The following is a 72,089-nucleotide window of genomic DNA, read 5'->3' as shown; positions in this document are numbered from 1 at the left end:
AGAGATGGCAAGTATGCAAGAGGGAGCAGTGTCACTAGCAGTGTTTTTTTAAGTAAAGAGAGATGCCTAAAGGCAGGAATTTGTCCTAACATTGGAAAATTCACTGAGTCACAGAATCACAGAATCAGTCAGGTTGGAAGAGACCACAGAGGATCACCTGGCCCAACCTCCCTGCTCAAGCAGGGTCATCCCAGAGCACATTACACAGAATTGCAAGACATTTCTTGAATATCTCCTGTGAGGGAGGTTCCACAACCTCTCTGGGCAATCTGTTCCAGCAAAAAGCTCTTCCTCATATTCAGGTGGAACTTCCCGTGCATCAGTTTCTGCCTGTTGCCTTTTGGCACCACCAAGAAGAACCAGGCTCTATCTGCTTGACATCTTCCCTTTGGATACTTATACTGATGAGATCCCCTCTCAGCTATCTCTTCTTGAGGCTGGACAGTCCCAGCTCCCTCAGCCTTTCCTCATAAGAGAGAGGCTTCAGTCTCCTCATCATCTTTGTTGTTCTCTCCTGAACCTGCTGCAGGAGCTCAATGCCTTCCTTGTACTGGGGAGCCCAGCACTGGACACAGCACTTCAGATGAGGCCTCACTAGGGCTGAATTGAGGGACAGGATCAGTTCCCTGGGTCTGCTGGCAGTGCTTTTCCTAAGGCACCCCAGGCCGTACCACTGGCCCTCTTGGCCACAAGGACACACTGTTGGGTCACAGCCCTGGCTTGTCCACCAGGACCCCCAGGTCCTTCTTTGCAGAGCTGCTTTCCAGAAGGTCAGCCCTCAGCCTGCACTGGTGCAGGGGGTTATTCTTCCCAAATCATAATACATTAATAATAATTCTTCCCTACTACTACTACTACTACTACTACTACTACTACTACTACTACTACTCATCATCATCATCATGGCTAGGCTTCGCGAACGAAGATTTGAAAGGGCTCTACCCACGCTTGCTACAAGCGCGCTGATGGCTAAAAAGGCCAATGCGAGATAGACAAGTCCGGTTGCAGAAGGCACAGCAGAAAGACTCCCCAGGTGATACAGACAAGACGCGATTCTTTCTGCGTTGTCTTTTCTCCTCGAGAGTGATCCTGCGTGTGTTCTCAAAAGCAGCAGCAGCATTATAGACAGTGTGTCTCCAGGCCTCCCGATTGGAGGCCAGAGTAGACCAATGGTGATGATCAATATGGCCAAGGATGAGAGATTGTTTCAGGGAGTCCTTGAACCTCCTCTTCGGGGCTCCTCTCTTGCGGCAGCCAGTGGCAAGTTCCCCATAGAGTACGATCTTAGGGAGGCGGTAGTCCTGCATCCTGGAGACGTGCCCTGCCCAGCGCAGCTGTGTTCTCAGCAGCATGGCCTCAATGCTCGTGATTGCTGCCTGTTCAAGGACAGACGTGTTGGTCACATAGTCAGTCCAGTGGATGTTTAGGATTGTACGGAGGCAGCGCTGATGGAAGCGTTCTAAGAGACGCAAGTGGTGCCGGTAAATGACCCATGATTCGGACCCATACAAAAGAGTAGACAGTACAACAGCTCTGTAAACACTGATCTTGGTACTACTACTTCCCAATTCTAATTTGTCCTCTCTTTCAGAGTTCCAGCACAATGAGTACCCAAACTGAGGTTCACAACACCTTGAGAGGGTCCTAGGGGCTGGGCTGATGGGTTTGCTACAGGTGGTGCACTCATGCCTCTTTCAGGGTTAGGGGTGAGCTGTGCATCTCTACTCAGCAGGTATAGTGAGGTGAGACCCTCTGGGATAATGGTTGATAAAGCACTGACCACTGAAACATACATATCCTGCTGAGAGCCTTTGACACCTCCACAGACGTTCCTTTCTGGATCAAGGAATTTAAGTCCCTCATGTCTTAACTGAATATGGTCCTTCTAGGATCAAGTAGTAAAGGTGGTTATTGTCACAATTTCCATGTTTAATTGAATTCATCAAGGAGTGTTACAGAAACAGAAGGCTTAGTGGAAAGAGTTAGATCATAGATTCATAGAATCATTTAGGTTGGGAAAAACCCTTAAGATCATTGAATCCAACTGTTAACCTAACACTATCAAGTCTACTGCTAAATTATGTTATTAAAGCTCCTGCCTTGGCATGGTCCACTCTCCCAAGTTTGGTATGGTTTAAACGCACTTTGTTGCCTGGACTCCTCCTGAGAACACATTCCCCACAGTCTTGGGTAAGAAATATGTGCTTGGGCATCACCTGTCAGCAAAGGTAGGGGTAGAACTGAACGGCTTCAAATGTCTCATCATCTTGTACAAGTCAGACTGACTTGTTTTCCTGACTGTGTGCTGCTCCTTGGTTGCCAGGTGGAAGGTCTGACTGATCTGTGGATATCTGTAGCTTTAAGTAAGTAGCTAATCAACATGAACAGAGGAAATTGGGGTAGGTCATTTATGAGGACAGCAGTAAAAATAAAAGATTTAAAAGCATGTTGGAGGGTGGTCCTTGTCTGGAACAGGGTTAGCAGGTAGAGGGTTTTCTGCATTGCGGCAGCAAAAAGAGACCAGAGAGATTCTGAGGTGTCTCAGCGTGATCCAAAGAATGTAAAAGAAAAGGTAACAGTGTGTTTTGTTCTAGTTCCCAAAAAGAATGATATGAAGCACAATACCCTGATGGCTACCTCCTCTGCAGTGTGGACTTTCTGAGGTTACTGCCTAAGTCTAACCTGCATTTAATGTGTCTGAATGGAACAGGAAGGTAGGGCATTTAAAGTAACTGGATGAGTGCTAGCTGGCCTAGAGACCTAATAAAATAATTCCCCAGATTTTTATTTCGTTTTTTGTTTTTCTTTACCATCAAACTTCCTGACTGCAGTAAGGCTTTGCCTCCTGTAATTCTTTGGAGCTGGTTCAAAGAGGTGATTTGCGGTCTTTCATCTGGTGCAATCCCTCATGAAGCCTGCAGCTGGATGTCCTGGGACAGTCACATCCATGGCCATGTTTGTTAGGAACAGGACATGACACGCTACTTCTTGAAGACAGCTGCTAATTTGCAAGCATATTGACAATGATCATAGGCATCTTACTGTGGACAAACAAGGAAATTAGAATAAATTAATGGCTTAATTAGTATTCTGTATTCTACTGCCACTGCATGCGATAATTGTTACTATGATGCACACAAGTCCCTTGAAACCCATGGAAGTGGAATGTGATTCTAAAGCTCACAGAAGCAGAAACAGTGAATTAGTGCATATGGAGAAGTTCAACACAGCAAAAATTTAATGAGGCTACCAATTAGAAATTACTTATAGAAATCACAACCCTGTTTTTTCAGAGGCTAGAGGATGAGTTTGCATTTACAGAAGTAACAGCAATAACCTAAACAGAAATTTTGCTTCCATTATAGTTGTTCAAAAAATGAACCAATCTCATAGCTTCTGAATAAAGTTTCTGTTGATTTCATCTTCCCTGCTTAACTCCAGCATCAGACTATTAACCCTCAAAATAAAGTTTTTAGAAGGATTTTGTTGCTGTAGGAAATTGAAAAAAGGAACAAATAGCCTATGAAGAAGCCATAATAGTATAATTTTGAAAGCCTTAGCTATAACTCACTGTTAACTTCTGAAGGAAAAAAAGTATCATTGCTACTTGATTTCCATGCAATGATAAAGAAGTCAATACAACCACACAAATGTTTGATGTCACAAATACTTGAGCCATTGTAAATTCTACTAAATTTGGTTTTTAAAATGTCAGCAATTCATCCTTTACAGGAAGCTTGCAACTTCTACATTACATTTATCAACATCAATGTCATGCAAGACACATTAGAGCATCTTAGCCGCAGGAAAATAACCGCTAAATTTGTATTTGCTACAAAAATCTCAAAGAGCTTAAAGATAATTTTTATTTGTGTTTTCTTACTACACCAGCTCTAATTTAAAAAAAACTTAATGGAAGCATACCGGTATTAATTGCCTTAGATCACTGTTATTTAGGGAAGTTGTACTCAACACATCAGTTTACATATATAATTAAATACTAAACAAAGAGGAAATACACAGGCAAAATTGAAGTTGCAGCTCTGAGTAAGATTAGTGTCAAAATTAATGTCCAATTTAGCCAACTGATGAGGATGTGCAAGCCCTTTGCAGGTCTCAAGTGTCCTGCCAAATGGATGGCAGCATTCATCTCACTGAAAAAGCAAGAATTACTTAAATATAGAGAATGAATATGTGTTCTAAGTTGGCTTCTCTTCTTTGTTGTTATGATGTGAAGAACTATCCTTTAATTTGTTTTCCATTTTTGCCTTTCCTCATAGAGGAACCTTTGTTTTTTGACTAATAAGCTTCCTTTTCTTAAGAGCTTACATGCTAATTTGAATCTTATTCCTGATTTCTGCTGGACTTGGTGAAAGCCAGTGAATGTTGTTGAGTTCACATTTGCCTTACTATGTGCCTTGGACTCTATGATGCACGGGTTTTGTCCTGTTACCCACTTGTCCACCACTGGCTATTTCTAAACTTCTGCAGCTGTTTAGTACTCATATGGAGTTTCCTCACCTGGCTCTTTCTCAATGCAAAGGTTTGCAATAAACCAGTCCATGAATAGGTATTGAAACTCCTTCTGATGATCCCACATTATGCCATTTTATCGATTACTTTCATCTCATGAAATATTTATTGAGCTGAAAGTGGAAATGTAGTTAAAAATCATAAAGACACAGCAGGACTCCATGATTTATTTTTTTCTTTAGAAGGCTCATGTCATCATGCTTAGTACTTTTTTCCTGGGATGGAATCACTTTCTCAATCAGAAAGAGTGTTAGAGTAGAAGTTAGAATTTCTTAACCTTGCTTAGATAGATATGCCTTCCCAGGATGGACTTCTAATATAAAAGATTTTTTGCTCTGTCAGAGTCCTTGCTTCTTTTCCTCTTTTTCTGAAATGTCCAAATTAACTAAAGAATTTACCAAAGTAGCAACTGCATGTCACCATTTTCTTTCAGTATTTACTGCACCTTTTTACTGCAATATTCCAACTCTTGTGGGTGGCCCACAAACCCATAATACAAGCCTAAATTCAAGGCAGACCAAGACACTGCATGCCTACCAATGAAGTCCTTGGGGACTCACTTTGAAATTAAACTAAAGTAATTTTCAATATGGAATTGTTTTACTGTGTGGGTGCATCTGCACATAAAGTTTACATTGGGCTCTGAACAGCATATAAAGACTTGTGAGAGATAAATTAGACTAAGTAAAGCACTCATCATTAATCAGAGTACTAAACAAGCATGAGCGCTAGAGAATGAACACAGCTGCCGCTTCATTTATCTTGCTGTCAGAAGGTAACTCTCCTACAGAGAGAAGCTCAGAAGTGGTAGCTTTAGGGTCTTTTGTGTCTCTCAGCTTGCAGAGAATATGCATGCTCATATATAAGAAATACATATCTACATTACACACATATATGTTTTTATATTCACAGACAACTATATAAGCACGTTTTTGTACTAGTGTGTGTATACTGATGTCTTTGTTCTCAGTAGTCCTAAACTCTAGTTTGGAGATGAGAGATGAGACATATGCCTGTTTGTTTTGATGAAAAAAAAATGTATTACTTATTTTTGTTTACTCTCAGTTTTCTGGGTCAATAACAGAAACCTTGGCTACAGTCTTACTGTGGGGTTGTCTTCTGTGATAACTTTTCCTCAGTTCACCCCTCATGATCAATTCACACCAACATGTGATGTATGTGAAGCTGACATGGTAAATCAGTGTCATCTTCCATTTCAGAGTGAGTATGCTATTCTGGAAGGCAACAGAACCTACTTTCTCATTTCTTCTGGGAAAAAAAGAAAACAGAAAAGTGAAGTACAAGTTACTGAAAGTCTCCAAGTGTTATTTTTATAGTAGCTCTTCCGTGTCAAAGGATGTTTTTGAAGACAAGCCAACAAACGGCTTGTCATATACTAAACTTACAGGGCAAAAGACTCCGGTGGCTGGTCTTCCTTAGTGTGACCTTTTGCATGACAGCAATAAATCAGTGAGCTTTCCATGTCTCTTGTATTGTCCCAGGCTCTTGGGAAAAGGATGACTGAATAGGAAGAATTAGTGCTGCTGCATAGGATTTAGCATAATGGATAGATCATTAACCTTTTAAGTCTGGTATCCTGGCTTCCAAACTGGCCTTCCATGGCTGCTTCAAGTAAGCAAAAATCTCCATACAATAGCGGGGTGGTTGATGCAGGGAAGGGGAAAGATTTTGCGGACTGGAGTCATGAGAAAGGGTTGCTGTGAGGCCCAGTGGCACTGCAGCCACAGTGGGACAGCGCTGTGAAGTGCACAGGCCCCGGGAACACAGACAGGGACATGATGTGTGTGTCCTCAGTGCAGTGGCTTACTCCACACTGCACAACCAGAGCTATGCACTCACTGTGCCAGGGTTATGCTGTCCCAGTGGCAGCTGGAGGCCAGGCAGGATACCCTCAGTACCTAAAATGTACTTGCTTCCCTGATTTAGGCATTTACATCATGTCATAGATGTATGTTAACAATGGAGTCCTATTAAAATGAAATTCAACGTCGAAATTAAACAAAGCTTCTAATCTCTTGTTGGATGTTTAGAGTGAAAGAGGCTGCTGAAAGGTACAGTTTCAATTCCATTTGATTTGAACTTACCTCATAGGATGTGTTTCAACACTTTGATTCAGCCTGACAGGGTTTTCTGCAAGAGAAAGCAGCTAGATGTAGACAAAGCTAGATCAGTGACACATAATCAGATCAACCTCAAAAGTACCAGCTAAGCATCTTCTTCATTTCTGGTAATTTTGATGAGCCCATTCTGAAAACATGTCCATAACGTAGTTCATCTCTATAAAGTCTATAAAAAAAGACTTTATGGTCCAGAAGCTTTAATTTATGTCTTAACAACACCCTACACTGGTCATTACAATGCTTTGTGTGTTGTCTTGCCATCTGCCTACAGAGAGAAATTACAGTCCCATTACATTATGTTGTTGGGATCATGTTAAAACATAAGAAAATATCTGAGAAGTTTTCTGCTTGGTCGATGCTGTGATCTTTTTCAAATAATGATAAAGGTAGCAAGTGTGTCAATTTGAGCTGACTTACACCTTACATTAGCAATGTCATGGAAATCTTATCATGATATTTTGTACTTCCTCCTTTCTTACTGCATGTTACTGACAAGCAGCAGTAGCACAAGAGGTCAGAGCAATAGTCTGACTTTAAAGAAACTGAGAAGAGACATAAACTTGTTTCTAGGCACAGTGACACCTCTTTTCCAGCAAATCACATGGCAAAGTGGGGAATTTACAGGTGGACCAAAGCTGGAGACTGACTGCTGAGGCTGCCTACGTCAGAGGTGATCAAGTATCTAGCCAGATAATTGGCTGCCTGAACTGTGTGCATGTTCACAAAACCCTGTATAACATCTCTGGGAATATATTAGGTAGAGGTTTCTATTTTAAAAATTAGCTTTTCCATGTCTAACCCTGCCCACCTTTATATGGCCCCTGAGCTTTGTTACCACCCAAGAGCAGGTATGCTGCCGCTTGCCCATCGCTTGACTAATCTCCCCTCAAGAAGTTTTCTATTTCTGTACTATGCTCAAATCACGTCCTCACTGGTCTGGTTATGCTGCTGTGGAAAAGTTTTTAGCAGTTTCACTAACAGTGTAAAGGCAAATTGTTTAAATAGCACTAAGCAACACAAAGCATCTGAGTTTCTACCAGTTATCTTCTGTCACTGGCATGCGTACTCACAGGATAACAGGTTTCAGTCTTGGGAAATCAGATTTCTAGCTTCTACCTCTGTTTTTTTGCACTGTTAATTTCAGTGTATCGGGGAGGAATTGAGGACCTAAGCTTGTTCCATAAACAAAACTGAAAAAAAATCAGAGCTTAGACCTAGTTGTATGGGGAAACTTTCTCAGCCTTAAAATTCACAGATCAGCCATGGAAACTTCCTTGTATGGGCAAGGTGTGAATGTCAAGAAATCAGAGGACTGCCACATTGTCACTTCCTGAGGTCTCCACCTTCAGAGGAAACGCAGAAGTTCAAGAGGAAAGCAAGGCTTTTTGCCTCTTCAGGTTTCTCTGGAAAGATTATGTACACTGTATCTAAAGGCCAGATTTGAAATGCTAATAGAGTTTTCAAAGCAGGTTCTCATTTTCAAGCATTCAAATGATACGTTTTTCAAGCTAACACACGTATCCTTACGACAAATCACAAGATGTTCTGATGTGGTCTGTTTTGAGCAGTGGTGGGGTAGGTTGACTCATCTGGAGACACCTGAACTCCTCCTGTCTGCTTCCTGCAAAGGGTTGCTAGTCAGCACATGGCTTGTGCAAGCCTTTATCTAAAAAAGTCTTCTCCACTTTTGACAGGGCTCCATGGGGTAGGGAAACAAATAGGATTCGTGCACTGCAACATTCACCATTCAGCATTGCAATACTTAGTTTCTAGGCGTTGTGACTAGCACAGTGCAAAACCTCAGGTAAAGCACCTGACTTACTGGGGAGAAGTCTCACTGTTGTCATCGTCTCTTTCTTATCGCCGTAATCCCACACCGGAATTTTTCCGTGTCTTATCTGTCTTGTTAAAATCTGTCCCGTCGATACTCCCTGACTGCTGCTTTCTTGCCTTGCCCTTTCCTTCCTGGCATGCTGGAGAGCCTGTAGGGAGTCTGAAGCTTTCCATGCATCAAGCTGTTGAAAGGGAAAGGGGACAGAGCAGTGCTTTCATCTCCCTCATGTTTTTTGCAGGACCAGGAGTCCACGGACGCTGGACAGATGCTGCTGCTCCCCTACAGGTACCTTTAGCACAGTCTGAGAAGAGCCTCTGCATTGCTGGCAGCTGTACAGCTCCTCGAGAGGTGAACAGGTGTCAGAAAAATCAGGCTGCTGGCACAGTGGTGTGTGCCAGGGAGCTGCCCCAGTCCATGCAGGGCTCCTCCAAGACAGGGGCAGCCCATTTACACGGTGGTTCAGTGCACTCCTCTGGGATGTGGGCAGTGGCATATACAGAGAGGGAGGGTGAATTGGGCTGTGACAGCCAGCATGTTGACTGGAATGGCTTTCTCTAGTCTCTGCAGTAACATAAAATACCAAAATAATTACCAGTGCAAGGTAGCACAGTGCTATGTGAGCACCAGAAGCACTGGGTTGTGAAATAACTTTTTTCAACTTCCTTGTTTCTGACCAAGGAAGTTATAAGTATATGAAAGAAATACTGATTTAAACCCTCTCACCTCTGTTGTACTTTGAGTGGTTTATAGATAACGCTTGTTATTTTTCTTGTGAGTAAGACATTTAATATTTCTATCTGTATTTATTCTGATAACTAACAGTTATGTCAGAACAGAGAGGAGAATTATACAGGAGACAGTGGCAGGGATGTGAAACTATACATAGAAAAAATATTCCCTTTAGTATAGATACCCCTTATACTATAGATAATAATTCCACATGTAGTTCACTTGCAGAAAACATTTCCTCAGTAAGCAGAACAGGCACTGCCTGCATATTTTCTGTGGACTTCAAGTTCCTTACAGGAGTCAGAGCTCTTCTGTAGCTGTATGCTCCTCTGTGCCTGAGGAGACAAGTACTGTGCAAGGTAACAGGGAATAACAAAAATAATTTCATCTCAACATAAAGTTCATCATAGTCAAAAGTGTGGCTGCTTCATGCAATTCCCTTTGTACATAATAGAGCCATTAATAGGAGTGTGTTTTTAAATTACAACAGAGGCTAAAAAGTCAGGACATAGCAGTGGTTAACACATCTCAAGCTGTAGTTTGAGGATCTATATTTTTGCTGGCCTGGGAAGTTGGCATTTTCTGCTGCAACACAGAACATACTATTTTTGTTCAATGAAAAAAATCTTGCTGCTTTTTTTGCTGTTTTTTTCCAAATAGCGAAAAAAAGGAATGGTCTTCACTCATTCTAGGATTGACTGAGAGGAAGGAATGTCTTTCCTGTTGCTGAGCCAGCTGTTCTGTAACTTCCCACATCTTTTGAAGCACAGTTTGCCAGAATAGATATATCCCCTTAAAATAAGTTGGCACTTATTATCCTGGCTGACTTTTAACCACTGAGCCTGTTGACTGTGATGTAGGTCTTCATTGCAAAGGAAGACTTCAAATTTGGCATTCAGGTACTACTTTGATAATTACTTTTGAGTGATAGACAGTGCCACAGCAGTCTAGTATTTGAGGTCCTCAAAGCAGAGAAAACAAGGACCAGTTCCCTGCACTGCCCACAACCTTTCTGTGTAATCTTAGCAAATCACTTAGTTCAAAGGGTATTGGCTGCCTGTATATCTTTACAAACACATCTGATATCTTTATAGACCAGATTAGAGCCCTTCCCTATTTCACATGGATACTGCAAAGATAAATTCATTAAAGGGTTGAAGGCACTCTGAAACTAGAGGTATTTAGATTACTAACTCTGATTGAAGTCAGTAATTTCTGAATAATCTGTTCTTCACAGGAACATGTTTTCTCTTACCTAGGAAAGATGAGCTCTGCTAGCTGCCTTGCTGTTTAAGTAACTGTGTTCTTGATGGTCCTACAAAGATGTTCCACATTTCAAACTTTTCTCATAGCCCAGAAATAAGGTGCACCAAGTAACTCTGCAGAGGTCTTCCAGCTTGTGCAACTGATGGCATGGTTGGAACTGTGGTTGGTCAACCTTAGTTCATGTTACCCTTTACCTCCCTACCACAACTATTCACTAGTTAGGATGAGTTGTAGCTCTCCAGCCCTGAGACTGATTCTTGTGACTCCATGGATGAAAAGGCTTTATAAGTCCACACTTGAGGAAATATTATTGTCAAAAGTCATTAAGGAGCAGTTAGTACTTTCTTATGAATGATCTAAGGCATTGCTGTGAAAATAGAGAAGTTCCAGTCAGTGACCAGATCACATCGGGAAAGAGAGGTACACAGTGATCGTGCTCAAAATATATTTTCAGGCTGTCTTTTCTGAAAGGGCTAGAAAATTGTTAAAACTGTGATTCTGAGCTCTGCAAGTTGGGGAAGTCCTGCCTGATTGCCTGTTCCCATGTCCAATGGGACTTTCAGTCCAGAGAGCTTATTCATTGCCACGGTTCTGTTAATTATTTTTTTCTGTATGGTCTTTTTCCTCTGAAAATGTCCCGTCTCAGGGCACAACTTGTGCCTGAACTTCTTTTCCCAAAGTATCAGTGATATGGGAAAGATTATTCAACTGAGTCATTCAGGGATAATTCTTTGGAAAACAAAGACCTTTCTGGCTGGATGAAAGCTCAGAGGCTGGAGGCCTACAAATGCACATCTGCAACTGTTTGGGGTGTAGGTCTTTCAGCTCTGGATTCAGACAAGAAAACAATTTGCTCTGCATCTCTGTATCTAGACAAGACTTTTCACTATGCCAAGATGTGGAAACTACTTCATTGTTCCATATACCGTGGTTGGAAGCATTGGAAGGATCCAGTGATGTGGTCTGTTTTTTTATTTTCTCCGTTTCCTTGTCCCTGTCCTCAGTCTGGGACTGAGGACCCTAGACTTCTCTCTTCACTTCAGCCATAGGGTGGAGAGTAGCAGAGTAGCTGATGGTCACGAATGTGATTAAGGCATTGCATTACTTCTGTCTTGCCACAGTATGTCAGTATAATCCCATATATGGTTCATCCAGACTTTTTTTATAGTTCCCTGGTTTATTTAGAAAATATTGCCTTGGGATTTGGAATTTTGCCATTCTTTTCAGCTTTTTCTTTTTTTTTTCCAATCTGTGAGGTCATAGCTGCATGAACCAAGTAGAAATGAACAAATGTGCCCTTTTTATGCTTTTATTTAAACAAACAGAGTGCAAGCATTCTTGAAAGCCTCAGTTCTGAAATGTACTTTTCCAGGACCAGCTCATGACAAGCTAGATACACTTAGCAAATAAAAAGAAGTTATACCTATGACTGTGGTTTAGAATTTTTTCTTTGTATTATTTAAATTGGGATTCTCTTTACCAAGTAATTCTGATTTTTCTATGGCCATAAAATATTCATATCTTGTGTTTTTATTCAGACCATGGCTAAAATGCTGCCCCTAAGCAAGTGAACAGATGACCTGTGTCATTATGTGAAGTTAGCCTTCAGACTATGAAAGCTGGTTCTGATTTTTGAACAGCCTACAGCAAGCAAAGAGTCTGTCCCCACTTCTGCTTCACAGCCTCTCCAAATAACTGTGATAGCACCCCAGAGTTATGGTCATCCACACCCATTATGTCCTGTACCACTCAGTAGTACTTGCTCAATCCTTGCCGAAAACCACATGAGTAAATTTCTTGAGAGGGTTAAGTATGCAGCCTCCTGAGCAATGACAGCAAATGAAAAATGGCCAAGAGGGAATAGTGAACCTCTCACTCTTTTCTTCTACTTTGCCAGCAAGGAACTGTAAATAGCTCTGGGGAATTCTGTGTTCTCCATCTCCCAAGGATGTCATAGGATTTTAACCCACTGGACTGGCTGGCTTTCTCTTGTTGAGCTTGTCCATGTTATTCTCCAGTTAATCAAGATGTTGTAAGGCTGGAAGGGACATAATCTGCAAAAGTGCCTCAAAACTTGCTTCTGCTTAATAAATATTACTATTCATACAGTATATTCGATAATACAAGCAGGTAGTTCCTCTGTTCTGTTGTGCCTGCCTGCAGCTTGCTAACCACATACACAACGTGGTTGTAATGTCTTCCAGTCCTTCCTTTCAGCCTGCTGGTTGGTCACACTTCAGTCTTGAGCTTGCTCAACTCTTGAAATCCATTAGAAATACTAGCACTGGAATTTGGATTGTAAACATTAAGCAGATGTTTTTAATCTTGACTGTTTATGGAGGTACACCCTGTTTTGCACTATTCACCAGGGGAAATGAAGTGCTGAGCGGTTACGGGGATACAACACCTTGAAGGCAGGGAGGCCCTGCAGAGAGACCCTCAACAAATCACAGCTGGTGATTGGCAATCACCAACCATATGAAGTTCAACAAGAGAAAATGCTGGATTCTGCACCTGGGATGGGACAACCCTGGATGTACATATAGACTGGGGAATGAGATGTTGGAAAGCAGTGCCAGGGAAAGGGACCTGGGGGTCCTGGTCAGTGGCAAGTGGAATATGAGTCAGGAGGGCCAACTGTATCTGGGGGGGCATCAGGCAAAGCATCGCCAGCTGGTCAAGGGAGGGGATTGTCCTGCTCTGCTCTGCACTGGGGCAGCCTCACCTTGAATATTGTGTGCAGTTTTGGGCACTACAATATAAGAAAGACATTAAGCTCTTAGAGAGCCTCCAAAGAAGGGCAATGAAGATGGTGAAGAGCCTTGAGGGGAGACCATATGAGGAGAAGCTGAGGCCACTTGGTCTGTTCAGCCTGGAGAAGAGGAGACTGAGGGGAGACCTCTCATTGCAGTTACAACTCCCTCATGAGGTGAAGAGGAGGGGCAGGCACTGATCTCTTCTCTGTGCTGCCCAGTGACAGGACCTGAGGCAATGGCCTGAAGGTGTGTCAGGGGAGGTTTAGGTTGGATGTTAGGAAAAGGTTCTTCACCTGGAGAGTGGTTGGGCACTGGAAGAGACTCCTCAGGAAAATGGTCACAGTACCAAGCCTGACAGAGTTCAAGAAGTGTTTGGATGACACTCTCAGACACATGGTGTGACTCTTGGGGGATGGTCCTCTGCAGGGCTAAGGTTTGGACACGATGTTCCTTGTGAGTCACTTCCAACTCAGCATATTCTGCGATTCTGTGATTTTGTGAATACTCAGTTTGTTGCAAGTAAACCTCAGTAAGCTGTTTGGACCCCCATGATTACATAGCAGAAATTTCTTGGGTGTTGTTTCTCTTTTTCTAGCCAGCATAGCAAGGAAACAAGGTGATGTGAAGTATAATCTGTGAAACTTGCAGAAAGTGAGCAGGAGCAGAGTCCCTGCAGCAGGAAAGGGGCCTGACCCAAGGCAGGGGAGATTCTTTGTTTTCTCATCAATGTATAATGCTGATATGTCAGTCTCTGTTAGTGAAATCACAGGGGTATCATCACCAAGAAGCTGAGGATGATTGAAGTGACCTCAGCTCCTGAAGTAAGCATCCCTCTTAGGACTGATGACTGTGCAGACCAATGTCCTCTTTTTACTTCCTGCCTTGGATCATGGGTGCATGCTGCATTCCAGGCAGGATCATTGAATTATTATTCAATATTATATATTGAATTATATTGCCTTCAGAGAACCAGCACCTCACTAAAAGCATTCCCAAAGGTCAGTGATTGCAGTATGAGCTCTGACTGGCTGTGTTAGGTAAAGATTGAACAGAATTGTCAAGGACAATTTCCTTTCCTGTCCTACTCCAGGAAATTCAGACATGTATTTGGAAATCTCACAGCCTGGAAAATTAAGGACACGGAGTTGTTGTCACAGAGAACAGAATCTTGTTTCGGTTTTTTCACTTGAAAAACATAATGTTATGAAAGATATTTTAATAAGTGGTATTTTTTCCCCTCAGTAAAATTCTGGCTTTTCATTAGGAATATTAATGCTATTCACATGCACTGTGAGGACTTAGGAAAAATCAGCTGAAGCTTCTCCACTATTCAGTTTGCCCTCCCCTGTTTGTCTTATTTCTCCAACCTATCCCGTACCGTGACAGGCTGTTGTTGTACCTTGAGTGGTCATGTTTCTTGCCACAGGTGCCAGGTTCACCAATGCTCTGCTCTTTTGTTTGGTCATATTGATGGCCTCAGTCTGAAATGTTACTTTTCCTGCTTCATCTGGAAGTAGCAGAATACTTTTTGTTGTAATGGTTGGTCATGGTAAAATGAACAGCATAATGTTTCCTTAGATGGCTAATGGTAGTATGAGTTGGTCCTTTCAGCTGTCTTTAATATACAACAGGCATGAAAATTACAGAAAAAACCTTTTCCCAGCCAAAAACATTTTGGCCAGCTTTTCTTCAATGCGTCACAGATACTGTGTTTTCACACACTGAAAGGATCTCACAGCTGCAATAGATCTTTCTTTTCTGAGGTCATAGCACAGCCTGTAGCGCAAGGAGGTGTATGCCTGGAACATGAAGAATAACAGATCTCCCTGTGCCTCACAGTTGTACTTCCTAGTCGTGGGGATGTGCTGCTCAGCTCTTCTCATTGCTTATGCTTTAGCCTAGCCTCTTTCATTTCAAAACTGAAGCACTTTATGTCATTGTGTCTCCTGTTATTTCTAGAAATCTATCTTCTTGTGGCAAACACCATTAAGGAGCAAACTGGAAAGAGATAATGGCCTTGTGTGCTCAGGGACGGCATAATGATGCAGCTTGTGCAGCTGAAAGGATTTAAGTTATTTAGTATTTTTGTGTACTTTTAGCATAATTTTTCATGGTATTTATGAGTGTGGAGCAATATTTCATTGGGTGAGAGAATTAGCTTCAAGTCAGTATTCAGAATGAATGTGCCAAAAAGCAGTACCAAACTGGGATCTCATTAAATTTCTGCAGTCTCTTCACATTCACTTCTCAGAGTTTCACTCATCCTACTCCATTTTCCACAAGATCATTCAAATTTAAAAGTGACAATTCAAACATAAAAGTAATCATTCAAGGCAAGGAGAAGGCCTTTGGCATTAGAAAGGTTACGTACCCAAGGCACCCTGCAACTCCATTGTACACATCAACGCTTTCTCATCTGTGTTTGATCCCAATAACCAGGTTTTTTCTTTGTTTTTGTTAATGTAACTCTACAAATCATATACACATGACTCCAGGGTCCAGCTTATACCTGGTAAATATCCCATTAGTACATTACAGTAGTATTTCAGTAACTGGGATAGAGCTTCAGCCACTCAAGCATAGATGTCAAGTGCATAACTGTGGGATGTCCCCTCATGACTTCTGCTGCCACCCCCAGGATGTGAGGGTCTCATGCAGATCCCTTGCTGTATCTGCCAAACATGTATAGATTTATCTCTCTGGCTTTTTCCTTCTAGGTGATGGCTTTTCACCCTCTGAGGTTGCTGCTGAAATAGCTGAAATGGTCTCTCTCATCAGACGACATCAATATTGTGTCCTTATAGGTGTATCTTCTCCTTGACTATGGACACATATGAAATAGTTTCGCTTCTCAGAAATATATGGCTCCCTTTCTGAGAAAGAAACTGCTTAATGTCTGTGTTGTTGGCCAAATCACTTTGCTCCTATTTTGAATGCTTGTTGCTCTGATGCTGTATGTTCTCTGCTTCCCAGACCCTTTAGGTGTGCACTTTGTCTTCTTGTCTTTTCTGCCTTTCCCAGCAGTTTCTTCCCCAGGTTTGTCTCTCTGATTCTCCTTCCACTCAGGGCATGATTAGTGACTTCACAGACACTCTGAAAGTGTTTAAGTTTGATTTAACAAAGACAATATTGCTTGGGGTTTTTTCTGATATCTTTTAGGAGCTATATTCTGTTGTTAGAAAATGAAAAACTCTTTCTTGGAGATCGGTATGATTTGTATGATTTCTCACTCCCCCAAAAAAGGAAAAAAAAAAAAAGTATGAGAATGACAGTGCCTGAAGTAAATTAATTCAATGACAATTTTGCTGGTCTTTTGTAGATACAGAAGTTAGCATCATGGCTCTTCATTGTCATCCTGTTCCTGTGTTTAAAAGAGTCTAGTCCTCAGAGTGTGATACCACTGGGATGTATTTTGTCATTGTTGAGGGTATTTAGGCAACTCAGCATCAGATCCCCACTACCTTAGAAAAGAGCACAGTGTTTAAAAATTTAAAACTATATTCAATATTTACTTCAGATGATGGTGCTTTTTCAGGTATTCCCTTTTTGAACTTTCCTTGTAAGCATCAAGTCTCAAGCCTCCCATTTTTCCCCACCTCAAGCCAAAATTCTGGCAGCAATGACCCCTTGGACTGGGCCTTTAGCAGACTAAACACATAAGATTTACAGTAAAACAGCCAGTTACATCATCATTTGGGGAATTACATTTAAAGTGGTTTTTTTCTTTGGAAAACTTTTATAAAAGATTCTGAAAACAAGTTGCAAAGGAGATTGTGAATCAGCAGTGAACACCGATATCTTTTTTTCCCCTCCCTTCTCCACAGAAGCACTCTTGCTTTGTGTCTTGTGTCCTTTCTGGCAAACTAACTCTCAGGAGTTTGGGGTGGGTTTTTTTTATCAGACAGATTTTACAGATTAATATCTTTGTAGCAAACATTGAAATCCATAGAAAACCCCACCTATTTATGATTAATTCTCTACAAGTGGGAATACTTGATAACATCTAATAGATCTCTGGCAAAAGCCAATGCCATTTCACAACAGAGCCCCACCCCTGGGCCATGAAGCGGTTCTTAGCTGAGATCAAGTCATGCAAGTAAATAAATCCCAAGTTCACATCTGATTAAAGCAGATATATGGGAGGTGTGAACAAGACTGGCCAGATGCTACACCATATGATAAATACCAAGGATCATGGCATCATATAAAAATGGGCATTTATACGGTACAGCTGGCTATGCATAATCTTCTCCTAATTTATAAGGCTGAAGCATCTGGTCCATTGCTGTTTCTCTATCAGCTTTTCTGGAGCCCTGTTCTTGAATTTCTGGTAGCTGAATACTGCTCTTGTGAATGCCAGTGGAATGGGAAGATAAAGCCATTTATTGTAGGAGATAAGCACTTATTCACTCCAACAGATAAGATAATGTTCAAACATGGTCATGAAAGAAATAAGGGTAGATCCTTGAGGGATGGGCTCCACTTCACAACAAAATCCATAACTGCAAACTCTCAAAGACATAGTAGCTATTTCTCATTAGTGGGACCCTCAGCTGTGACAGGGGGACCTGGCCAGATGAGGCTATTGTGACAGGCAGACATCCCTCAGCAAAGTGTCAAGTGAGAGCTTACAGAATAGGTTGGACAAGTCCTAAGTCCTGCTTTTGTTACGCTGCTTGGTCTTCCCCACTCAGTGCCATACCTCCAAAAGTCAGCATTTATTTATCTCTTTCCAGAAATAGAAGCCGGCACTAGGGTAGGAAATGTCTGCTCTGTAAGTGACTTAAAAAAAAACAAGAGAAGGGTGTTTTCAGATGGGTCTTGCAAACTTTTAGCCAGAAGAAGCCAAGCCAATGACATGAAAGCATCCTGAACTGAATGGTGTGTATATGTGCATGAACCACTGTGGAGATGGGTGCCAACCCAGGAGATGGTCTGCTTGTGCCCATGAAGAGAAAGAGAAAAGAGGGGTAGAGCTCACTTTTCCAGGTATTTCCAAACTGACTTGCCTGCAGGAAAGTTCCAGCTGTTGTTAAGAGAAGTCTCTCCTCTCCACCCTCACGGAGTCATAAGCAACAATGCAGCATACAGCCTAAGGCACAATAAGTTGTTTTTAAAAGTTACAGCATTGCCAAGGCTATCTAGAAGCTGTGGGTGCAGATCCTTCAGCCTTTGTGGACTAAAAATACAGCACCAAACCCCTCCCTGGTAAAATTACATGTCAGAACAGCTCTGAAAGGAAATTTGCATTTCAAATGGAAAGGGAAAATTTGCTTTTGCAGAACATCATGGGGCTGGCAATAATAAATCATGGTACTTGTCAGAATGGAAGTGGGTTCCTGCAACTCTTGCACTGCTTTCCGTAAGCCTGTGTTGTTGCTGAGGAAGTGAAATCTGCTTAAGAACACAACTGTGCAAGACTTCTTCAGATCTTTTATTGTTTTTCCCAGTATACATGCTGCACATTTTTCATAATTTAATCAAATTGAAAAACTTTCAGATTTCAAATGTCTCCATAGATCTGCAGCATGGCAGCTGTTGTATTTCTAGCCAGGTCTGAATGCTTCAGGTGTCCCTGTGGCTCTGCTGCTGCTTCTTTCTTTTTTTTTTTTTTTTTTTTTTTAAATGTTTTCTTTAAGACAGTTTCACCCTCTGCATCTGACATAGGTAGAGTATTAGGCATTGTCTTCTCTGACTAGGGTTAGTAGGTGCTACCTAAACAAAGCTTTATCTTTGTGTAACAGTGGCAATATGAGCTGCCCTAAGGAAAGAAGTTAACTTGAGAAAGAACCTGAATTACTACAGATATTATTTTCAGGCTGTGATAACCCCCAAATGGATGAAGTTGCCACTGCTGAAATATGACAGGCTATTTCTTAATAGTTTGCCTGGTCAGCTTTATTGTTGTTCTGGCCAGTGCAAGAAGGGCAGCAGGGCAGTGCTTCATCTGAGGCTTGTCTTGGCGCTAGGTATTGTACAGAGATGTAATAAGACTCATGTCCCAAAAAAACGTACCTAAATAAAGAAACTGTGTGATGTGGTGGGGAAAGTAACTGGAAGAACTGGGGAAGGAGTAAAAAAGGAAGTGTGGTGAAAGAAACCTGGGGTTATGGACTAGATATATGGACATGGCTAGACATCTGCAAACTTAGTCATTCAAATATATCATGCATTAAAATCAGATGGTGGAAATATTTATTTCTGGAATGATCTCTTTCATTTTGATAAAGGCAAGTATAACAAGCATTCACTTCCTTAAGCACAGCCTCTTCCCAAACATGCACTGCCAGCACCCTGACGCAGCTCTCGGCTGCGATGCCTCCAATTGAGGTGTTAGCGACAGACCATGGAAAATGCTTTGGATGTGGCTTACGAGAACTCAAAGTCAGTTACTTAAACTGAATCGATCCACCTTTGTGTACGTGATTTAAAGGAAAAGTAGATAGTGATTATGTAGCAGGGAGCTCCAGTATTCCCAGGGCTTGCTTTGCCCTTTTGTGCCTGGTCCACTCTCACCTCCTCTCATTTCATCTGCAGTAAAGAGAATGTAGTTAAGTACTAACACTGTCATTGTCCTCATGGTACCTGCCTTTCAGATATTTATATGCATTGATGAGATCCCCTCTCAGCCTTCTCTTCTCTAGGCTAAACAGGCCCAGCTCCCTCAGTCTTTCCTCCAAAGAGAGATGCTCCAGATCCCTAATCATCTTCGTGGCTCTCCGCTGTGGCTCTCCAGCAGCTCCTTGTCTTTCTTGTACTGAGGAGCCCAAAACTGGACAAAGTTCTCCAAATGGGGGCTCACTAGGGCTGAGTAGACTGATCACCTCCCTCAGCCTGCTGGCCATGCTCTTCCTGACGCACCCCAGGATACCATTGGCCCTCCTGGCCACAAGGGCACACTGCGGGCTCGTGGTCAACTTGTAATCCACCGATTCTGCCAGGTCCTTCTCTGCAGAGCTGTTCTCTAGTGGGTCAGCCCCCAACCTGTATTGGTACTTGGAGTTATTCCTTCTCAGGTGCAGTTCCCTACGCTTACCCTTGTTGAACCTCATTATGTTTCTCTGCCCAATTTTCCATCCCATCAAGGTCGCACTGAATGGCAGCACAACCTCCAGGCGTATCAATCTGGACCCCCAGTTTTGTATCATCAGCAAACTTGCTGAGAGTCTCTTCCTTCTAATTGTCTTTCATCGAGTCAAAGAAAGGATCTTTCCTGTTTTCATTTAAATGAGTTCCTGGCTTAATCACATACTGTATTCACTGACAGAAATGTTATGTTGAGGGTACTAGGAAGACACTGTGAGCATGGGCATACTCCTGTACTGGACATTTCTTATTTTAAAGAGAGGACAGTTTTTAAATCTTCTGTTGCAACCATTGTTCTAGAAGACATAAAATATCTGAAACTTCTGGTTTATAAATTGTATTTTAATTCCAAGACATAAAATAGAAAAACCCTTGAAGGAATCTTAAGGATACTTCCACAAATGCTTTTTGAATGGTTTTTCTTTCATATTACAAGGCTTTTTCCTTTGAAAATGCAAATATATACCATCATAAATTGTAATATAGGACATAAAAACAATCCTTGACCTTCATGTAGCATAAAATGATTGTGATGAATCAAATAATTTAACGCAGCAAAGGTTAGTTTAAAAAGTGTCCAAGTATGTATTCCAGACATAGACAACAGCTGCTGATTTACAACTGGATCTGTGATGGAAGGCATCTTCTGCCATTATTCCTGTAATTGGGAAGAGAAAGATAATTGCTGCTAGAATGTGCATTTAAGCTGGGTGCTATTAAACTGAATCAACATTGAACACATGCCATTCTCGTGCATACCTCCTGCACCTCTGCAGGTTGTTTGGAAGTCCAGCTCTAACCTGAGCTTCTAGCTCTTTACAGTACTGGGAAAGTGAGCAAAACTGCAGGAAAGTCCCCTAGAAACTGGCTCCCTACTTCGCCTAAATCCACTGACCAAGACTCAAGAGAGACCAATGTTATGCATCATATTATGAAGCAGAAGAAAGGAGAACTTTTATAGTTAGGGTATAACAATTAGGGTAGAACAGAAGCCCAGGTTCAAACCCTGACGCTTTTCCAGTTTCTCCCTAGAAAGGGCCCAAATATGAGGTTGCTAAGGCCAATTCCAATGAAGTCAACTGTGGGCTAGGTCTTTGTACACTCTGTGACTTTGCACCTGCAAGACAGGATTGATAGTAAATCTCTTTGCTGGGCATACAATACATGAAGATAGTCTACTGATTGAGTTAAGTAAAAAAACAAATTTTCAGATCAGCTAATGGAGCTACCTCTTGCATTTTGGCCCATAGGAACTTACAAAATTTGATAACTGATTTATTTTAAAAAAAATATTACACTGAAGAGTGGCTATGAAAAGGGGACAGGCACATTTTAATTAATCCATCAGATCAATTTCTGAACAGAATAGGATTACAGAGCTTGCAGGAGAACTGCATGGTAATAAAGTTGCAGGTAAGTCATTTTCCTGATTAATTCTTACTTGACAGAAAAAAAATTATGAAAGAAATACTATTTATAACTGTTTAAAGAAAGAGGACAGAGATAATTCTGAGGACAGTGCCAGCATGCAAATAATTTTCTATCCCATTCTTCTAATCTCCTTAGCCTTATCATTCTTACCTGGTGTGCAACTAACCAAGATTATGTAAGAATTTTAGCTAATATTGTCACATGGGATGGTAGTTTCTATGTCACACTTTATTTTCTCATTTTGGAGAACATCTGCCTTTGTGAGGGGATAGATCCTGACTTCCAGAGTCATCTCCGGTTTCAGCTAGTGACTTACCTGTCACAGAGGTGCCAGCCCTGTCACTGCAGCACAGTGCATTGCCTGCTGCTGTAGGCACTGCTGCGGTCCAGCATGGGCATGTACATTTTAGCCACGATGCAGTAGCTGACTCCAGGCCTCAAATCTTTTAATTTAATAACCTTATCTTTTCCTTCATACACCAGGACTCTGTGTTGCTTCAGATACAATGGAGAAAAAAGAGCCAGTCAAGGACATTTCCCTAGCAAATGTGTTTGTGAGTAAAGTTTAATAACAACAGAGGGTGCAGAACAGCACAAAGTCCATAGCATTAATAATTTATTTATGATTTTTAAAAGAAAATTCTGCCTCTGCCCTCAAATTCCCCTCCTCTGTCAATTTTTTAGTCTAGATCTTAGAGTATGAAATACTAAGTTGATGAGAAATAATAGAGGGAGGAATTACAAGTCAGTTCAATCAAATTTTATTCCTGAAAAGTAAGCCTACTCTGTTTACAAACGCCCGTGCAGTCATCAATGCGCTCACAATCCCAGAAGAGTATTTCAGCTGTAAAACAAGAATGATGTGCCCATACTTTCCTGGCTTTTCAATGGTAAAGGGTTCATATTTGAATATACACTTACCTCATCTAGCAAGTTGTTAATTATGAAGACTTGATACAGCAGATCGTAATAATTTGTCATTGGTATCTTGCTGCCTTTCTTCCTTTTATACGGAGAACGTGGAGCCTGGAGCTTTACTATAATGGATTTGTTGCTGTGAACCAGAGTTACTATTGGAGGTCCTATCATAGCTAAGGAGAAAACCCAAAGCTATAAACACAATTCTAGTTTGTTAATAGTATTTCATAGAATGCAATTTGGATCTATTCAACAAATGTTCATGTTGCCAACAATATGTTATGCTGTATTTACTGTTAAAGTGCTACTTTATGAATTCTTGCTTCTTGGTGGTTATTGTTATTGTTATCTTTGAAACAGACTTTTTGAAATCTCTTAGAGCTGCATGTTGCTGAGTGCTGACTGGTCAAGCAAAACGTTTTGGATCCTTTGCCCTGATTTTCTTTTTCCCTCATATTTGTCTGTGTTCTTGGACTGCATAAAACATCCATTTGAATCATTTCAGTTATGCCAAGGATGCATTTGTGCAGGAGGCTCAAGGTAGTTTGCACCTCTGAGCGGTGAAGTGACCCACATTGACAATTCAATTTTGCATTGACCAGTGAGGGAAAATTGGTTAATTCATGGGGAACTTTCAGGCAGTTAGACTGGCACTGTTCAGTGTTTGGACAGTCCTCCATTTCTAACATCCTGTGGCATTATAATGACAGAACTAACTAAAAGCTTGGCACATGTCTGTTCTATGTCCTTTCCTGCAGTGAGGAAAACACATAAATATGAAGAGAATGGTGGCCACACAGCACTCAGCTCTCTTTTTGACCCAAGCAGGGAATGTTTCCTTTTTTTTTCCATCTTGCATCATGTCCTTCCAGCAGCTTGAAAACTGGCTGAAAATAATTAGTGTAGTTCCATGCCCTGAGGAAGAGGTTGAATTAAAGGGATCTGGGCACTTTTGATCTCCTAACTATTGGTAAGTGGCCATTTAGCCATAATTGGTTGTCTTTCAAGTGTGGGGAAAATTATTTCAGTATAACACCTGGGACCTATTGAATCACAACTTCTTTAGGTACAGCCTTGTAGCTAGAAAACGATGCTTGCAAATTGTGAGCAGAAGTTATGCATTCCATGCCTTGTAAGATCAAATTCCTTTCTGAGAGACCCATATGTTTGCACTTACTTTCTCGCCAGGGAGTGAATCTGCAGCTGAGGCTCCAGTTGGAATAGACACCAGCCAACGCGGCTTTCACTCTTCCGTAGTAAGGCTCCCGGATGTCAGAGGTCTCATGTGTTAGGTCACAGACATGGCTTTGAATTCCCCAGCAGTCATCTTTGTTTTGCCACGTGGTCTGCCCATAACTGAGGAGAAAGAGAAGGAAGGACGTAAACTTCAGCTGTCACTGACTGGGTCCATGCAGATTGTTAGCCCTCTGTTTTACTTCGGTGTCACTGACAGGTGTTCTGCTGTGGAAATTAACTGCCTTCAATTTGGTGACAGGGAAGGTTGAGTTCAAGGGCATTTGGATGCCACTGGTTTCTGCTTTTTCTGAAAGAAACTTAAAGCAGAGACATGGGTCACCAGCCCTGTAGGAAGCCACCTCTTGCCCTGTGGGAGAGGAAGGCAAGCTTTGGCTTAGCCAGCATGTTCAACAAGGAGCAGAATGCCAGATTTCACCAGGTAATTTCTCAAGGGCAATGATGATTTCAGGCACTCACCAGGTGTGCCAGGGATGGGAGCAGACCCTGAGGACCAGCCCCTAGTGTTGCCTCAAGCTTGCCATCCAAGGCACCCTGAGATACTGTTGTGGGCAAGGTGGGCCACTGAAATACCTTAGATGTCCTACTGCAGAAGAACTTCACCTAGCCAGACCTGCTTCAGGCAGGCTGTTGGACCCAGTGACCTTCACAGGTCCCCTGCAAACTACATTTTCCTTCAACTCTGTGGTGCAATGAGGGTACAATTGTTGGAGGTGCTTGTTCTTGTCTGCCTCATGCTGCTTGGCTGCACCTTATGGGATGTTAATTGATAAGTGCAGTGACAACTGAGAGCTGGCAGCCAAGCGGGACATGGCTGTTCCCCAGGCATGAGGAGAATATCCCACGTCACCTGAGAACTCCTTTTCATGTGGCCAGCAGGGATAGGCCCTGGCACAGTGGGAGGCTGGAGTTCCCCCGGTACTTACACTTTGTACTGCACAAAGTAGAGTGTGTCTCTCGCCTCTCTGGCCCACCCAGGCTGCCAATGCAAAGTGCTGTTGAAGTTTAACGAACGAAACTCTACCTTCTGTGGCTTAATTGAGTCTTGCAGGTCTTGGTTTTCCATAACTGAAAGTGCTGCAAATAAAATAAGGAATGATCACATAACATGTTTGTCCCAGACACGCTCCTCTGTATTGAAATCGTGGGGGTATTGCTGTAGACCTATATTTGGTTTCATGACTAGCAAACCACAGAGGGAAAATTAAATCTTCTGGATCTCACGATCAAAACATTCCAAGTCATGAGATTTAGTACTTACAGAACAAACACATTTAGTATTATGAAAGGAACACTTTTATGTGGACTGTCTGGGTGGGGATTTTTTGTTGGTGGGTTTTTTTGTTTGGTTGTTTGTTCTTTTCTTTTTTTTTTTTTAATTTTTGTGGGGTTTTTTTCCTTAGTAAGTTAACTGCTGTGTAAGATGCCTCATGCACATCCCAGGAAACAAATCCTTTGGATATGTTCACAGAGTCTGCAGTAAGTAGCCCAATCAGTAGTTAAAAGTCAAATGCTCTTTCCTCTGCATCTCAGTTTTAACCTGGAGAGATTATAGCTCTTTTAACTGTTACCACAGTTGCATTTATCAGCTCTTGCCTAATAAACAATAACCTGAGATTCACTGCTTTTTCTGTCTGCACTACTGGAAAAGCTGTCTGACAGTTTTAAAGGTCATCTGTTTTCAAATTGCAATATTACTGATAACAGAATCAGTTAAAAACCTCTCTGAAACATCCAAATCCTAGTATTTTTCTGGGTTTTGCAGCTTAGATGACAGCAGCTTTTTCCCTGGCATATTGCAGAATCAAGTAAGACTTGAATGGGCTGAACTGAAACTGGTAATACAGCCATGAATAAATCTAATGGGTAAACATGCTTCTTTTATCTGCATTTCAGAACCTTTAAAGATAAAATAACAGACTACTTTGAAAGTGACTGGACTTTTGAAACCCAGCAAAAGCTCCTAGAGATTTCTTGACTCATCCAGAGATTCAAAAACAGGACCTGTCCCCCTCCCCCCTTCCCACACAGGAAAAGAGCAAAGAGCTCTTACTTACAAGTTATCTCATCCTGAAGCAGGTGCATCAGTAAGCAGAGGAAGGAAAGCATGATCCTCCTCATCCTTAGGAGAGCAGCTCCATGAGTGAAAAGCACCTCTCTTCCTCTTGGGCATGTCTTATGAGGAAGTAATTGTTAATCACTCCAGACTTCCCCTTATTCTCAGTGGTTTTCCAAATTCCCCGGTTTGGTTTAATTTAGCTGGAAAACATATGAGTTGCTCTAAATTAAAAATGAGCAATTGTTCTGACTTGGCAGCTGCAGTCACGCTGAAGTTTGGAACTAATTATGAAGAAAACCTTCTTAAATAAGGTCCTTTTTAAAGAGACTAATTCCCAAATGACATCTGTCAGTATTGCTTTATCCCATAAATTTATTACAGAAGCTTGCTTGCTTGCTTTCCTTTTTATCTATTAAATAATTTATCTATTTATTTATTTATTTATATTTCAGCTCACTAGTTGCTCAGAGCTGAAGAACACAAGAAATTTTGCTGCAAATGTATAAAAGACCTACCCGGGTTGTCCTCTGGTTTGACGGACTGTCTCTGGACCACATGTAAGAGACGGAGTTTGCAGGTGTGTTCACAGCAGGACACCATCTAGGAGCGTATCATTGGAAGAATGAGGGGCTGTGAAATCGCTGCTGGCTGTTGGGCAGCACATTCACACCACACGAGCTGCTGGAGAGATGACAGGAGGCTGCAAGACTACCAGTCTCCTAACAGGGAACGAGAAGGTAAGCCCAGCCCATTGGGCCAAAGTGCCTCTCTGGGTTGGACTTTCAGACTGCCAGTTATATGCCCCAACTGGTGCAGCTGTGCTGCAATACTGCCTGCACAAATATTGGCATTTGTTGATGCTGTACTCGGAATCCTGTCTTCCCAATATGTGCATCCCCTACAAGCTTAATCCCAGGGCTGGAGATGCCAGGGTTCCCAGGCAAAAAAAAAAAACAACCTCACTTTGTGCTTACTAATGTTTAATGTCACATGCACTCCTGCCTGGTGGGAGTTTTGTGCTCCTGGGGCATATGGAAAACTCAGCCAAGTCAGCTGCTGGTGGGGAACGTGGTGCTACTGGGGCAGCTGGGAGCTCGCTGGCCCTGCTGCCTGGCCTTGCCTCTCACGCTTCCCTCTCTGAAAGCTCCCCGGTGCTGACACCCACCGGTGCTTCACTGCTCATGCACTAGTGCAACTAGGCAGAAGCCAGGATTCATTCTCTTTTTGCAAACTCATGATGACAAGCAAGAGAAGAAAAATGCAAATTTTGTATGACTTAACGCAGCACTGTGTAACAACCCCCACCAAAGGAGTAATGGATGTGAAGACCACCTGTCTGCAGACAAAAAAAAATTATCAGAGAATCACTTCTGCTTTGGGAAAAGGTGGAGGTAAATCACTTGTCAGATCGAAAAAGTGTAAAGTTCTGGTTCAAATTAAGATATTCTTTTATTTAAAAGCAACCAGTTATATTCAGTTATATTCATCCAGCAAACTGGACAACATCTAATCAAGAAGCTGACCTTGGTCAAACAGATGGGCACAGGCTCTCAGTTCAGCTGATCACCTATATCTCATTATACAATCACCAAATCTGCAACAGATATACTAAAATGATAACTGTGTAGCTTTGAATAACTAATTAGTCAAACCAATTAAGGGAATTAAAGAATTGAGAAGAAATGAAGTAAAAAAATACCCACCAAAATGAAGGCAGAAGGCAGAAAGTTTACCCTGGCTGTAAATTTTTTATCTATCCATTTCCCAAACACATTTTCAAAATTCAGTGACCTTTAAGTAGTTCCCCACATCAAATGCAATTCGTATTTCATCATGTTATATGAGCTCAAGTGCGGGAATAGGGAACTTTTACAAACCAATCGCTAGACTTAAAAGTCATCAAAGTTTAGTCACAGGTCATGTATTTGTTTGCTCAAATAGTACCAACACACCTTCCCATACCTCACGTAACAGCCCATTGCCAGGAGCTGAAGTGTGGACCTTTGCCAAAACTGCATTTGATGGTGGCTCCTCCTACAAATGCAGAACTGAGGGCCAGGCTGCCTGGCACCCGTGGGTTTTGCTCAGAAAAGACTGCTCTGCCACGTGGTGAAACTGGGCAAGAAACGCCTGTCACGTGGAAAAACTCATGGTCTCCTGTGTATTGCACACTGATAGTGTTTATCTGCAACTGAGCTCAGCTTTCTGCATTAATTGGTAACTCTTCACATAAATTTGGTTGTTATTTAAACAGACACTGTTTCAGTAGCAGGTTATCAGCATCTGTAATGTTGTGCTATTCACCAGCTTCAGTCATGCTGCTTCAGGGCTTTCTGTGATAAAAATTACTGCAGTCAAACAAGGACCAGCTACACACACACCCACACACATATAGATATGTACATACACCTATGCCTCATAGAATACATATAGAGTACACTTTAAAAAGGATTCAGGAACACTACAGAATGATGTGCACTGCAATGCTATTTAAAATATAAGAATTTTTAAAAACAGTATTAAGGGTGCTCTGAACTTTATGAAGAGTGGAAAATAAAAATATATTACTTTCTGCAGCAGAATTCACATAAGTAGTTATGCTACTACCTCATCCTCACTTACACTGAAGCATCTTTTTGATACAAACTGCTGTGAAACAGCAGAACTGATGTTTTTGTGAACCACTATAGAGCTCTGGGCATGAGAATCTTTTCTGTTCCTGGAATAGAAACTTATCAGAATGCTGGGAAAACAGCTTTTTTACCTCTTGAAGACAAACTATTGCTAGACAGAGGTAAAAGTTAAGCACATTCTTGATGAAAGCTACCTGATTCATCCCACTTGATAGCACCGTCTCCTTGGTTATTCTTTTTCTTTTTTTTCCCCTTGAATGAGTTATTTTCCATACATAAGAGGAGACAATTTAACCCTGAAACTGCTACTGTAGCATGACCTTTGGCTGTGAGTCTCTGATATTTGCAGTGGATATGAGGGTGGGTTGTGCTGAATGACAGTGCGGGAGGATGAAGAAAGAGGAGAAATTCCCAAAATCTATAGAAAATACTTGTAGTAATTGGCAGAGGCCAGGTAAGTCTCTCTCGTGTGGCATTTCACACAAAAATAAAAACAATGAGTAATTCACATTACTCTGGACCTAAAGACTATTCACAACAGGAGCTAGAGCTTTCAATCTTTTCTAAACAGCCAGTGGGGACCCACAGGAAAACCTGTCTTAGGAGGGGATTCTGGAGGTCTTCCAGTCCACCCTAATGCTCAGCACAGAGCTAATGGCAATTTTATCCTACACTTAATCACTTTTAGTGTGGGTTTCCTCCTGCATATCCTAGTGGCATTCCCCTGCTGCAATTTATGACAGCTGGTTTATGTGTTGTTACCGGGGCCCTTGGGAGAAAAATCCGTCATTTCTGCAAACGTTTGTTGTAGTTGTCTACTGCAGTTAGATCTTTCCTGAGTGCCACCTCTCCTGGCTGAAGGGATCCAGCTCCCTCAGCCTCTTCTGGTGTGTCAGGTGCAGAAGGGCTTCACCAGCTCAGTGGGGACAGGGAAAATGAATCTCTACACTACATACAAGATAAAAAAAAAGAAAGCAAACAGCCACAGTCAGGCAGCAGGGAGTTTTCAGATTTTTTTTCCCCTGCTCTTTAGGGAAGAGGGATTGCATCACATGAGTTCTCACAGAGAAGTTTCTGAGGAAGCGAGGTAGACTTTCACTGCACAGTGCGTGCTTTCCCTGCTTCCTGCCCACAGGTACAAACCGTTCAGCTCTCACTTTTAAAGGGCTTGGGTCAACATCTTAAAGACTACAGTTAGAAATTCTCAATGCTGTAGCTGCATCCAGGTAACAGGACATCTGAACATATTAAAGATGAAGATCTGCTGAAGGCTTGCAAATATCAAGTCATTATTTGCACAAGCAGTATTTATTTAAGAATGTGCAAGACACTGAATTGCACCAGGAAGTTAGTAACCAAGTTTAAAATTTATTAGGAACTGAAATTAACAGCAAACCCCGCAATAGCTCAAAACATTTTATTTAAATGACAGGTTCCCTTAAAAAATTGTAATTTTTTCTCATTTGCAAAGCCATATGATTGTATTTTTTCTACCTCTAAGGAGTGCTGCAGTTTGTTTAAACCCATTGAGAAAAGACCCACTTTTCTTTATATTGTGGATCCCTCAACAAATCACGCACAGACAAAAAGACTACCAACTTGGAGACACGTGGAATTAATATTCCACAATTTGTCTGGTTTGCTTAAGTAATCTTAATAGTATTGGAAAGGTGCCAGGTGCTCACTCAGCCAGCAGAAACCCCAGATAAGTCTGCAGAGGTACAACACAAACATTGCTAACGCCTTCTTGGTCCACCTACCAAAGTAAAGAAAGGGAGGCTCAAAGCCTGGCAGTGCAAATTCTTGCTCTCTCTGACATACTGCCACCAGAGGCAGCTGAGGCAACTCCTGAAACAGTACTGTGGGTAGGATATGACTCACACATTCATTTTTTTGTAGGTGGTGGCTGGAAATCTCTGTACCTGATGATCAAAGTCCTACCTAGTCCACAGACTGCACCAGGCTGACTTACCACACAGCACAGGAAGGCCAAGAGGCCGGAAGGTATGTATTCAGAGAAGAAGATGGGAAGAACTGGAATTGTTGTGTCCACATCTGTAATCAAAACTTCTGGTAGCTACTTTGGGCAATGAACCCCAGAAAGATGCAAGCTCCAGGGGTTTCCCTGGCCAAGGGAAAAAAACCCCAGAAATAAAAAAAAACCCCTGCCTTTCACTCATCTCTTCTGCAGGTACAAGTTTTTAAGCATCACACGTTCTAGCCTGTGGCTCAGTTCTGTGGTTGTCTTTTGAATTCTCAGTACCATTTCTCAATCATCCAAGGAGCACTAACTCTAGACCAGAAGTCTATTTTAACAAGTCTTTACCACCGTTATCTCCAAATGACTACTGAATTTGTATGTACACTGTAGTTTTACAAGCCTGCCTTTTTTAATATGTACACTGTTTCAGATCTTGTGTACAGTTCTGAGCATTCAGGAATCAGCGTGCTGAGGTTTTCAGGACAGAACACTCCATACTTAGCGGAATTGGTTTTCACACTTCTCAGAGGTGTTAGTTTCGAGTCTACTGCAATGTGACCATTTAACCTGAAAATTTCGATCACCCTGTGATTCTTAATGACAGAAAGCTTAGTTCCACATTCTTCTTCTTAGAGGAAATGAAGTTTTGTGTATGTCAAATAAAATTGCTAGTTTTGCTGCACAACTTGAAGCAACTGATTAAGTAATTCTTTGTAATTTTTCACAACCCAAATTCACAGTGTTATATGGTAACTTACATTCAGATTTTGGGGACAGGTAGGAACTGGTACTATACTAAAAGCTGATATAAGGCCAGATTGTTACCTGGGATGAATCCCCATAGAAGAAGGGACTTAGGAAGGGCAAAGGTGCTCTCTACCTCCTTGCTATCACTGCCCTCCAGCCATTCAGGCACGCTTTTGCTACCCTTCCTTACTTCTTATAATTATTCTCACATTTCATCACATTTGCAGCAGGTCATTATTACAGGCCTCAACTCTACCAAACCTGGTAATGGAAAGCACACAACGCTACTTATGGTTCTTGTCTTCCGGAATGGGACTGCACGTGCCCTCCACCCTTCCTGTAATTAAATGAGCTGCTATTAATTTGCAAAATACACCACAAAACACTCAAAACATAATACAAAACAGCCATAACCAGAAAAAAAATACAGTGTATTTATTTTTAGCCTTTTCACTCTCTATTTTCAATCTGAAAGGATTGTCTCCGTGGAAGGGTATTTTTGAAGGGCTGTAAGTTGTTTAAGCAGCCTTTCTGAGTCTGTTATTCAAGTGATGTCAGCACAGGAAAAAGCCAGATCAGACCTGACATTCTACTGTGCATATTGCAAATACTGGACAACTGCAGGATTAATTTTGCACTACACATAGCAAGCTGGCTGGCAGAACCACCTGGTTTGCCTGCTCATCATCTGCTCTCTTTCAAGGTGTGTTCTTCAGAACAAAAGCTAATAGTAATAAAGAGGCAAGAACACATTCTTCTTTTGAGGTTATATTTTCACATAAGAACATTTCAAATGTACAGTATTTACAACAGTTCAATTACACACTTCAACCCAATGATTGCATCCATTTAGAGAACACATAGAGTATTAATGAACAAGGACTTCATAGTTAGAGGACTGAATTACAAAAAATAATTGAAGAAATCTATGCAAGTCATTTCATGAGATGAAAGGTGCTTTGTATTTGGTTGGTTGTTTTGGTTGTATGTTTTTGTTTTTTGTTTTTTTGGGTTTTTTTTAGGCATGCTGAAACTATTAATTTGAACCAAGTACACCATCTTTTACTTATTAATACTCAACTGTTTAGATGGCAACACTTCAGAGCAACTGGTTACTCCTATCCCTGAGAAAAACAGGTCTTCTCACGCAATTTTCTTTTCCTGCAATCTTCTAATGAAGCATTACATATAAATGTGCACGTCTGTTCCAGGCAACTGGGACCCTCTATGGTGTCTTGTTTCCAGACATCAGTAGATTTCATGAAAAAAAATTTTTTTTAAACTACATTGCTGATTTATGTGGAAAACCACATAAAAGCAGATTTAATGCTTTGCCAGCACACAGTACTGCCACATTACTTCACTGTTAACTGCAGATCTAATGATAAAAAATTAAAATGTCCACTCAAGAACAAGAACTAAAGAAGTTCTTAGAAATGTTGTCAAGTGTTAGGCCAAATTTTTGTGATGCAATTTCTCTTACACAGGATATAGTATTTTGAGAGTCCTATATTACATCATTTCCCAAACTGCCTTTAGGAGAGAGGAAGGGAGGAATTCTGAAAAGCCAGGACAAGAGTAAAAATCACCTGAAAAAGTCTGAAGTGGTGAAACCTTCTAAGTGTGTCATACTGAACAGCTGATAGGTCTGTAAAAGGTATGAATATTATTTTGAATGTGTAATTGTTAGGCACTTTCATATCCTATGTCAAGGTGCTGTGCACAAATATCCAGAAGCTCAAGCAAACTACTTCTTCCTCACAAGAATATTAATTTATTAAAATAAACTAACTAAATTAGGTGAAAATGCAGAGATAAATACTCCCTGACAGCCTCCCAACTACATGGACATTGCTTAGGTACTTGGTACTGCAGAACTGCAGAAGCAATGCTGACTAGCTGGAGCTAGAAAGACATTTCCATTTCCTTGTCCCACGAAGTCCTCACACTGCAATCTGCTGGATTGTATTCTAACAGAGATACTATGAGGCACTTGCCCTGTTTTAGCCTCTCAATACGACTACTGGCAACTGCTAAAAACAGGACTGGGAGAAACAGAGCTTAATGACCTGGAAAGACATCCTTGTCTCACTGTGGCCTCACATTTTTGGGAAGTCACAGCTAATAAAAGAATCCCATGCTTTGTGCACCCTTAAACTTTATTTCACAATTTAAAAACCCTGTAAGCTGGCCAGAACAATTTAAACATCTAAACTATCCTTGTGCTACTGGCTACTTGTTAAGTATACAGCATACAGAAGACAGACCTGCAGGGATGGTGCTAACTCAGTGGCTTTTGTAATTAGAGTTCAGGAATTTTCATTAAAAAATACATTTAACCTTGTAATATTACAAGACGAAGTCAGTTGTGTGCATGTGTATACATATATATGTGGTCCAGTACCAAGCACTGTTATTGTATGTAGCAATGTTACTGTTCCTGATTTTCAGCTTACAAGATAACAGTGCCTTTCCATTACATGTGACTATCTGTCATGCCAAATTTTTCCCATATGTTTATGATTTATTTCTGTGCCGTTTCTTATTGATCTTAACATTGTTGTTCTTAATTATGTCCTAGCTTCTGGCTGGGTCCTTTTACTCACATACGACTACATGTGACTTGAAAGATTCAGAACAATGTACAAGGTATTGCAGGGGGAAAAGAATCTGAGACAGTCACTTGGTTTTAAAATGCATCTATCTGCATTCCTCTTCTAGTGTGGCAGCAAAGGAGAACCTTCCAGAACATAAAACACTTAGTGATCCCTTATGTTCACACAAATCTAAGATGCTGAGTCTTAGCTCCTAACAGCACCAGGGTTTCCACATGCACTGCTAAGAATGTAGATCTAATTTTCCACGAAATTACATTCTTCTGACAGGATCTTGGCTTTGAGGCAGATATATCACATGGATATAGCACGAATTACCTGCTACAGGTAATTCATGACCCTCTTGGAGAACATCAACATATTTTTTTTTGGACAAGACTGACAGAAGGAAAACAAACTACTATTTGCAAGAAGATATAATACTCTGAGCAGTTGTAAAGAAGATACGCAGCAGATACGCAGATCTGTCTGATCAGAAACTTCTTCCCAAAACCAAGGCAACTTCACAGTTTCTATTTATCCCTTCTGAGTCAAGTTTAACCTAAACAGTTATGTGACATTTATAAAGTTCTGAGGTATTTATTACAATTCATATTTGTCAACAAACCTCCAAACCCAGAAAGCAGTTACATCAAGCTCTGCACAAGACACAGCTGCTCACCTCCTCAGCAGACAGACAGCTAGAAGCTTCAGATATGAACCACATCACTAAAACGAAGGATACTGAGGTGCTGGAGCAGGTCAAGAAAAGAGCAACCAGGGTGGTGAAGGGACTTGAACACAAGTCCTATGAGGAGAGGCTGAGGGAGCTGGGATTGTTTAGCCTGGAGAAGAGAAGGCTCAGTGGAGACCTCATCACGCTCTACAGCTACCTGAGAGGAGGTTGTAGCCAGGTGGGGGTTGGTCTCTTCTCCCAGGCAGTTATCAGTAAGACAAGAGGGCATTGCTCTGCCAGGGGACATTTAGGTTGGATATTAGGAAGAAATTCTTTACAGAGACGGTAATCAGGCATTGGAATGGGCTGCCCAGGGAGTGGTGGATTCTCCATACCTGGAGGTTTTTAAGATGAGACTGGATGTGGCACTGAGTGCCATAGTCTAGTAACTGCAATGGTAGTGGATCAGGGGTTGGACTTGACCATCTCAGAGGTCCTTTCCAACCCAGCTGATCCCATGATTCTATGATTAATTGAAAAGTCAGTTCAGCTGCAGTTTTAAATGCAAGTTAATGCTGATTTTCAAAAAGCCTTCTTGTAACACCAACAGAGTTATTTTCTGCACTTCTGCCATGGAGATACCTACACATTAATGGATCCCAAGCAGTAAGTCACTAAGCGTTGCCTTCTAGGAACTCAGCCTAGACCATGACATTGAAAAAGCTGCTAGGTGATCTCACTGTGTTTGAATATAATGCAGAAACAAATCACAGCCAGCTAACAAATACTCAAGTCTTTTGAGTCGGGTTTTCCATTGCAGCATAACTATAAAATTCACATGCTTGATTTGGCTTTTCCTATAATTATCAAAATCCTGCTAAGCAATCTGTTACCTTCCTGTAGTTAGTGATGGGAAAAATAGCTACTGTCTTAAAATTTTTTGTAGCACTGTGGTCAATATCTGATATATGCAGGAATGGAAGCAGTCCAGAAACTGCTGTATAAGCTAAGTTCATCTTAATAATACTCCTATCACTGGTTTTCCTTCAAAACCATCTGCTCTAACATGCTAACAGTTCTGATAATCCTACAAAGACATCTTTTAAAACAAAGATACAATTTTGTATGAATAGACCAACTTGTGTCTGTAAAGCATTCTTTTGTTCTGAAGAAAACATATCCTACAAATAGAAAATACCTATCAAATCTTGACTAAGGGGAAATAAATGGATTAAATGGATTTTAAATATAATAAAAAAATATAAAAAGATCCTTATCTTACAGTTTTCAAAACTACAATCTCTATGCCACAAAATTCAGAGGGCTGTCAGATGGCGATAGCTTATGAACTACAACTTACCACACTGTTTTTCTATTGTCTTGAGATGTATTTTTAGAGGCAGGTGATTTTGTTGTAGCTCCTGAGTTACGCCATAAAAAGGGGAAAAATGGTAGTAATTTTCAACCTGCTAGAAAACATGTTTGGAAGAAGTCCTATTGATTTGTATTTAAGGATTGTTCTAAGAATTACAATAAAAATGCCCCAGAAGAAACAGGCTTATGAATTCTGAAAAAAATTTCTTAAGAATTCGTGCAACACCCATTAGACACTTTTTTTCACTGATGATCAGCCAGCATGCTAATACATTCCAGAGTTATCCAGAATATGACACGGTTACACACTGTATCTTGGTGGTCCAAATTGATGCAGCCATACTCAAATAACAGCAGTTTTAAAAACAGGTAGGTTTTTTTGGTCACAGGACTTAAGCTACAAAGGAAAATGTCTCCTGCTAATTAACTGAAATCTACAAAGTGATGGTCCTGGAAGCGTCCAAAGGAGAGCTACAAAGATGGTGAAGGCCTTGAGGGGAAGCTGTACGCAGAGCAGCTGAGGTCACTTGGTCTGTTCAGCCTGGAGGAGACTGAGGGGAGACCTCACTGCAGTTACAACTTCCCTGTGAGGGGAAGAGGAGGGGTAGCCACTGATCTCTGTGCTGTCCAGTTATAGGACCTGAGGGAATGGCAGGATGCTGTTTCAGGGAGGTGTAGGTTGGATATTAGGAGAAGGTTCTTCACCCAGAAGAAAACTGGCTGGGCACTGGAACAGGCTCCACAGGGAAGTGATCACAGCACCAAGCCTGACAGGTTCAAGAAGCGTTTGGATGATGCCCTCAGGCACATGATGTGATTCCTGGGGCTGTCCTGTACAGGTCCAGGAGTTGGGATTTGATGATCCTTATGGGTCCCTTCCAACTCAGGATATTCTATGATTCTAATAACATATTTCTAGTCACAGGAAAAGCTACAAGTAACTGGTTCTTTCCCATAATTACAAAATCCGGTTGGAAGGTACCTCTGGGGATTATCCAGCCCAACCCCCCTGCCAAGGCAGGGGCACCTAGAACAGAGGTCACAGGAATGTGTCCATGTGGGTTTGGAATGTCTCCAGAGAGGGAGACTCCACGACCTCCCTGGGTAGTCTGCTTCAGTGCTCTGCCACGCTCAATGTAAGAAAGTTCTTCCCCATGTTGAGGTGGAATTTTGTGCATTTTTAGTTTATGGCCATTACTCCCTACTTCTTTAACATGGAATCAAATTCTTAAGTTATACAGGAAGAGCTTATATGCATACTCTTCCTTAAAAGAAATACTAGCATTTAATTTAATATAAAAATACCTTCAAGAGAAGAAGGCAATCAAGAGGGCACTTCCAATAATGGCAAAAACTCTCAAACATTTCTTGCACATCTCTACCATAATCAAACAAAGGACTTCTTAAGTACTATGTTCATCAAATTAATTTTGAAAAGGATCTGAAACAGAAGTGACTAATGGTACAGTTGCTGTTTTATAGCCCATGAAATATGTTTCCTGTAGAGTATTCTTAAAAAACACACAGTGCTACTTCAAATAGGAAATACTAAACTATATTGTATACAAAAACTCTTCTAGAAATGGTTATTATGAAATTTCCCCACACTTTTTATGCAGTTTTCAGGCACTACTTCCACTTGCGCACTGGTTACTTTGGTTGGATCAGAACAAGTACAAATTGCAGATGTTCATGATTTAACTCAGATTTTCCATAATCTTCAGTAATGCTGTTTTTCCTGAGTTCTGGTTAAACACTTTTGTTATCCTGGTTACTCAGTTGGCCTGTAAGTATTCACAGGCTGTTCTTCACCAACATCTATCATCAACATATTTAATGGAACATGAGGCTTGTCATAGCCAGAAAACTTGAAACAGCTGCTTGGAATGACTTCTTGCCGTGTTTCTGTGGCAGAAACCTCTGTACCTGAAGAGTTACTGCATGTATCCATTTGGCTACTGTCAGAAATGAAATAACTCTCTTTTACTTTGTAATTCTGTTCATCAGCATCATAAGATACCTCCTCTGTGCTTTCCTGCACAGACTCCTCTTCTGCTTTGGCTGGTGCCTCCAGGGTAAGTACAGAAGATTCTCCATCACCGGAATTCTTAGGACTAACAGTTTCTTCTTCTGGCTCTATCTCCAGCAAGGTTACTTCACCATTCTCTGGCAATGCTGACTGGCCTGACGTGAAGCTTATTACAGATATATACTTCCCCTCCAATTTTGGCCCTACAAGTAAGGTGTCTTTGTTGAGGTTCCTCATCACACTGACCTTAAATGGAGAAAAAAAAAAACAACACACAAAAAACCCCTTCAGTTTAGAGGTTAAAAAAGATACAAGTTGATAATACAAATTTAAGGTCATTATAACCAACCCCAAAACGAAATTGCAAAATTAGAATCGGGTGCGGTCATTAGCCCATATCCATGTTTTCCAACTGTTTCATTAAAACTTGTATGCAATTTCTGAAAAACGCTTTCTCTGTGTAAAAACATTTGCAAGAACCAAATCCATTTCATGTCACCCACTGTATTTTAAGTAATTTGAAGTTTTCAATGTAAAGGAAAATAGCAAAAGAAGAAAAAGACATCATATTCTTCAACTAGCCAGGGAAACCTTTCATACTCTATAGCTAATGAGTGTAACTTACGACGACTGCAACAATTTCTGACAACTGTCTCAAATGGGAGGGCAGTGAACTTTTTAGAAAGAGATTTAAAATGGCACAGGAACCTTTATGTATACCTGATATCAAGCCCCTCAAGATCTGAGCCCCTTGGGATTTGAATCAAACTTTAGTTGTTAATCAGTAGCTGTAGTTGGACAGGTATGATTAAGCAACTGCATGGTGAACATTGTATGCTTAGTAATCTTTTGTTTTAAGGGAAAGGGAAGACAACCATGAGATAATTGGTCTGTCTGGATGAGAGCCACCAGGACTGAGGTCAGCAGAGCTGAGCAGTAACTGGGGGAAAGGTAATTCCGGCAGTGAGAGACTGTGACCACCAACTCACCGCCCACCGACTCAAAATGGACCCCAAACTCACATGGAGGGAAGAACTGCACATGCAGAGTAATTAGCACGAGAAGGGAGAGAGATAACTAGCAAACATGGGGAGAAGTAATAATTAATAAAAAAGTTATGTAACCATAACCAATGACCGCTGATGCCTTTTTTTGTTAGAACTTACAAACACTGTAAATTTTTTATGATCGGTGAGCCAGTCTTTTGTGGGTTACCACCTAGCTCATTACTGTTGCATAACTTAGAATAAAAAAATTGAAATACCTCAGTGCTGCACACCAGGTAATGAGCCTGTGTTCAGGAAAACATACCCAGTAACCGTATCTATGACAAAGTTTTCCCACTTATTTCACAGTGTCACTAAGCACTCCCTCAAATGCTGCAACAAACTTTAATGTTTCACTTTGAAATCCCTCCACAGGACGATCATATGAATTCCTTCAATGGTCAGGCTCCAGCTTGTTTTAAGCAATTATGATATGCCTTCAGGCTGTTTAGATTCTTATAATTTTTTTTTAATGAGTTCTCGAGAACACATACATATGAAAAACAAATTAGGGTAAATTTTCAGCTGTTTGATGGTGTTCCCTAAAGATAACAGAATGCCTAGGGAGAAAGAATTAATTAATAGTGCCCTTTTCCAAAATTTGTAATTCCCTATATATACATATGTCAGAGACTATCAAGTATTACAGATACGCAAATGTATTAAAAAAATACACAATCACCGTTTTTTTAGATGCTTTGTGAAAAATAATCTCATTGAAATTTCAGATTGAGGTAAATTAGGAAGAAAGGGATGTACGTAGGAAGAGGAATGGGGAAAAAAGATAATGTTAAGAAAAGTTACAGACAGGCATAAAGAATCTCCCAGTCTGTATTAGTCTAACAACTGACAGGGCCATCAAAACCAGATGATCGAATCTAACTGTGTTACTCAAGAGTCCTCCCTGATTAAAAGGTTGTGAGACTTGAGCTTCACATTCATACCTTGACAGTGTGCTAACTTCATTAGAACTTGCCTCCATCTCTCACTTCAGCTCCGTTATCCTTCCCCTCAGTAGCCCTGATTATCTGTTGATGCTACTATGTTTTAGGCTGGATTGATGAAACCATTGCAATTTAGAAAAAACAAGCAAACAAACAACAACCACCAGAAACCAAAAACTTAACACTCCCTGGAGAGCAGTTATTTGTAATCTAAGTGAATTTTACAAACAGCTGTGTGAGCACCACCAAAGTGAGGCAATCCCTGGGGAATCAAGGGCTGCCACTGAAAAACTTGGTAAGCACCCTAAGTGCCTTAAGGTGGCTCCTGACACACTACAACTTAACTGCCATTCAGCCATCACTGTCTCTGGATCTTCATTTTCTGTTATGTGGAGACAGAATACTATATAAAGAATATTCAGAGTAATTTTCATGAGAATTCATGGAAACCACTAATTCGTAAGATGCAGATGCTTAAAAGTTAGTTGCAAAAATCAGAATACAATCAATAATGGGTAGATACTGAAAATGCTAAGAACAGTTGGTAGGATAATTGTACTTTTTTAGAAGGTCTTTATACAGATATTTGAAAAAATATTGGACATTCATGCTATACAACAATGACCTTGAAGGGACCAGCATCTATATTTTTCCAGGTGAGGAGGTGGGTAGCAAAAATCTAGCAAAAAATCACAGCAAGTGACAAGAGAAGATAATTCTCTGTGTAAGATGGAATACTTGAGGAATGTGAATTTAAAAAAAAAAAATATTGTACAAACTATTGCTAAAACCTGCATTGACAACTTTCCATCTTAAACCAATGAGTACTTGTTTCTGTCCCCTTTGGATTTTCTAAAAATCACAGTCCTAAAATATGTTAAGGGATTGCCTTGTACTCTTATACAGGACATGCATTTCACAGTGAATATATAGAGAGACTTTGAGGATAAAATACCTATTCCCAGTACAACTACATTCAAGACTTTTTAAGAAGGAAACACATTTTTCTCTTGGCAAGTTCCTGACCAACACAAGATGGTGCAAAGACACTCCCATTCCCATCCATGAAAGAAGGAAGTGATCAGAAGAAAAACTCCTGGGAATTTCCCAGCACCAAAGGTTTTTAAGAGTCACTGAGTCACGACTACAAGACAACTCAGCAATTCACACAGTTGTTTCTGGCTTCAAAGATAAGAATCATATCTTATTGCACTAACTGGAATGCCATTCAAAGTATCTCAAGCAACAAGAGTAATTAAGATATGGTTGCCGTTGGAAGAAAAGTATTTGCCATAGGTAAGTTAGTATTTTTTCTTTTTTTTTCAGATTATCCAATAGTGGCAATATGACAGCCAGTGAGCTTAAGATGGATGCCAGCAGTATTTCCTGGCATGTGCAGGTGCTCACACAACTTCCTGTCTCCAGTGAGAATACCTGAGCTTTCAGGACTTTCCCTGTCTCAACAGACGAGGAAGATGTGCTGCTGAAAGCCCGGCTCAAGAATACAGATAAATAACATCTCCCAAGCAATCTGTAACAGTTAGTGTAATCAAAAGATTCTTTTTTAACTTTCTTTTCTAAGGACTTGTCCATGTACGAATTCCCAGTAATTTTCAGGTGCACATTTTCTGGAGGAGGGTTTGAAAAGTCCATTTCAAATCTTATCAGGACTGTGACAAAAATCTGCATGGCCTTTGCATGATTTCACAACACATTTATGATGTGTAAATTTACAAATAGAAGACCATGTTACTGCCCTATAGATGCTCACAGGAAAGAAAAAAAAAACAAACAAAACATTTTCACAAAAGATAAGGAAGCAGCTTCTCTCTTGTAAGATGACAATTATTTGTGGTAAGTATAAGTCAAAAATTACAGGAACAATTACAATTTCTGCAGATGAAAAATATATCTTGTATAACTAAAAAAAAACAGAGTTGCAAAGAAAAATCTCAAATGTTTCCTGAATACCTGTAACCATTCTACAAAGAGAGAACACAGTCTTGTCATTCCTGTAAGAATCAGAAAAAGCACCAGCAGGTAGCAGAAAAGTTGACTTAAGTATAAGCCTGAAATGAAAGTTGAGTCTTCCTCTTATGGAATGGAAAGCAGGGTATAGGGGGATCTTAGGCATTGAGCCAGCCCTGCACTATGGAGAAGTCATTTTAAAAGGTCTTGAAATTGAAGAACATGGAATCAAAGATCATGGGCTACTCTCTCTATAAGCCTTTTGAGACTTCCTACACCCACTGAGAAGATACACTTGCTTTGATTCCTGTTTACTTTTGCCTCACATGGCAGTTCTTTAAAGTTGTGATTGTTATGCCATGACTAACTGGGACACCGGGAGGACATTACAACAATACTTTAGTTAGACACTCCACTCTTGCCTGATGTGAAACCAAGAAGTACTTCTGCTCCTTAAGGAACATCCACTGTTTCCTAAGGACAGCTACAAGGAGCTTTTAAGATAGAGCAGCTGCTGACCTCTCTTCCCTGTGACTGCTCAGTGAAAGAACAGACTTCCTCTAGTCCTCCTTCCCTCTTCCTACAGCTCTATCACTCCCTTCCTCCCCTTACTCTGCATAACTCTACGAACATTTTAGCAGTTAGCAGTATTGCAATATTAAATGAAGGAATTTCAAGCTGTCCAGTGACAGGACAAAAGGGGGTAAACTGAAACACACGGAATTTTATCTGAATGTAAGAAGAACTGTGAGGGTGGTTAAACACTGGAACAGGTTGCCCAGGGCAGCTGTGGAGTCTCCTTCCTTGCAGGTATTCAAAAGCCATCTGGATACGATTCTGGGTAACCTGCTCTTGCTGAGCCTCCTTGAGCAAAGGGGTTGGACTAGACAATCTCAAGAAGTCTCTTCTAACCTCAGCAATTTTGTGGTTCTGTGTCTCTGCTACTAGGATAAACACAAACCTGCCTAGGTACACACACACTGAGCTTTTAAGAACTAAACTCTCAAACTAGATCAACTACTGCTACTTCAGTTAAAAAGAGACTGATGTCTATCCCTAAAAAAAAATAAAAGGCATCTGTTTGCAGATCCTATCAGAAGGTTAGACTGGTATAAATTCTAAACATCTATTACACCATGGTAAAAATACCCCCAAACTCCCAAACAAACAAAGAAGGAGACAGGCATAAAGATGCGGTAGTTATACAAGTTAAATAGTTGGATATTAAAAACCTGATGCAGATAAGAAGTCTGAACTTACCAAAGCCTTAGGCAGCGTTATGTTCCTTTTCCTTAGTCTCTTGCAGCCAAAATATACCATCACCATTACGCTCAGGCTCCCAATAACAACACACACAATGACGATCCATTGTACACCTAAGAAATTAAAGCAAAATCTACTAGGAAGTTTGGGAAAACAAGACCCTGCTGTATCACTTAGAACAACTTCAGAAATTGTAGTAGCTCAAAATGCTTAGCTGTAACATGTGAATGTGTCAATTTACTACCTTTTCTTACTCAAGAAAACTTAAGTGATTCAACTTTTATTGCGTATATAAAAATTAGCATGACAGAAGATTTTCAATTTATATAAACATAATCATGTTTTTATAGAAATAAAGGAAATTTATAACTAATTTTTTGTCCCTTAAGACATGACAGATGGGGAGATTTGTACTTTTTCCCTGTGATAGCATATTAACTAATTACACACAGTTTATGTACAATACAATTAAAATGCAAAATCTTCCAAAACAGAATTGTTAACTTTTACCAGTAAGATTCCACTGGTCTGACTCTCCTTAATGTCCTCCCCCCCAGCTCATACTGCAGCTCTTGTGTGTACAATAAAAACACAGCTGCTTCTATCAATTTTCTCTCTTTTCTCTACTGAAATTTCAGGTCATACTAAAGTAACATTAAAAACTTTGCAAGAGGTTATCAGAGATATAAAGCTGGGTCACTAGCTCCCTTTTGTTCTCTTAAGAGACAAATTTCATGGCCACAAGTTTATATTTGCTTCAAACTTAAAAGTCTGCATACAGTGATGAGACTGAACATAAAGTGAGTTTTCAGAAGAGACAAAAAAAACCCCCACATAACTCAGTGAATGATCCATTTGTTATTTATTACACCAATGACCAGGTGCAATGGAAACAAGTTTTGTGATACCAATGAAGCAGAAAAAGCACCCAAAAAATGTCAGGGTTACTTGAAAATCATATGCGATCTTTAAAGGTCTTTAGAACTGTCAAAGTGCATTTGGAAAAGAATGATCACACTTCCCTTTTTTTTTCTATTCTCCCATAGGCATCCCACGGCTATATCAGAACTCAAATACTTGCTAGATCAGATCTCTGGTCAGATTCAGTATTTTCTTACTATAGTTTTAAAATCCTCTTACTCAATGCCCGCTTGACAGGAACAAGAATGCAGCTTTCCTCTGATGGGGTGCCAATCATCAGCTCATCAAAAATTCCCTTCGCTGAAACACAGTAAGTGGAACCTTCATCAGGAACTCGGATATTGAGGCTACATTTTTCCATTGTACAGTTGTCTGCATAGAACTCTTCAGTCTCCTAAAAAACAGAAGACACATCATATGATTTGACTCAACAGAACAATGTTACAGCACCTTCCAACACTTGCAAAAACATTAGAACACTATGCTTAATGTTTCCTACATTACCTATATCCCTTGCAAAAGCTGTGTGAAATTCAGCTATCAGCTTACCGGCTACCTTAAGATGTTATATTTGACCAGAACATAGTATTTTCCATCTAAAATTTGTGCTGTTCATAGTCTAGATTCACACTCCTAATTCACTTCCAAAATTTTTACCTGGGTGGATATGAAAAGGTAACTGTAAGTAAACATATCTACTGTAATTTTCTTCAAGTTCACCCTTCATGATTGCTAAATAAACTCATATCAATACCTTGAAAGGTAAATTTCTTAAATGAAAGGTCTCTCTAGACAAGTGAAAGGGGTCTAAGTAAAGTTACCAATGTTTTAGCACATATGTAGAAACAGTAGCGTGGAGACAAGTAACTCTATCTTGTGTACAGCTAATGCGATAATCTATTTTTTTTTAACATTCATTTGGACAACTAAAATCCAGACCTTCCAGTCACATATCTCACTGTAATGCACTCAACATTTTAGGATTTCAATTTTTTTCTTGGTATCTGTTTGTTCCATTTGTCATAGGAGTAAATCTCTTGTTTAGGTATTTAATGTAAACAAGTATTTTTAATTTGAAGTTTTATTTTTGGAACTTACCTCATTTGTACTATTCCGAAAAGTCACCAGGTACTCAAGCTTTAAATAAATGTCCTCAATACAAGAAATAGGGAATAAAGGATGGTAAATATTAACCATGATTTTATCACCATGCCTTGAGAGATTCAGTTTTGGTGGTCCTATTTTTCCTGCAAGACATTGCACCATAGGTATTAGGCCAAATCTTTTAACATAATGTTATTTATAGTTAGCTTTCCAAACTTCGTCAGAGATTTGAGAAGAATTACATGTTTATTTCAATGCTGTTAAAGTCTATAGCTGTGCTCAGACCTGTCTGTTGCTAAGAAGTAATGAAGGCATTTGGATACATTAATGAATTGGCTTCTAAAATGAAACAGATTGTCCATGAAGAATTCCACTGTTAAGAAATTCAACTCTCCTACACACATAAGGCCATAACAATTCAGTTGACAACAGAAAAGACTAACAGCAATTCAACATACACATGAACAAGAACCAAACACGATACCGCTGACTAGATCTCACCATAAATCACCTCAGCTAAAAACAATACTGTACTGAAACAAAGACTACACAAAAAGCCAAACACATCTCACCTTGAGCAACAGTACTTTGGAAACCTGATTTCCCATGGTAATGGCGTCTGTGGAATTTTGGTGTCTAAATGATCTGACTGAACACGAGTTTCTTGTTCAATGGGAAAAGGATTTTTTCTCTTTTCTCCACACACGGCTACCAATTTTCTGCAAACTGTCAAACTCAGCATTATCACCATGACTTCCGTCCCTACTAGAAATCAGCCATTATTTCAAGTCATAGGACTACTGGATGGAGAAGGAATCATAGCAGAAAACAAAGAGGAACTCCACTTCTTCAGCTCCAGTATTGCAGAAATCCAGCTCTATCTAAGGCATAGCCCAAGTCAGAGAGAATTTCATGGGCCATGTTCTCCCTGAAAGGTGTACATTGAGAATGGAGCAAGCCTGAGAGGAATTCTCTTGGTCTTTCCTCACTCTGTTGCATTTCCTTTGCACCACCTGCAAAATGCCAGAGCCTGCCACACTCTACTGCATTGGCCTGGATTCTAGACACAAAATTTACTTTTAACAGTATTGATGTGAAAGACTGATTTTTCCCAAAGCAGCCCAAAGGATTAACATGAAGAATCAGAAACTCAGATATCCAGCTACGGTGAAATCCTACAGCTTCTAGATAGTACCTGGTATCAAAGTTGTCAGTACATGGCACTATGGTGTCAACCAAAGCATTATCTACTTCAGTCATGCCTAAAGGTCCATAGGGTCCAGTGACAGTTTCCTGCCCTAAACTGGTGTCTGGGGCAACAGGGAAGAATATGGGAAGGATTCACAGAGTGCACCACCAGTATCACCTTCTTGCCTTTAGACGTTTTGAAACAAATATTCAGATATCACAGCATCAAGGTTAACAAGTACTATGGAATTCTACTAAACAATCACCAGGTTTCATTTCATCCTGGACTCCTGGATTTAAGATATTCCCAAATGATACACAATAATACAAGAAAAAAAGATAATTATTAACTTTCTAAATTTTGGGAAAAAATTACAAGATTTAGGTTGTGATGCAACTTACCATGCCTTTGCAAAATAAACTCTTTTGTCTCAACATATTCAGATTGTTGTGACCCAATAACAGCTTTAAGTCGAAGCCAGTGAGACAAATAAGGCTCACATATTTCCCCTGAGAGATCACAAAAATAAGCTGAAGTGTTCACACAAGTTGAGACGGTCTTATAGGAATCAAAACTGTAAAACAGATCAAGTAATAGTTAATACAATTTCAACTGTATAACACTGTACAATACACTTCCTATAACAAAAAACTGAGAGGGTGGCCAGGTAGTGACAGATTGCCCAGGGAGATTGTGCAGTCTCCTTCCCTGGGGATATTCAAAAGCTGACTAGACATGATCTTGGATGACCTGCTTGGGCAAAGGGGTTGGACCAGATGACTTCCACATGTCCCTGCCAACCTCAACCATCCTGTTACTTGACTTGATTTTGCCTTAATTTACACCTGGACAACCTTAACCCTACATGACTTCACTACATAGACACAAAACTGACTGAAATTTAATGACCGACTGCTTTCATGTGCTTCCAGAGAATATCAGGTACAGGAAATGACAAAATAGTAAGAACTTACTCGTAAGGCTTGATTTCCACAATAAAATGAGGAGTTTCAGACACAGGTGGGTACTGCCAATGCAAAAGAGTTCTGAAATTTTCAGATCTTACTACAATTTCTGTTGGTGAAGGCACTAGAAGAAAGAGAACAATTGCACTTTGATAAACAGACCTATTCAAGTACAACAACAGTCAAATGTTCTCCTAAATTATTCAGAAAAGGCAACATGGTAGGCATAAAAATCCCAAATACTTCCCCCTCAATGAACTAGTTTGCCACCAGTACAAACACATGAGAGCCCTGTAAGTTGATTTATTATTCTCTCTCCTACAGACAGCTTTCATCCTGTTTGCAACCCAGAACATCAAATAACCCATGCCCACTGAAAGCAAGCCCATCAGATTGCCCATATCAGGTTCATAAGCAGTGCCGATTACACCCCTATGTTGGTATTTTACAGATATATCAGCAAGACAGATAGTATGAGTTTACTCAAGTTAGAGGAGATTAGCCCAGCTCCTGTTGGATTCTCTTTCTGTTCAGAAATTCAACTGGAGCGGGTGGAGGGTGAGGTGGGAGATACCAAAGCTGGAGTATCAAGGCCAAAAGACAACAGGTCTGCTGGGGAAAGCTCGGATTCGACATGATTTTCTAACAATGACTTCTACCACTCCAGCACTATTTTCAGTAACATGTGATGACAAAAATAAATTACAAACGTTTGTAAGGAATTTGAACCCTGAAAGCTATAATGTAGTTCCACATACAAGAAAGCATTCAAAGTATACTTAGTAAACAGCATCTGAGGTAATGCAGTAAAACAGTACAAAAATAAAAAGCAGCACTGACAGTTTTCCTTGTGCAGCAAGTATCTCTTCTAAGCATCAATAGCGATATCAAGGAAGCAGCTGCCGGGGAAGGAAAATTACAGGATCCTGTCACTACTGAAGGCTGTCACATGACAGGAAGAGAATAGAAAGGAAGGTCCCTCAACTGACTTTAACTGTTACTTCTCAGCTTCTCAATGCCTGGTTTGGCATCTTTAGTATTTTCAATATAGCTTTTATGAAATGTTGACAGATAACTCATATTTGATCTGCTCTAAGCTGCTGCTTGTTCACAAAGCAAGTGCTGCAACTTCACTCTGTGATATTTTGAGGGAAAGTAAACAATTTTCACATCTTGAGAGCAAGACCACAAGCATAACACATTACCGAAAGTAATACACTGAGGCTGAGATACGCTATCAACCACCAAGGTTTTAACATAGATACTCTGCAAATGGTTCTGTGGTTTATGCTTTAGTACATACAAAAGTGGTATTTCAGCTATTGGAAAAAAAGAAACACAATCATCAAATTCACAACCACATTAAAAAAAAAGGTGACAAGTTGACAGAAGAGGTGTCAAGCACATAAATGTTACTTCAAACACGCAATTTTAAGGCACGGTGTAGTTAGTCTTACTAAATGTAACTTTTGTGTACTACTATATAAATTAAAACTGCTTAAGAAAAGGGGTTGACCCCAGAGCACTGAAGGAGGTAATAGATGTTACAGTAGGACCCCTCCATCAACTGCCAAACTTTTGGGAAGGTCCCTGCTGACGGGACACTAGCCACTATTCCAATTTACAAGAAGGGCATGCGGAAAGACCCAGGAAACTACAGACAATCATCAGGAGCAGTCAATAGTGGTTCACAAAGTGAAAGTCTTATTTAACTGATTTATTTTCTTTCTACGATAAAATCACCTGCCTAGTGGATGAAGGGAAGGCAGTAGACGTACTTTTTTGGGATTTTAGTAAGACTTTTGATAGTGTCCCCCACCACGTCCTAAACAAGTTGTGGGATGTGCAGGTTCACAGCGTACTGAGTGAAGAACTGGCTGAAGGGCAGAGCTCAAAGGGCTGCAGTGAATGGAGCTGCACCTGGCTCATGACCAGCAGTGTCCCTTGGGGCTCAGCTCTAGGGCATGTTCTGTACAGTATTTTTACCAATGACCTGGCTGCAGGAGTTGAATGCATCTTTGGTAAATTAGCCAGTGATATTGTAATGGGAGATGCTGTTGACTTTCGCAAGACATGTGAGGCCTTGCAGAGGGATCTAAACAAATGCTCTTTATTGTCCAGCTCACAGCAGCTCAACTCAGCCTGCCCGACTTCTAATGGTTTCTCCTCCAGCCAGTCCAGAGACCGAGCCTTGGGACACCCCAGCCTCATTTCATTCCAGCATAAAGAGTCTAGAACTTCAAAGTTCTAACACTTAATCTTTCTAGATGTTACTTCTGCCTATTGCCAATTATAATGCCATAATACTTTATGTGAACACTGTTTTACCTAACCCATGATGAAGCATTCATTTTTTTTTAAACATTACACCATGTTCTATGTTGTTCAGCAGGCAAAACTGGAAGATGATGACATCAGCTAGGTCACAAAGGCCACTTTTAAACATAAAACTCCTTTTAATTTATAATAAACATAAATGCAGCAACACTCAAGGTGCAAACTCGAACAGTGAGAAAGTAAGGGTGGAAAAAGAAGAAAATTGATCAGTGATTCATGTTGTGATACATTACACAGAACACTCAACAAGTCCTAGTTTGCCTCCAGTTCAAATAAAGCGATTTCCATCCAAACTTCACCTTGCCTTGTAAGACAGCAATGTTGTCTGACAAGAAGCCAATAGACATGGCAGCAAGAACAACTTTTTCACAGAAATGGAGCTGTATATTTGCATTATAAAACAACATAAAAGAACTCCAGACAGCAACTCTACATCCAGAGAATAAAGGAATAAAGGACAAAAGAAGGCCAGTCAGAGTTCCAATTTTTTAAAGCACGCTAAAAGACATTACACATGCTTGGATTTTGAGGATAAAGGACAGGAATGCTGGAAAGCAAAGGTAGGAGTAAGAGGGGGTAAAAGCAAAGACAAGCATGGTCACAGGGTGACTAGAAGTTGAGCATTTAACAGAAAACAGACGTGGCAATGTAACTGCACAGTTTATCTTAGCAAACTCACACCTGCATCAGTTTATAACTTGGAAAGAAATGTATTTATTTGTCCATATATAAACAATCCAGACTACTGCTGCCATATTGGTGGCAAAGACCCCTGCAGGTGTGACTACTGTGCAATGTTTGTATATAAATAATCAAATATCTTCTCAATGTGCAATTATCATATCTATTTAAGATTAAGTACACATTTACATATTTAGCAAACTTGCACAGCAGACATGAAGAAAATACATGTGGGAGGAAATTAAATGCCAAACTCCACCAAAGCCTTTTTTTACTTCAAGTATCTGCTGCTGCTTGATTTCAGGCTGCTAAGAAATAAGGAGGATGTTGGGTTGGGTTTTTGTTCAAAGTAACAGAAACAAGTGTAGTTAGTGGTATCTTCTAAAACTAAGACAACTTAGCACTAATTCACTACTTGCAAGCAATATATGATGCAGTTCTGCTTCAAAAGCATCCATTGCGAAGTCAGAAAATGCCTGCTTTTATCTACAAGGGTAACTTGTGAAGAACAAGTCTAACTTGTCTTGTTTCATACATTCACTTCCCCAAGTCAAGAACACCATGCTGCACATCTCTCACAAATCTCAGTGGTGTCAGACATATGCAGACCATGTAGACATAAAGAAAGATTTCTAACCTAGTTTGAAACTTGACTATCTTTTTCACTTCTGAATACTACCTATGGAAAGTATTTATGAAATACAAGTTTGAAGCAGCCATATATCCAATAAAATATATTTTTAAAGCATATACAGAAGGATGTAATGTTTTTTACATACGTAGATATTCTAGCTGTTCATTGAAGTTCAGCAATTCACTGCCCAACAGCAAAAATTGATTCAATGAACTGGACAATTCAGAGACGTAAAAAAGAGACACCCTTTCAGCTGATGTTTATATCTTGAGCAACTCCAAAGTTCCTCCTCTCATTCTGGCAGAGGAAGAATTTGATATAATGCACAGAGGCATTACTGTATACTCAGAGGTTTTCATCATCACTGTTCACGGAAGTGGAATTTAACTGGAAGTGCAATAATGCACGTACCAGAATAGGGTCTGCTAAATCTAAATGCAGATCCTAAGTAAAAACATCTTGCTCCTTTTTCAGATTGCCATTAAAAAAAGCTAATCCTTACAATCCCCAAGTGATACATCATACGAAAACAATTTTAAGCCACTTCAATAGGCCAAGAGGGACAACAGCTTGAACTTTACTGTGGATTCATGCCAAGTGGGTAACTTGTCATTTAAAGACAGCCAGCTGCAACACTAAGAGATCAGTCCCTTCTGGGCCCCTGACTGGGAAAACAGTGTGTCTCCCTTGTGCCACCCCTGGGCTCTACCTGACCTCACACATCCACATTAAGTCCACTCAGAAAGGATAGTAGTTTTCAAGATGACTTCACAAACGTAAAAAAGTCCTTCTCCTTAGCTTTCACCCCCACTGAAAATGAAGACATGGGAAAAAAATCAGAGAAATCTGCACTACCCAGAATGCTTCTGCAAGACTCTGAAGCCATACACAGTGAAGAGAAAAAAAAAAGAAAAAAAGGTGACAAAAAGGCAGCCAATACTCTAAAAAGTGGATTCAGAAGGCAGCAAGTCAATGCTAAGAATGAAAAACAGCACATAAAAAGAATTTAGAGTGTCTCTGGAGGCTCCATTTCCTTTGGTTTTTTTGGTGCACAGTATGGGACTTGAAGGGTTTGAGATAGTGACATACTTGATTGGGATGTACTAGGTTGAATTTATAGCTGTTAGTGCTGTTTAGTTAGTAGTAAGTAAGCCCCTGTGCTTGCCAAAGGGCTTGCTTTTCTGACACTATATCAGAGTCCAGTACTCCTTGCTTTCACTGCTTATCAGTTTTCTATTTCTTTCCTGGTAACATTCTGATAACAGCCAGAGCAACGCAACAGGGCTGTCAGGTGGCCAGGGTATTGCTGCTGCTGTCTGTGTCCCTGTACTGGAGAGGCTGGAACTTTGATGTGAACTTGAATTGAAGGTACTGTTACATGTGAATGAGTCCACGACGGAGCAGAGATCCACCTGCAGCCCATGGAGGGCCCCATGCCAAAGTAGGTGGAGGCTGAAGGAGGATGTGACCCCGTGCTGGAGTAGGTTTGCTGGCAGGGCCTGTGACTCCACGGGAGACACATGCTGGAGCAGTTTGTGAATAACTTCAGCCCGTGGGAAGGACCCACAACTAGACAAGTTCAAAGAGGACTGTCAGTGGGAGACCACACTGGAGTAGGGGAAGCAAAGATTCCCTTGCAGACCACGATGAAGACCATGGTGAAGCAGGTTGGCCCATGAAGCCCATGGAGGACCGTGATGTGGATTACACTAATTGTGGGCTCTAGCAGGAACCCCTTTTTGCGGCCAGGCTCTGGACAAGGGGAGGAGTTCATTGCAATGTTAAACCCAATAACCTGGCACAAAAGGACCAGGCTGAAGACCAGAATGAATGTGCCTTTAAATTGTTGTAAGCCATGATTTGTGTTACAGGAATTACTATAACAAGAACCACCAGAAACAAGGGAGAAGCCTTACAAGAAACGGCTGCAATGCAGCAGTGCTCTGCGCTGGCTTTGGTGTCCACTAATTCCAAGCAACACATCACCTCTCCTGAACCAAGTGACCATCCTAACAGAGCCTAAAAGTCATGGACTAAAAGAGTTCAACATGAGGTTTATGGACATTTTGCAGGGGTGGTCCACAGGCTAAGGGAAAGATATCTGTGCATTATATCAAAGAATGAGAAGGGTGCTGGTGGTTAATGAAGCTGTACTGACTAGTGTGGGACCTGGGCATGAGGTAAATGGTATTATGGATACGGGGTAGAATGTGCTGGTTTTAGTTTGGGGTAGAGCTAAATTTCTTCACAGTGGTAGCACAGGGTTGTGTTCTTGATTTGTGCTGAACGCAGTAATGTGACAGAGATACTTTTGTTATTGCTGAGCAGCGCTTAAACGGACCCAAGGTCTTTTCTGCTTCTCATATTGCCACACTGGCAAGACAGCTGGAGGTGCATGGGAGGTTGAGAAGAGACACAGCCAGGACAGCTGACCCCAAATGACCAAAGGAATATTCCATACCATATGACATCATGCTCAGTATATAAAGTGGGGGGAAGAAGGAGGAAGGGGAGGGACACATTTGGAGTGATAGTGTTTGCCTTCCCAAGTAAACATTACGTGTGACTGGGCCCTGCTCTCCTAGAGATGGCTGAAAACCCATCTGCCCATGGGAAGCAGTGAATTAATTCCTTGTTCTGAACAGCTTTTGCTTTCTCTACTAAACTGACTTCATCTCAATCCATGAGTTTCCTCACTTTCACCCTTCTGATTCTCTCCACATTCCCTCTGGTGGCTGACTGAGCAAGCAGCTGTTTGGGGCTTGGTGGCTGGCTGGGCTTAATACCATGACAAATGGTCCTCTAATCATTTAGATCCTCACTTCAATCTGTTCTGAATCAAACAAAATTGGTCTATACTAAAGCAGAGTACAGCCATCTGGGGATAGAAGAGAGCCAGAAGTGCTGCCCAGAACCATAGGACAGAATCTGAGCAGGAAGAGGTCAGACCTCAGCACAGGCTACAGGAGCACAAAGCACCTGCCATGGCAAGAAGTGGAAAAGGGCTGTCAGAGCAGGGGCTCTGCCCTCTGCCATGTTCTCCTTTGAGGTAGCACACCTGGGTTAGCACGCACCCTACCCATTCTGTGTGCACTTCTGGCAGGCCAGGCACTAAACAGCCCATTCCTGCTCTAGTTAGACTGCTGGAAGGTAGACTGCCTGTCAGCTGGCTTTGATGGGGAGCTCGGCCGACTGGTACACACCAAGCAGTAAAGTGCTCAAGAAATGTTGTGCCTGCTATTTGCCCAGCCTTCTCCTAAGTGGGAGAAGCCACATAGTGTATATGGAAATGCTTGCATGTGTTTGCCTTCACTTGCTTTTATTGATCCCTCCAAAAGAAACACAAGACATACATTACTCTCTTAATGCCCCTCCTGTACCTTGACGGTACTTACTTAAAGTTACTACAAACGAGCTTAAATTAATGCATGTAACAGCAATTCTATGCAGAAGGTTCTACCAGAAGTTCACAAAAGATCCTAAATTCAAAAAGGAATTAATTTACAAGTGAAGGGAGTACAATGACCAGGGGTAAAATTTAAAGCTATTATTTTTTTAAATATTTAGTGAAACGAACATAAATCATTTCATAAGAATTGGGAATAAACACTATACATAGTATTTAGAGCATTTTTACAGCTTCTATTTATGACAGTATTTTATTTCCTCAGGGCTCAAAGGTTTGACGCTCTTCTATGGAGCTTCTAAAAGCATTGCTTATGATAAAAATCTCCACAAGTTGTATGGAGAGGAGAGGCAGACTCAGATCACCACCTTAAAAAAACCACAGTAAGTTGCACAGAATGGATACTAAAAAAAAAATAATGTAATAGTAGAAGCTAAATATAGTTTTATCTATTTTACAACTATTCTTCACTTTTATTAGAGATGAGAAGTCACTATAATCGATGATATCTAAACACATAACTTTCTACCATCTAATTTGTTTTTGTTTTCAGTTGGACAGACAATGGCTATGACTGGCAGTAATCTGAACCATAAAAGAACAAATCAAGACCACCATGATTATTAAGTATAACGGGAAGTCAGCTGCACAAATGAACTACACATGTCCTTGGAAATCTGGCTTTCAATGTGCAAAAAGCACCTGAATTGCTACCACAGCATCCGAATCTGCTTCTAATACTGCAGTCTTGACCAGAGACCTCCTCTTGCAGAATACTAAAATATAGACTGAGATTTCCTATCAACAAGTGCCTAGCTTCACTGAGGATTCACAGCCCTATCAATGCAGACACATTAGATGCTCAGCTGTAGGAAACGGCTGCCAGGTTGTCTGGCTTGTCCAAGGAAAAGGGTGTCCTACAACAGAATGTCAGGATGACTGGGCATTTCCCCATTATACACTCAGCACTGAGGTAAGTATTACACTACTGGAATATTGAAAGCCCTACTAAGACTTAAGAAAAAAAAAAAAATCATACAACTGTTGCCAATGAAATTCTGGCCTCCCCAGTACAAGAGAGTCATGGAGTTCCTGGAGTGGGTCCAGCAGAAGGTTACAGAGCTGTTCAAGGGACCGGGGTATCCCTCATATGAGTAAAGGCTGAGGGGACTGCATCTTTTCACCCTTTAAGAAGAGATGACTGAGAGGAAACCTCATCAATGTTCACAAGTATCTGAAGGGAGGGTATCAAGAGGATGGAGCCAGGCTCTTCTCAGTGGTGCTCAGCAATAGGACAAAAGCCAACGGGCAGAAACGGATGCACAGGAAGTTCCATATAAGTAACTTCTTTACTGTGCTAGTGACCAAGCACTGGAGCAGACTGCCCAGAAAGGCTGTGGAGTCTCTCTCATTGGAGATATTCAAGAACCATCTGGACACAATCCTGTGCCACGTGCTCTAGGATGACCATGCTTGAGCAGGGTAGTTGGACCAGATAATCCACTGTGGTCCTTTCCAACCTGACCCATTCTGTGATTCTGTGTGTGAAAGCATCATAAACATGCTTCAGACTTCCCCTTGTACATCAACTCTTCCACTGTAAATCAGCAAATCTGCTTGCATCAATATAATTATGAAGTAAGAACATTGTATTGGTCACTACACATATAACCAACATTTTCATTCAACTAATACACAGTAGTATTAACTAGAATTCATTTCATGATGTTTTTATTCACTGAAAACCTAAATTTTTACTTAAATGATGAAGTCTCTGAAGGGCATGATTATACTGGCTGAGACCAACCCAAGTGCAGGTGTAGCAGCCAAGCGTGAGCAAGGCCTGAAGAATGTTCAGACGACCTTGTGTTGTTTTCTCTAAGCCATAATTTACTGCCCAGGGAGAGCTAAACTCTGGTTTGTGATTTACCATGTGAATCGTATGAAAACAGTAACTTGAAACTCCAAGGTCTGTGTCTGTGGTGTGCATGATGAGCCAGTCTGAGAGAGAGAGATGGATGTGTGACTTGCAGCTGTCTTCTGTCTTAGTTTGCTTAACCACTCCCAGCTGAAAGTGAATGAGATAAAACCCCTGGATCACAGGCATTAAAGCGATTTCTGTCCATCAAGTCAGGAGTCCGCGATTCAATCTGTCATACGCAAGTCACCAGGAAAATGATGCTTGTTTTCAAAGCCTAACTCAGAAGCATATTCTGCTCCTTTGAGCTGACGGTTTGCTACACTCATGGGCAGAAAGATGAGCTTTTTGCTCCTAGGAAGCTTGCTACATCATCTACATCACAGCACTGCCTGTACTCTTACACAGAGATAATTGTTCATGCGTTGTGCTGGATTATAGCAGGTTTTTTAGAAGTGATTTACTGGCATTATGGTTTTTACCTTAAAAATGCTTAATACAATGTAAAAGTGGAATATTTTACTAGCAATAAAAACGCACCATTAAAAGAAGTTAATTCAGATCACGGAAGACACAATTTAACATACCAAGTCACCTTACTACTCAAATGTGGAAAAAAGGGGAGTTTCCCTCGCAAGATTTACATGTTAACAATCAGCCACCAACTCATACAAATTAGATAGTCAAGATGTAAACTATCAAGGGACAAGAAAGCAGGCAGATTACCATTTTTACTGCTCCTAGTCCACATAAGACAAACTTAAGTAGACTTCCATATGGTGTGGCCCATCCCAACAGGTAATCAAGTTCTGTCACTTCATGTGGGCATGGCTCTAAAACTTCAGGAAATCTCCATTTGCAGAATTCAAGGAGCCTGGGCACAGAGCCAGCATTTCTGTGGCCTACTGCACGTAGCATCTTAGGTAAATGGATCCTGCCTTTTTTTTTTTTTTTTTTTTTTTGCCACGAGCCCGATGCCTTATCTGGACTCCCCAGTCCCGTGCTCCCCATTTTCGCACTGAAATTCCCAGCTTCTGTGCCTCTTTGGACACGCGAAATTACAAAGCACAGCGGAGCATGGCGCTGTTCGACGCACACCCCGCTCAGGCTTTGCGGGACAAGGCGTCCAAACTCCCGAAGCAAGGGGCTGATGCCAGCACCGCGCGGCCGGTGCGGGCGCCACGACACGGCCTCTCCGGTAAGGCTGAACCGAGAGCCAGCTCGGCCGGCACCGGCGGGACAGCGCGGCACCGCCCCGGGGAACGGGGGGGCGACGCTCAGCAAAGCGGGGCGCAGCTCCCCCCGCCCCCGGCGCCGCCCGGCTGCTCGCACGCCCCGGCGCCCGCAGGGGGCGGCGGCAGGACACGGGCCGGCGGCAGGACACGGGCCGGCGGCAGGACACGGGCCGGCGGCAGGACACGGGCCGGCGGCAGGACACGGGCCGGCGGCAGGACACGGGCCGGCGGCAGGACACGGGCCGGCGGCCCAACCGGCAGCGCTCGGTCACGGAGAGCTCCGGGACGGTGCCGGCCCCGTCGTCACTCAGGAGACCACACAGAGGTCGGTCGGTCGGCCTGCCCCTCCCGTCCCGTCCCGTGCCATCCCATCCCATCCCACCGCCACCCGCCCGTTACCTGCGGGCGGCTGCTCCCCGCGGGAGGCCGCGCTCCGGCGGGACGCCAGCAGCGCTGTGAGCGCCAGGAGCAGCAGCAGCGGCACCCGCATGGCGCCCGGCGGCGGCTGGGGGAAAGGGCGGGGAGGGAGGAGGGGGGGAACCGAGCATAGGCCACCTCAGCTCCTCTTGCCCCACCGCGCCCCGCTCCCCTGTGCCCTGCCTCGCCGCGGCGCCTGCGCCCGGCCGGGAAGGGGCGGGATGCCGGCAGCGAGGGGGCGGTGCGGAGGTCGCTGTCGGGCGGTGCCTGAGAGGCGCCGCGGGAAGAGGAGGAGGAGGAGCTGGGACTTGCAGAGCGGATGAGGCGAGGGCTCGGGTTTGGCAGTGGCCACCGGTCGAAGTGATAAACAGTCGTGCCCTCTGCGATGCCCGCCCTGACTTTGTTATGCTGTGTTTTAAGTGCGATTGCTGTGCTATATCTGTCAGCCCCAGCCGCTGGAAAAGCATTCTCCTCCTCCTCCTCGTCATGTTGGGACTTGTGCTCTCTCCCCATCTTTTGAAAAAACACAAAGCGTTTACCCTGTGGAAAGTTTCAGAAACAGTACTCTGAATTAGTACATGTAGAGGAATCCTAATTTATGCTGAGAGGCTTTATTCTATTCTTGCAAATGTGTATGCACGTCAAAAAATTGAAGTGCTGCAAAAGCAGGATGGAGACTGCAACTTTTTCCACCCTCCTTTCTCTGTCTCCTATCCAGTGTCCCTGTGCCAGGTAGTTCTGCACCTTAATGCTTCAGACTCGAGGCCACCCTCGGCCAGATGAGTAGATGGACACGGAAGAAACCTCTTCTGCTACACATCACCCCAGCTGTGAGGAGGATGTAGCAATCTTTTAAGCCCTTGTCAGATATTCTGCAAATAACACTTCTTCTAGACCTAAAATGGAGGCACCTTGAGGGATCCTTGACACCCACACATCTCAGGCTTTCAAGGAGACAGAAGGAAACAGAGCTATTACTCCTACCGTTTCTCATACCTCTCTTGGAAAAAGGTCAGCTGTTCACTTGCCTTTATTTCCTGTCCCAGAATTTTTCTCACCTACCATCCATATTTGCAAAACTGAGGAGACTTCACAATTTGCTGTATGGGGAGGAACGAGCAGCAATGGGAGGGGAGATCATAAGCCAGCACTAGATGCTGAAGAAAACACTTCACTGTTACAGCCTCAGAAATTATGGTGTTCCCACAGCTGATGAGGTGGTGCTGTGGGTTGTAGGATCAGTGTGGGATAGAGAGCTAAACCAGCTATGCTAAGGCTGAAGAAAATGGATTGTGAAACTATGCTGACATTATGTAGTCACACTATACTCAGCCCGACCTTTGTGCTTAATACAAGTGCAATAAAAAACTTAATATGAGTACAACAAGCACTTAACTGTCTTTATTGAAGTATTGACCAGTCACTGGCATGTGAATAACTTCCTGGATGGTGACAGGGTTGCCTGATATTTTCTAACACAAAATGTATTTTCTGGCACATAATGACAGGATGAGAGGCAACAGCCTCAAGTCGCATTAGAGGAGGATTAGATTGAATATTAGGAAAAATTTCTACGCTGAGGGGGTTACCATACATTAGAACAGGCTTCTCAGGGAAGTGGTTGAACCACCATCCCTGGAGATATATAAAAGAAGTGTAGATGTGGCACTTAGGGACATGATTTAGTGGTAGACTTGGTAGTGTTTCATTTGATCTTAAGAGTCTTTTCCAACCTATATGATTCTGTGACTCTATGATTGAAATTATATTTTACACCACACTAAGCAGGAACAAGGAACCACTAGCAATGGATAAAGGCTAGGTGTTCTAACAGTCATTTTAAAGGCTAACAGTGTGCCTAAAGTAGTTGTCACATAAACAGAGCTTAGTAAGATTGTGGGTTTTTACGACAATACTGCACAGACTTGACAAAACATGAAATGTGAAAGCAATGAATAAAAATTAAAATGGGTTTGTATGGAAAAAGTAAATGTAATTCCAGTTATGAGAGCTGTTCCTGGCACACCTGCTGCCTGTGCCACCAGACCCCCTGTGCAATCAGTGGAGTCCATCCCCACCAAAACACTGCAAACTTGATAAAATTTTTCCTTGTCTTGAGTTGTTACATACTGGAAAAGAAAAAAAATGGCCATTATGTAAAGCATCTTGTAACTTCCTCCTTTGCACTTCTTCCCATGCTCAGCCCAAGTGATGGTCATGTGCCTTTCTGTCAGAAAAGGTCCTGACAAGAGAAACAACTTCACACATTGTGGAAGAAGTTTACACAGCCTTTTGCTTGCTTGTTTGCTTGCTTGTTTTTTTAGCTATCACTTAGTTATGTCACAGGTATTGTGCCTTCACATGCACCCGCAGCAGCGTTTTTGCTATCCTTGCAGAAGTAGATACAGGATTTTCACTTCACTTAGTCTGAAATACCTGCTCCTTTGATTCACTATGACAGTCTTTGCACCGCCTTTTCCTTAAATGTCATCATAAAGAGAAATCACAGACACAAAGAAGTTATCTCTAACGAGAACTTTCTCTGGTGATTAAAAGCACTACCTGTGTTCGCCTTCAAAAGGTAAAAGCAAACAGACATCACCTTTTCCCGCAAAAGAAATAAAATAAAATGTGCTAATTAGTGAACATTTTGCTTCTATACATCCCATTAATCTTTCAGGAAGTTCACTGATCTTCTCATACAGACCTATGGCAAAAATATGCATTTTGGTCTTCCAGGACTGTCGTTCCTAACTCTCTAACAGTCACTTCAAATTTATGCCCATTTTTATTCTCCTCAGCTACCCATTCTTTCCAAATTTACAGTTCCAGTAGCCACAGAACTGAGTCGATGAGCCCTGAAGCAGTCTAAGCTGTGCTCTTATCAGAGACTTCTATCATTTGCTCCAGAGGAGAAAGAAAATGTCCCACTACTCAGGAAATTATCTCCATCCTAGGATTAGAGCTCTTTTAAATGCCCATGCTTCATGTCCTGTAATTAACCTTGCACTGAATCCTAAAGGAAGATTAATAAAGCACTGTGACACTTGTGGTATCACCAATTACTAGTCTGGTGGTAGCCTACTAGGGTGGCTGCCTCTCCAGCAACAATGAACTCTATCTATAAGCCAACCACCAAATCAAAGACAATAGATTTAAATGAGGCTGAGGAAGATACCTGCTAGAATTGTTAGGGGGAAGAAAACAAAGAGAGAAAGGCAGCATGGATAGATTAGAAAGATGGGATTCTGTGCCAATGAGCAAGTCTCTAAAAAGCTGCAGTGTTTTCAGCGTGATGGCTGCTCAGCTGTAGCTGCTTCATTGGCAGATGATCTCTCATGCTCTCTTGCTTGTGTTTGTCTAATGCATGGTTGATCTGATATGCACCCTGAGACAAAACTAGCATAATGGGCAGTAATGCAGACCAGCTTTTTGGATGGCAGCCAGGCTGCTCTCAGACTGGGACAGGTACCCTGATGGTTTGGGATTGAAAAAAAATTAGCATTTATCAATAAAAGGAGAGGGCCTAAATTTAGTTGGAGCTGTAAATAAGGTACAAGAAGAAAAAACAGAAGCTTCTCTTAACTAAATTTGAATATTCTGAGACCCTTAAGAAAAGCAAAAGCTTAGAAACAGTAACTTAGAGACAGTTACTGCATTTGTGAGGTGGATGTTTGTTGATTTGTTTTGTTTTGTTTGTGGTTTTTTTCTCATTATACGGTAGTCTGTTGTGCTTTATATGTGAAGCTTAAGCACAAACCTTCCTGTGTGTTAGTATGGTTGCTAGTCATATCCCCAAAGACAAATCTGAGTAAAAGGCTAACCACCTTGCTTGGCAAAAATAGCATTGTTACAGGAATGAGACTAATCCACCTTTTCAGTTAAGAGGTGAGTTGGGTTTGTGTGGCAAGGTTTTGGTAGCAAGGGTGCTACAGGGATGTCTTCTGTGAGAAGCTGCTAGAAGCTTCCACTGTGTCTGATAGAGTCAGTGCCAGTTGGCTTGAAGATGGACCTGCCACTGGCCAAGGCCAAGTCCATCAGTGATGGTGGTAACATCTCTGGGATAACAGATTTAAGAAGCGGCAAAGTTCTTGTGCAAGGGCAGTTGCAGTCAGAAAAGAGAGGAGTGAGAACATGTGAGAGAAGCAACACTGCAGACACCAAGGTCGGTGAAGAGGGAGAGGGAGGAGGTGCTTTATGCTTCCCTGCAGCCCATGGTGAAGACCTGGCTGAGGCAGGCTGTCCCCTTGCAGCCCATGGAGGTCCATGGTGGAGCAGGTGTACACCTGCAGCCCATGGAGAGATGCCTGAAGGTGACTGGGACCCCGTGGGAAGCCTGCGCTGGAGCAGGCTCCTGGCAGGACCTGCAGACCCGTGGAGGGAGGAGCCCACACTGGAGCAGGTTTGCTGGTAGGACTTCTGATCCCACAGGGGACCCACACTGAAGCCATCTGTTCCTGAAGGACTGCACCCCGTGGAAGGGACTCATGCTGGAGAAGTTCATGAAGAACTGCAGCCCATGGGAAGGACCCACGTTAGACAAGGTTCATGGAAGGCTGTCTCCCATGGGAGGATCCCTATGCCGGAGCAGGGAAAGAGTGTAAGGAGTCCTCCCCTTAAGGAGGAAGGAGCTGGAGACACTATGGGTGATGAACTGATTACAACCCCCTTTCCCTGTCCCCCTGTGATGCTGGAACAAGGAGGTAGAGAAAATCAAGAGTAAAATTATGTCTAGGAGGCAGAAGGGGTGGGGGGAGGGAGGTGTTTTAAAGATTTGGCTTTATTTCTCTTTATCCTACTCGGATTTGGCTGGCAATAAATTAATTTTCCCCAAGTCAAGTCTGTTTTGCCTGTGATGGCAACTGGTGAGTGATCTCTCCCTGCCCTTACCTTGACCACGAGCCTTTCTTTGTATGTTTTCTCCCCCATTGATCTGAGGAGGGGAGTGATAGTTACTTTGGTGGGCATCTGGCATCCAGCCAAGGTCAACCCACCAAAAGAGATAGGGAAGGGATATCTAAGCATGTCCTTCCCTGAACATGCAAGGAATTTTCTGGAAAAAGGTGCCACTAATCTGGGTGCAAAAATGTCTTCTGATAAAGAATCCCACCTCCTCAAACAGGCTTGCATCACGATCTGCCTCAGAAGAAAAAATGTTGGGTCCTTTGTTCTCTTTCACTAATCCAGTGTCTCTGTCTGATGTGTAAAGTCCCATGCAAAATAATTGCCAAATATGAGCTATGTTTTAGAGATACTTCCTACAGTGCCCTAAAGATCCCTAATTATTCCATGATGCAAATAAATCTTATACGGACTGCACCATTGTAAGACTGCTGGGGACAAACTAAAGAATGGAAATTGCCTGTTTTGATGAAAGTTATAAATTCTAAAAAGCATTTTCATAGTATTAGCAAAGTATCACAGTAGGAGATACTGTAATTCTGCATGGTGTGCAGTGATTAAAAATTCACAACAGAACTATCATGTATAGTCAGGATAAACATTAGTCCATTCTATCCAAATAAGGTATTGTTTCTTGTAAATCTGTGTAGGGACTATTCAAAAGTAGAATGAAATTATAAATAATGAGGAGGTCTGAGAATGGGCACAGATACTTTTGACAATACACATTTTACAGAATAAGGTATTTTATGCAAAAAAAGTAAGAACCATAAGGTATTTTTCAATCCTTGTGATTGGGTGAATTCAAACAAATTTGTGTACGCTCATAATATTTGTTGTGATTTTACTGATATTCTTACTTCATCAGAGGCCCCTTTATTTTAATTTTAAAATAATCTAATAAACATTTTCCAGTCAGAGAAAGGAACAACAACCACAAGAACACGGTATCTGACTGACTGTGCAGTGCTGAGCCAAGCAGCAGGTGTGTAACTCACATCAGCCATTTGAAGTGCTGGTTTTGCATAGTAAGGGTATTGTAGGGGACAGGATGTAAGAATGAGACTTGGGAATTAGCAGTGTAAATCCATAGGAAACCAGGCTTCGTTAATTCTGGTGGTCACAAAAAATTTTGTTCTATGAATATGTGTTTGCTAAAGCAAGCTCAATTATGTGAAATGGGAGGAGGCCAAACGAAAAGAATGACAGAGAAAGAAAGTGGAGTCAAATAAAAACATCAATATACTAAAATGCCAGTGTGTATTCTGGTACTAGTTTTTGTTTCTTTTGTTTCTATTTCACAAATATCCAAAGAGAATTAAACAGCTATTGCAATAGGTGTTGTACAGTTGATTGGCAACAAGAAGAGGAAAATGACGATTTTCAGATACTCATTTGTGCACAATGTTATCATTTTACCCTTATATGAAGTTGAGATGGAATACGCCTCCGTTCAGGATTCACAAGGAAAAGGGGTGTTCCTGAACCCAGATACTGTTGGGCTTGTCTATGAACATGTGTTGCTGAGAGATAGTTTCAGAGAAATCTCAAATGACAGAGACTAGTTTTCCATTAATTTTTTAAATATCTTTTATATATGCACACACCTTTCCAAATTTATCAACAATTTTTTTTGTTACCTTAACCCTTTTTTAGATATAATTTGTTCGTCTTAAGCTTCTGTTGTTTAAAAATAACTACAGCATATTTGAGAAATTAGAGGTGGGTTAGGAAACTGGCACATCAACTGAAATCAGAACAAGTACCTGGTCTTTACTCTATGCAATAATTTCTTTTGTTGGGAAACTTGCTGTTACTGAGCTGTGTGCTAATTAACAAGACTGTGGACAGTGGTATCAGATGGTTTGTATCAGCTATCAGGCTAATAAACTGCAAATGTGTTGAATCCAGTAGAAAGAGGGAAAGAGCAATTCCAGGGCTTGAGGAAGCAGATACCTTCTGCAGCATTGCACTGGGCTGCTCATATCTCCCAAGAGGACAATGCAGTCAGGAACAGGGGCTGAAAGGAGATATTCTGTTCAACAGTTGAAAGTGGTGTCCTCTCATCTGAGGAGAGGCTAAAAGTGCTTGTCTTGTCCAGTCTGATAAAAGAAAAGGCTGAAAGAAAAGCCTCCTCTCTGTAAATATATTTATGGGTTGTAAACCAAAAAAAAATTTTATAATTTTATTAAAAAAACTATAAAGTTTATACAAAATTGAGAAATAGAAAATGTTCCTGCCAGAATTAAGGCTGAAAATTAGAAAAAGGTTTCTAATTTCCATGAGATTAGAGCTTGGAACAGTTTCCAGTTAAGAGTAACGGGAATTAAAAAGTGGTTAGTTATAATGAAGGTTATTCATGTTATAAATAATTATTTAACAACACTTCCTGCTACAGCAGTGGAAACTGTTCTGGAAGAATGTATATAAATATTAGTTGCTAAGAATATTGTATTTTAGAGCTTGTTTTTCTTTTAAAATGTATTATGGATATCCTTCAACCCTTTTTTTTTAAAAGTTTTGTAGGACAAAAATCAAACTACACCCCCAAAGGAGAAAAAAGTCTTCTGACAATTCTTTGAAATAGTAGTGCCAAAAGAGAAATAAAACCTGGTAAAAGGAGAAAAAACCCACTGGCTTTAATAAGGAGTCTTTCTGATTTCTACTGGCCAGGGGTTTAATTTTTAAGTGTACTGACACAAAATGCTCAGCAGAGCTGCACACAGACTAGGCGGTTCAAAGATCTGGCACAACTCTGACATAGCAAAATGAATAAATGAATGCATACATACACTGTATCAACTAAGAAATTAGTTGTTAAAAAGAAAGATGTCAAGAATGGTTTAGATTCTGTAAGACAAAATTGTGCATGAGACTGATCTGTAACAAACTTATATAGCATACTGTGAGGATGTAAACTGTATTGCTATTCAACAAACAGGCAACTAACCAACCAATTAGTAGTTTGTGTGATTTTGTTTTCCTGAATTTTTCCTGACAATAAACTCTTCTACAGTTCTTTGTTTTCCCTGAAGAACAGCATGAAACTTGTGGTTTTCTGTTACTGGGAGAAGAATCAGTTAAAGACAAGGAGTTCAACATTATGCATGTGTCAGGAAACAGGAAGTGATGTCCACATGTTAGAAAAATAAATTACTTGGTAGGAGAATTTCCTTGTTAAGGTTTAGGACTTGATGTGCTTCAATGATCTCAGACCTAGTAGGAAGTTAACAAAGCCTGTGAAGAAGAATGAACTACTGATAGTGGGCACAAAGAATGCCAAATTTACAGGTAATAAGGACATTTGGCAGAACTCCTACTCCTTGAGGGTGGGTTATCACAAATTCCCAGGGCAAGAAAGAAACTAACAAAGGCAGCTCAGAAACTGTGCTGAAATAAAGCTCCAGCTGGACAAAAGGTAATTCTGATGGGGAGATTGTGACCTAACAGCCCACCAGCTCGAGAAACCCACCGACTCAAAAGAAGAGACAGACTGAGCGTGAGCACTAATTAACATAAGAAGCAAGGAAATAGTTCAACCAATTGAAGGTAGAACACTAATTAAGAAGAGAACTAGGTAACTTGTAGCCAATGAATATTAATGTCTTTGTTTGCTAAAATGTATGAATAGTGAAAAGTTTTGATACTCACTGTGATAACTTTGTGGATTTGCCACCCAGCACCTCTTTCTGCACAGACCTGTAAATAAATCAAATACCTTGGCTCTATGTGGGGATCATCCTCTTGCACACCATGTGAAAGAACCTATTTTTGAACAACAGGAAGATCTCTGAAATGATGTGTAAGATAAAACTACTCCTCTAAAAAGTGTAAAGCTGCCAGGACCAGACAGGTATGGTTTATCTGGATTATACAGGTACAGTTTCTTATTGCTTTTTCTCTAAACTACTGATGTTCAGTTGCAGAGCTAATAATCACTTTTCCAGGAGAGACAGTGGGAGCCAGAGATCACAAAGGGCTGTGTGTACTGTAGATGTAACACTACCAGAGTGTGATAAATAAAACAACAACTTTTGTATTCCAGTGCATTTTGTTTGGTGGAACAACTTTCTATAAACTGCAAGACTTCACCGCAGCTGGCAGACACAACTACAGTTGTGCACCAGGGATATGCACACCTTTTATAGCTGAAACAGCCAGAGCTACTGCTCAGACACAGGCCACTATACAAGTCAGAAGCTGAGTTTTGTGAACACGGTAGTAAGGGACATGTGGCAGAAAACAGTACTCAGAAGCATGTGGGTAACAGGAAGAAAAAGTAGAAAAAAAAACCAAACCAAACAATGTACGGAAGAAATAATTAATAGGGAATAAAACAATGAATGAGAACATTCTAGGAAGAGCAGCACTTTGGAAAGAGCTTGTCTGTAGTAGAAAATGTCTTTCTTCTACTTGTTTGCTTCTTACAATGTTCAGATTCTGTTAGAAAAGAAAACATGGCTCAATCTTTGGTTTTTTGCTCCCAAAGGAAACCAAAATCATGATAAGTTTCTGCAAGAATCAAAAGGAGTAACTGTGTTCAGTAAATAACAGCGAACAATGAAGACCCAAGATAGCACTTCATACACTGTGGATTTTGTTAATATAAAGTAAATGTGAACTTTGTCTTTGCATTACAGATCAAGGATGAAGTCTTTATTTTTCTACTGGTTTCACAATGCTAATAATATGGTAAGAAGCAAAAAGTACCATTTTTTCATTTTCATCCTGTTTCTCCTGATGCTATGTATTTTGAGCAAAATTTGGTAAATATTAAGACGTGTAATGAAAGCCCCCTGAGATGTTAAGCCATGACATTAAAGTACTTACGAAGAGACTGCCTTTCACAGGATTTTCTTAGTCAATGAAAATACATTGGGCCAATGAAGTTTATCAGCAATTTTGACCTGCAAAATGGTTCCTGCACCTTCTGTTAACTTCTCTAGTTTCTGGATGGAGGCCAAAAAATGCATCTGTAGGTTCTGATATTTGTTTCTCTATGGCAGCCTACCACGTGCTGAGATGTTTCACCACGAGCTGCAAGCCCAGTCTTGATATATTAGCAACGCACTGTATACCCCAGAGTTTTGGAGAGGAGAGCATGAGGTGTTTGTGCTGTGCCTGCTGTGGCTGGGAGGGGGTTGTCTTTGGCTGATAACACATGAATAAAGCTGTAGGTTGCGGAAATGTGGAGTCTAAAAGGGAGCCAGAAATAATTACTTAGTTTTTAAAGGCAGAGATGTAGCAGAGGACTGTGTTCATTGCCAAGTCTTTGAATGATTTTGACCTAAGAGGAAGTGTGTATTTTTTCGAGACAGAAATTATAAACAAGCATTTGCCAATCCAGTTGCTGCTTTTCTGAGAGATCAGTGACTTGGCTGGCAAAGCAGAGTCAGGAAGCTGAATGTTATTCTTTGTGCTGACACCTGAAGGTATGAAGCTTTCTGCTGGAAAACAAATGTTAGCTATTGATATGTTTCAAAGCAGATTATTAGGTGTAATCATCCATCATAAAGTAGATTATTGAATTGCTTCTATATTTAAATGAATGGTTGTAATATATGCCCCAAGAGCTGTAGTCTTGACATTTGTTGTTGGAAAAGGGAGGCAAGCAGGTAAAACATAATTATTGAAACCAGCATACAGACTAACACATATTTGCAGAGGAAAATGAATATAACATAGTAACTACTCTTCTTTTCCTGTCTGAACACGACTGAGTGATCTGTTTTGCAGACAAAATTCCCATAACTAAGGCTTTGCTGTGTGAGTGTATCTTGGGGGATAAACAGAAGTGGGTGGCTGTGGTGAAGGGGCCTCTGCCTTTTCCCATGTGTCTCTGTGTGGCTGTTGCCATGACTGGCCACAATGTCTGCTTTTCCTTATGAACTTGACAAATGATTTGGATTTTCTATTAATTTTCAAATTCGAGTCTGCCAGTCTAATATATGATCTTCAGGACAAACAGAATTAATTCAGAGGAAGCTGTGAAGAGCCTGCTAGAGAACCAACAAGATACGTTAACACAGTAGCACCCAGGCCAGTCTCATGTGCACAGAAGAATTAAGATAAAAACAGCTAGAAGAGTATTGACTAAAACACTTCACCCTTCCAGAAGCAAGAGTGCAGAACAGAATCTTTTATGGGATTTTAAGAGCTGCCCAAGTGTGTCAGTAAAAAAGCTAACTTGCTGGTGAGACCAGTAAAAAGAGAGTAAGCGGTCAAGGAGGTGTTGGTTCATTGGGTTTTGTGCTTTGGTTGTGGGGTTTTTTTCCCCAGAGATGAGGAATATCAGCCACAGTCTGGTAAGAAAATTTAAGGGAGAAGACCTGTAGATATCTTTTTTGGTTTCCTGCTTTAGTCTTGCATGTGTTGTAACTTCAGGGGAAAGGATAAATAAGGCTTTAATATGGAGAAATGGATAACAAGTCCCTCTGAAGCAGTGTCAAAATCCCTAGGTGAATCTGAGTACAAAGTGAAGGGGTGACTGGTGACTCTGGTGACTCTGCGACCTTCAAAATCAGAGACTTTAGGATCACAGGCACAGACTTATCAAGGATTACAGACGTTTTTGCTCATTAGCTCTCCTTTCATCTGACTTGATATCCTCATCCCCGATGCAGTACAGGGAACTCATCCACACAGCACTGCTTCTCAATCCCTCCAGCTTCCATCCTGCTCCTCCAAAGCTACCAGCCTGCACAGCATCTTCTGCCACATCCAGTCCCCATGGTTTCCCGCTTTTGCTCCAAAAGCCCTTTGCTTTGACATGTGTGACAAACACAGTAGTCCAAGGGGTTTTTATTTCTTCAGGTCCAAGGGGCTCAGGTAGTGATGTCTGGAACATGTTTGTTTTTAATCTCCAGCAGCAGTTGTTTAGGCTGTAGAGATAGATACAATTTCGAAAGAATTTGTAACAGAAAGTCAGGAACTTGGTTTTCACTTGGATGGCTTTCTGCCTAAATAGTAACTCTTTCTAAAAGGCAGTTTCAACACTTTCCCCTGGCCCCCTGCTCCCCGAGTGGCAGGAGAAGCTTTCAGTCTCTCTCTCTAATATGTGAGAGGAGAGATATCCCTAACAGACATGCACAGAGGTCTTGGGAAGGCGGAGGAGAAACAGAGAGGATAAAAGGGGCCGGAGCTCGCCTTTTTTCTCTGGAGGCCCAATGCGCGATGCATTGTAAAAAAGTGATCCTTGATCTGAAATGAACATTTTTTTTTAATCCTTCCAGTGCCTTGGCATTCTTGGGAAGAATTCCTGCATATGCTTAGCTTACAAGATGTACCTGCACTAAGGAATGTCATGGTTGGGAAATAGTAGAATTGTTTGGGTTGGAAGAGACCTTAAAGTTTATCTAGTTCCAATCCCCCGCCGTGGTGCAGGGACACCTTCCACAAGACGAGATTGCTCAAAGCAATATACAACCTGGCCTTGAATTTTTCAAGGGATGGGCATCCGCAACTCTGGGCAACCTGTGCCAGTACTTCACCACCCTCACAGAAAAGAATTTCTTCCTTATGTCTAATCTAAACCTTCACTCTTCATGGGAAACATACCTGGTGTGTGAAACTGTAGAGCTGAAGCATCCTGCCCCTACTCGTGACTCTTTCTCTGGGGCTGCTTTGCTGCTACAGCCACTTGTTCAAGATAATTCTGCTAACTAGCCACACACCACTAGCTACAAGTGCTCAAGGAAGTAAAATTTGTTTCCCTTAGCACTAAGGCCCTGCAAATTAATGCCCCATCTTCCTGCATTGCTGTGGAAGACTGAGCGTTACAGCAGTCTGTTCCATTTAGTCTTAGAAGGATTCATAAGCCCTGCTGTGAAATCTGAGGCTGCTGAGAGTGAGTGTGTGCTGAACACATCACTACATGTCTTTCTACTTGTGTCCCCTGAGGCATCTGTCATTTCTAGCAATGCTGCAATTCTAGCATTGCAACATTTGTAATGTATCTAAATAGAAAATAAATAGCCTGATTTAGAGAGTAAAGGAGGTACAAGAAGAAGGGAAATATGAAAGTACTGGCCAAGACTTAGGAGCCAGAGTCCCGTTTCTGGTCTTGCTACTGGCCTTGTCAAATGACTTTTTACAGGTAACATTCCAGCACTTCCTCAGTTTCCCCTCTTTCTAATGAAAGGAACTAATAAGTGCTATTGTTAGCACATATGCCATGCAATAACTGTGTAAGAAATCAAATCTCTGTTTGAAAGGCAGTGGAAAACCCACTGATTGAATTACATTTCTGTCTACAGCTGGGTATCCTTGAATTTTGCATTAAAAGCACACATGCAGGGAGAAAAGGATGTAGCTACTTCACTAATGTGCATTTTTAACATAGTAAAATCTGCAAGTTAAGCACTGAAGGACTGCTAAATCTAACATGGAGGGGCTTACATCACATTTAAATTGACTGACTACAGTGTGATTATTTTCATAACATATAAACATATGGGAATAGATTCTGTTCTCAAACTAGAGACTGGAGGACTAATAAGATCCCATCTGTATGGTCTTCTGAAGGTTAACTTATGTTTGGCTGAAATTACAGCAACCCTATTTTGATTTAATTTCTTATCACTTGCTTTCTGTTTTGTCTGAGACAGAGTCGTCTTATTAATATACATAGTGATAATTCTATAAGAGAGCAGTCAGTGGGTAAATGCATAGATTCATCCTGCTAGTAAGTATTCACAGATCAAAATGAGCTTTTCAGGTCTGACATTTTGACTTGCTAGCTTCTCCCTAAATTTAGTTGCACTGGTTCCGTCCAGAGTCAAAGCAAAACTTTGTATGGGAACAGACTGAGGCCATCAACTGAATGCAGTTTGCCTTCAGGAAAATCTAGAAGCGTTATCATTGAACTTATTGTTTGGGGCATATGCTCGTGGTGAGGAGTTTTATTTAACTGTGATCCATTTACTACTTGTACCCAAATGTCTTTATACTTTTATTTTATAGGGGAAAAAAAATAAAGTTCAAATTTAAGTTCAAAAAAATAAAAAAAAACACTTCCTCTCTGTCCAACTGTGACTTCAGAATTACAGCTTGTTTGTGAGGAAGATGTTCAGAAATGCTGCTATGCTGCTTAAAGTAGCAATACCAAATAATTTCTGCC

The 72,089-nt window shown here is 41.2% G+C and overlaps 2 protein-coding genes across 3 annotated transcripts; both read right to left on the bottom strand.

Annotated features, from left to right (window-relative positions):
- Window positions 1-20,571: 20,571 nt before the first annotated feature.
- IL22RA2 (interleukin 22 receptor subunit alpha 2) lies at window positions 20,572-27,296 on the bottom strand. 2 transcript variants are annotated; one of them, XM_050314218.1, is made up of 5 exons: window positions 26,006-27,296; window positions 24,875-25,025; window positions 23,872-24,050; window positions 22,698-22,867; window positions 20,572-22,271 (listed from the first exon to the last, which is right to left on the bottom strand). In XM_050314218.1, exons 1-5 carry the CDS (start codon window positions 26,067-26,069, stop codon window positions 22,116-22,118), a joined length of 720 nt encoding a protein of 239 aa, XP_050170175.1. In that variant the 5' UTR covers window positions 26,070-27,296; the 3' UTR covers window positions 20,572-22,115. The 2 variants fall into 2 exon arrangements, with proteins under 2 accessions (XP_050170175.1, XP_050170177.1); XM_050314220.1 differs by having other exon boundaries at window positions 22,698-22,813.
- A 4,824-nt stretch (window positions 27,297-32,120) lies between these two features.
- IFNGR1 (interferon gamma receptor 1) lies at window positions 32,121-58,210 on the bottom strand. The gene is made up of 7 exons (XM_050314216.1): window positions 58,052-58,210; window positions 47,451-47,565; window positions 46,878-47,050; window positions 45,282-45,430; window positions 44,403-44,577; window positions 43,260-43,375; window positions 32,121-38,287 (listed from the first exon to the last, which is right to left on the bottom strand). Exons 1-7 carry the CDS (start codon window positions 58,140-58,142, stop codon window positions 37,784-37,786), a joined length of 1,323 nt encoding a protein of 440 aa, XP_050170173.1. The 5' UTR covers window positions 58,143-58,210; the 3' UTR covers window positions 32,121-37,783.
- Window positions 58,211-72,089: the final 13,879 nt, after the last annotated feature.

Source organism: Myiozetetes cayanensis, unplaced genomic scaffold (genome assembly GCF_022539395.1).
Source record: "Myiozetetes cayanensis isolate MyiCay16 unplaced genomic scaffold, myiCay2020 scf2-11, whole genome shotgun sequence".
Lineage (NCBI taxonomy): Eukaryota > Metazoa > Chordata > Aves > Passeriformes > Tyrannidae > Myiozetetes > Myiozetetes cayanensis.
The sequence above is the reverse complement of the archived record's forward strand: the minus strand, read 5'-3'. Positions and strand labels throughout refer to the sequence as shown.

Coding starts and splice junctions, on each gene's coding strand:
- IFNGR1 (XM_050314216.1), bottom strand. CDS start 58,142: ATGCGGGTGCCGCTGCTGCTGCTCCTGGCGCTCACAGCGCTGCTGGCG. Junction 47,566..58,051: donor CGGGGAGCAGCCGCCCGCAG/GTAACGGGCGGG, acceptor TCTTTCTTCTAG/TGCCTTCACCAACAGAAATT. Junction 38,288..43,259: donor TAACGCTGCCTAAGGCTTTG/GTAAGTTCAGAC, acceptor TCTCCATTTAAG/GTCAGTGTGATGAGGAACCT.
- IL22RA2 (XM_050314218.1), bottom strand. CDS start 26,069: ATGAGGAGGATCATGCTTTCCTTCCTCTGCTTACTGATGCACCTGCTT. Junction 25,026..26,005: donor GCTTCAGGATGAGATAACTT/GTAAGTAAGAGC, acceptor TTTTATTTGCAG/CACTTTCAGTTATGGAAAAC. Junction 22,272..22,697: donor TTAACAACTTGCTAGATGAG/GTAAGTGTATAT, acceptor TTGTATCTGAAG/CAACACAGAGTCCTGGTGTA.